The 72,089-nt window shown below is 46.2% G+C and overlaps 1 protein-coding gene across 1 annotated transcript; it reads right to left on the bottom strand.

Moving 5' to 3' along the window:
- Positions 1-31,316: 31,316 nt before the first annotated feature.
- On the bottom strand, positions 31,317-50,060 carry LOC310690769 (uncharacterized protein). The gene is made up of 6 exons (XM_083470316.1): positions 49,771-50,060; positions 47,141-47,320; positions 41,480-41,657; positions 38,810-38,959; positions 36,236-36,335; positions 31,317-33,662 (listed from the first exon to the last, which is right to left on the bottom strand). The coding sequence occupies exons 1-5, from the start codon at positions 49,814-49,816 to the stop codon at positions 36,248-36,250; spliced, it is 642 nt and encodes a 213-aa protein (XP_083326442.1). The 5' UTR covers positions 49,817-50,060; the 3' UTR covers positions 31,317-33,662; positions 36,236-36,247.
- Between the last annotated feature and the right edge of the window lie 22,029 nt (positions 50,061-72,089).

Here is a 72,089-nt window from a genome sequence, read left to right as displayed (position 1 = left end):
TCTAACAATATACACCAGACAGGGATGGATATTTATTTTGAGAATCTTTCAGGATTTCTACCTTTCCACATTTTCAGTACAGTGGTACCTCCAGTTGTGAACTGGATCCGTTCCGGAGGTCCGGCTGGATCCTGAAGTTTCCGCAACCCGAGGATCACTTTCTGCGCATGCATGCGGAGCAGTAGACCGCTTCTGCGCACGCGCGTGCGATGAAACCTGGTCCGATACTTCCGGGGTTGCCGCTTTCATTACATGAAGTTTACGTAACCAGAGGGTTACGTAAGCCGAGGTGCTACTGTAATTGCCTTTATGGTTTTAAAATTTAAATCTACTGCGCCTCATACATTTCTAGAAGTAAAGAACCTAACAATTTAAAGTGTGTCAAATACCTACTCAGAAGTGAGTCCCATGGATTTCAATGGACCTGATCCATAGCTAATTGTGCATCCTAGGATTGCTGGATCCACTATTGGTCTCGCCCCTAAATCTGCAGGAGCCTATCTTCAAATGCAGGAAAAGTCCTTAACTCATGGAAGGGCTTGAACCCCATCGGCTACCCTCACATAGTTTAGCCGGCCAGTTGAAACCGTTCCCAGGGTGTGGCCACTGTCGCATGCTGACAGCTTCTAGGAGTCACAGGTGAGAGATGAGTGCAGGGTAGGGGCCAAAGATGGAAAAACTACTCCATAACACAATGTGTTCCCGACCAGAGGCACTGCCCCTCTCCTAATACCCCGTGCACCCTAGTCGTTATCACTATGTATTTTATACAACAACAACAGCAACAACAACAATTTATTATTTATACCCCACCCATCTGGCTGGGTTTCCCTAGCCACTCTGGGCTACTCTCAACAGAATAATAATAATAATAATAATAATAATAATAATAATAATAATGACGTGATAAAACATCAAACATTAAAAACTTCCCTAAACAGGGCTGCCTTCAGATGTCTTCTAAAGTCTGGTAGTAGTTTTTCTTTTTGACATCTGGTGGGAGGGCATTCCACAGGGTGGGCACCACCACTGAGAAGGCCCTCTGCCTAGTTCGCTGCAACCTCACTTCTCGCAGTGAGGGAACTGCCAGAAGGCCCTCGGAGATGGACCTCCGGGCAGAACGATGGGGGTGGAGTCGCTCCTTCAGGTATACTGGGCTGAGGCCGTTTAGGGCTTTAAAGGTCAGCACCAACACTTTGAATTGTGCTCGGAAACGTACTGGGAGCCAACGTAGGTCTTTCAGGACTGGAGTTATATGGTCTCTGCGGCCACTCCCAGTCACCAGTCAAGCTGCCGCATTCTGGATTAGTTGTAGTTTCCAGGTCAGCTTCAAAGGCAGCCCCACGTAGAGCGCATTTCAGTAGTCCAAGGGGAGATAACCAGAGCATGCACCACTCTGGAGAGACAGTCCATGGGCAGGTAGGGTCTCAGCCTGCGTACCAGATGGAGCTGATAGACAGCTGCCCTGGACATAGAATTAACCTGCGCCTGGTCCTTCAGGGGCACAGTTACCCCATTCAGGACCAGTGAACACTAGTCGCTATGGAAGAACAGTGGGAGAGGACTATTGCCCTGCTTGCGGGTTTCGGGTTGTTCTAGGTAAGCCTTTGCTCTGATCCTGCAGGTCTCTTCTTATGACCCTCCCAACACAAAGAAGAACTTCAAAGGGCAGCAGCAGAAAGGGTTAAATTCCCACCCCTGCCTGCTGTGATCCTAGTAATTATCAGCCCACCTTTCCCTGAGGCTGCTATTTGCATTTAAAAAAACCGAACACCAAGCAGGTTAAGTACAAAGAGGCATTTGACATCGCATCTAATTTAGCCCTAAAGCTGTGTGTCTATACACTCTACCCAGAAGGAAGTTGACAGTTCAGTATCAAGTGGAAAAGCGCTTTGAGGGGGTGTGAGCATCTTGGATGTATGAAGAGGTTGGCAAAGTGGGGGTGGAAAGTCATTTGAGTCCACGGGAGCCACTGAGGGTAGGAAGTTTGTTCTGGGTGGTTTGCGAAGGTGAACAAGGGGAGGCAGAGGTGGGCTTATTTATGGTGTGGACTGTTTGCCACACTTTCTTTTTGCAGCTGTCAATGAGGTGCAGCAGCAATGCACAGGCTTCAAAGCGGGGGAGGGGATGAGAAAGCTTTGGGGAATTGCTGTTACATGACCCCACACAGTGCCAGATTTAGGTTTGATGAGGCACTAAGCCAGTGTTTTTCAACCTTTTTTGGACAAAGACACACTTGTTTCATGAAAAAAATCACGAGGCACACCACCACTGTGTGCGGAGAGGGAGATGTCAGAGCCCCGCTGCTCTCTATGGGGAATCAGATGAGAGCGGACCGCCTGTCCGCTCTCATCCGATCCCATCCGATCTGATCCCCACCCAGGACGGATGGAAAATAGGGTGGACACAGTCCGGCGCCCGCCTAGTGGGCGAAAATTTGACATTTTTTTTTAAAAAAAATCTTTCGAATTTTTCAATTTTTCCCACGCCACACCAGGCAACATCTCGCGGCACACTAGTGTGCCGCGGAACAGTGGTTGAAAAACACTGCACTAAGCTACGCAGGTGGCGGTGGGATGTGGGTGGCACTGTGAGTTAAACAACAGAGCCTAGGACTTGCCGATCAGAAGGTCGGCGGTTCGAATCCCCGCAACGGGGTAAGCTCCTGTTGCTCAGTCCCTGCTCCTGCAAACCTAGCAGTTTGAAAGCACGTCAAAGTGCAAGTAGATAAATAGGTACCGCTCCGGTGGGAAGGTAAACGGCGTTTCCGTGCGCTGCTCTGGTTCGCCAGAAGCGACTTTATCATGCTGGCCACATGACCCGGAAGCTGTACGCTGGCTCCCTCGGCCAGTAAAGTGAGAGAAGTGCCGCAACCCCAGAGTCAGCCACGACTGGACCTAATGGTCTGGGTCCCCTTTATCCTTTAAGCTACTGAAGGTAACGGGGCCCTTTATATGTCCAGCTGTCCTGTGTCAACAACAAATTGTCACTTTTTTGTGTTGAATATGTGCTATATGGACGAGGGTGTGCTGTGGTCTAAACAAATGAGCCTCTTGGGCTTGCTGATTAGAAGGTTGGCGGTTTGAATCCCTGCAATGGGGTGAGCTCCCGTTGCTTGGTCCCAGCTCCTGCCAACTTAACAGTTCGAAAGTATGCAAAAAAGTGCAAGTAGATAAATAGGTACCGCTCCGGTGGGAAGCTAAACGGCGTTTCCGTGCGCTGCTCTGGTTTCGCCAGAAGCGGCTTAGTCATGCTGGCCACATGACCCCAAAAAACTGTCTGTGGACAAACGCTGGCTCCCTCGGCCTATAGATTGAGATGAACGCCACAACCCCAGAGTTGTTTGCGACTGGACTTAACTGTCAGGGGTCCTTTACCTTTAATTTATGGACCTAATAGGCATCTAAAGCCATTTGCACATAACAAAATACTTATTTTATCAAAGTAATTGTTGAACTGAAATACAATTAAGAATAAGTATGTTAATAATGAAATACAATTAAGAAGTCTATTAATAGTGAAATAATCATTAAGCTCCAACTTAAAATGATTTTTTTATTCATAACAAACTTAATAATGCAAACACATTGGCATTTGGCCATAACAAAAGTTCCTTTAGAAACACAATTTACAAAGACTCATAATTTTTTGGGGGCCCCCAAGAGAGCGGGGCCCTAAGCTATAGCTTGTTTAGCTTATACGTAAATCCGGCACTGAATCCCCACACCACATGGGCGCCCTGGATGTGTTCTGCAGCCACCGGATGTGTGCAAAAATGCACACACCGAGCTAGAGTACGCACATAACGCATATATCGGTGAAGAAATAAATGGAAAATGCACTTTGCAAAAGGGAAATATGCTTTGCAAAAATGTGTACATTGGGCAACATTGCATACAAAAAATGTGTGCTTTCTGAAAAATTTGCAGCAAAAGCCTGATGCATTTTCACGAGGACTTTAATAATAATCATAATCATAATCATAATAATAATCATAATAGCAAACTGATGTGGAAATGTGGAGAATGGAATTGGTTTGGAAAATCCATCAAAACTGACAGTTTCACCCATCGCTAGGCCCAAGTGCCCAGCTCAGAATTGTTCAAAGTGAATTGTTGAGGAAGAATGGTGGGGTTGTACATGCATGCACACTTTTCAGCAACTAATTTCTGGGTGGTTTTTTCCCATTTGGGGGGCCTTATTTTGAAGGACATCCACTTCTTCCGACCTCTTTATTTGTAGGTGTTCTCCAAGATGATAGGCACGGTACCACCATAGCCCAATATTAGAGGAATGATGGTGAGAATTAAATGTTGATTCTGATTAGCTAGCAATGATGTATCCAAAATAACCTTGGATGCGTGCATTCAGAACGAACAGAAGTTAGATATTTGCTTTCCTTAAATAATCCTTTTGTTGGCTCAAAGCACTAAACGCAACTGTTACAACAGAACACCTCGGCAAGCTTTTTTAGGCTGCTTATTAGAGGAATGTGAGAACAAAGGGAGTGCTTGCAAGAACAGCCTGTTCAAAATGCTGTAATGGAAGCAGCACCCAATGTTATATCGAAAGAAGGGAAAGGGCGATTATATGATTTACCTGGAGAAAGAACAAATATAAGACATGAATCAAGCTGGAATGAGGAATGTGAGTGGTGTTGGCAACCAAACATGTAACTATGTACTCGCACAGGAAAATAAAGCCATCATTTCTCCAGAAGAAAAGGTCTGTGCTGAGCTTGAGCGATGGAAATGAGATCAAAAGGATTAAGGCTGAAACCTATACACGCCTACTTGGGAGTAAGTAGTGTTGTTGAACTTAATGAGGCTGTATGAGGAATGAAAATCCAGGCAGCAGAGGAAGCTCCATATAAATATGCAAACAAAGCAGCTGGTGGAAAAATCACTTGGTGCTTAAGGTGCTTCCAGACTAGGGCTGGGCGATATCTGGTTTTCAACATCGCGATACAGCACCAGCTAAACATTGCGACAGAACGATATCTCACAATGTCTGAAATAAGGGTGGAGCTATGTAGAGGCACTGGCTGGCTTCACAGTTTCCCCCTCACTGTGATTTTTGCATAGTACACACACACACATACACAAACACACACACACATTATGATTTGCGATATATTGCCGAGTCAAAACTTATGAAACCATACGCCTTGGTACTCATACAACTTGGAACCCAAACACTGCAAACCCAGAAGTAAGTGTTCCGGTTTGTGAACTTTTTTCAGAAGCCAAACATGCTCTGTTTGGAGTGTTACGCTTTCGATTTGAGTGCCACACTTCTGTTTTGAGTGTTACGCTGAGGTCCGTCTGTTTTTGCTATTTATTTTGCGTTTTTGTTTTTGCAGCTTTTTTGTTTTGTTTTTGTGACTGTATGGAACCCAGTTTAGCTACTGATTGATTGAGTGTGTGACTGCAGTACATTGTTTATTGCTTTCATTTTATGGATCAATGGTCCCGTTAGATAGCAAAATTCATGTTAAATTGCTGTTTTCAGGGTTGTTTTTAAAAGTCTGGAATGGATTGATCCATTTTGCATTATTTTCTATGGGAAAGCTCACCTTGGTTTTGGAACGCTTTGGTTTTGGAACAGACTTCTGGAACGGATTAAGTTTGAGAACAAAGGTACCACTGTATCAATATATCACCTAGCCCTATTCCAGATGGAGGGTTTTCGCACTGCCCACCCATTGCTCTCCTACTGTGAGCTATATGGGCTGCGTTCACACGGTGGTTTATTCCGTTTCCCTAACTGCTAGCTTCTGCATTATATTTGAGGCTGCCAAGCAATGTAAAAGCTGCTTCTTGAAATCTAACAGAGTATAATGCAAGTTTAGTGCTCATTTCCCCGTTACTTGCTTCCAGGAAAAATTCTTCTGCAACCCAGGAAACCAAGAAAATCTCTGGAGTTTTGTGTAGGGCTGTGCAACAGATTTGGCTAAGGCCCTGAAGGTTGCGGGGCACCCCCCGCTGCATCCCAGGCTCTCTTGCTCCCCTGCTGTTGAGGGGAGATGACAATCGTGCAGGGTCCGAGTGAGGTTCTGTCAATGGCATCACCCCCAACAACAGGTAGCCACTATTTCAAGCTTTGTTGCTCTTTAGTCGTTTAGTCGTGTCCGACTCTTCATGACCCCATGGACGAGAGCATGCCAGGCACTCCTGTCTTCCACTGCCTCCCGCAGTTTGGTCAAACACATGTTAGTAGCTTTGAGAACACTGTCCAACTATCTCGTCCCTGTTGTCCCCTTCTCCTTGTGCCCTCCATCTTTCCCAACATCAGGGTCTTTTCCAGGGAGTCTTCTCTTCTCATGAGGTGGCCAGAGTATTGGAGCCTCAGCTTCATGATCTGTCCTTCCAGTGAGCACTCAGGGCTGATTTGCTTCAGAATGTAGAGTCTTCTTGCAGTCCATGGGACTCTCAAGAGTCTCCTCCAGCACCATAACTCAAAAGCATCAATTCTTCGGCGATCAGCCTTCTTTATGGTCCAGCTCTCACTTCCATACATCACTACTGGGAAAACCATAGCTTTAACTATATGGACCTTATTTCAGGCTTAAGTAGTTTCAAATCCACATTAAACTCCAGAGTGGGTGAGCCCAGACTGAACAAAAGGTGGCCAACTCTTTTTCACTCGAGGGATTAGCTTAAATGACAGACCTGGGCTGGGTAGGATAGTGGAAATTATTGAAGTCCGAGTAGAAGTTCTCAAAAGCCTCCAGCCTGTGGAGCCTAAATGATAAATACCGTATTTTTCGCGCCATAAGATGCACCTGACCATAAGACGCACCTAGTTTTTAGAGGGGGGGATGCAAGAAAAAAAAAATTCTTTAAAGGGAGCGCTGAGCAGAGCCTGTGTGCATTCCAGGCTCTGCTCTGCGCTCCCTTTCACGAGCCGCGCAGAGCGTGTGCGCGGCGCTTGCAGGCTTTTCCCCGAGGAGGGAGAAGGGCAGCGTGTCACTGATCTTCAGTCTCTTAGGTGAGCTGATCTCTGGTTGGCAGGGGGCAGAGGGCACAGGAGCCAACTCCTAGGGGCTGATGTCCATTGGTCCGCTCCAATAACATATTTGAGGGGCCCATCCCCCGCCAAAGTTGATGTGCATTGCTATTCAAATGGGGTGTGTTCCCTGTGTCTTGTGATCAGTTATGTGGGGCACCCCCAATATTTTATGCAAGTTGGCACTCCTGGCAGAGTGGGAGGCTTATCTATTATTAGCTAATTCCTTTGGGAAGATGGCTGCTTTATGTAACCTTCCCGTGTAAATACATTTGTGTATATAGGTGTGTGTCTTTGTCTTATCTGCCTGCACCCAGCAACCTCCTGCATTGTTAATCACATTTAATTACACGCCCTGTTTCCATAATTAAATTGCATTCAAAGGCATCACTAGGCTGAAAAAAGCAACAGTCATAGAATCACAGAATTGTAGAGCTGGAAGGGACCATGAGGGGACCATAGGGTTTTTTTCATTAACAATTTATTGATTTTCCAAAGATAACAAAATATAAAAACAATACAAACAGCAATACAAAAACAAAACAAAACAAAACAAAACAAAACAAAACAAAACAAAACAAAACAAAACAAAACAAAACAAAACAAAACAAACTGACTTCCCTCTAGTCCCTTCCTTGGTTCCATTATTTATCAAGGTACTGCATGTCCATTGCTCAGTTTAAAATCTTATTTAAATTACTTATTATCCATTCATAACAAAATTACAAGTAATCCTAAAACCCTGCTGATGTATTAACCTGTGCACAATGCTTCTGTATATATGCAATAAATATCTTCCATTCTTCCTTAAATTTGTTGTCATCTCTTCCTCTTAAATTCATTGTCAGTTTTGCCATTTCAGCATATTCCATTAGTTTAACTTGCCAGTCTTCTTTAGCTGGGACATCTTTCCAATATTGTGCTAATAATGTCCGTGCAGCCGTGGTTGCATACATAAATAAATTCTTTTGTGAGTTTGGTAGATCCACTCCTATAATATCTAATAGGAAAGCTTCTGGGTTTGTTTTTTTTAAACAAAGGTTATTTTAAACATCTTCTTCATTTCATTATAAATCATTTCCCAATATTTCTTTCTGATTTTACAATCCCACCACATATGGAAAAATGTCCCTTCCGTAATTTTACATTTCCAACAGTAAAATAACACAACAATAGTTTAATACAACACTCACTCATTCAGTAAAAACTTGATCAGTGCCAATGCTAAAGCAATACACAATATAACTACATTTCAAAAGGCTGGTGATTGTGTTGATTGGAATTGTCTGATGTATATGTTAGATAATTTTGGATTCGGGTCTCATCTTGTTTGATGGGTTAATCTGATATATACAAAGCCACAAACTCTACACATGCTAAATGATAGTTCCTTTGGGAACGCTGGAAGTTGTAGTCTGGGAACCTAAGGCTGAATAACACATTTAGAGATACTAGGCAAGGATGTCCGCTCTCCTTTTGTTTGCTTAACTTACACCTAGAACCGTTGCAATAGCAATTAGGGAAAACCGGATTACAGTTTTAATCCTATAACCTATTTACTGGGAATAAACTCCTTGAAACTCAGTGGGACTTAATTCTGAATAGACATCCATAAGATTGTGCACTTCAAGAGTTATGTATAATAATAATAATAATAATAATAATAATAATAATAATAATAATAATAATTTATTTATATCCCGCCCTCCCCAGCCGAAGATGGGCTCAGAGCGGCTAACAACACTAAAATAATACAGCATTCTAAAACAATTCATTATAAAATCAGTTCATATCAAATTGATGGCAGCCATTGGGCTAGAGTTCTGTGAGGATTACCAAAGGAGGGGGTCAGACTCTGCCTTGGCCAAAGGCCTGGTGGAACAGCTCTGTCTTGCAGGCCCTGCAGAAAAATGTCAAGTCCCGCAGGGCTCTAGTCTCTTGTGACAGAGCGTTCCAATAGATCGGGGCCACAGCCGAAAAAGTCCTGGCTCTGGTTGAGGCCAGCCTAACCTCTCTGTGGCCAGGGACCTCCAAGATGTTTTTGTTTGAAGACCGTAAGGTCCTCCGTGGGACATACAAGTGTGTGATGCTAAGACAAGATGGTTTGCAGATGATACAACGGTGGTTGGTTTAATCACGGCTGGAGAGGGGGAGGCGGCCTATAGGAAGGACGTTGAGCAGTTGGGGGAGTGGTGCAGGAAAAACAACTTACTCCTTAACTTAAAGAAAACAAAAGAGATTATTGTGGACTTTAGGAAATGTAAATTGAATATTCAGCCACTCATTATTGAGGGGAAGTGTGTGGAATAGGTGTTTCGATTTCTGGGAATGGAATTGAGAGATGACCTAACCTGGGGAGAAAACAGCAAAGACCTGATGAAGAGAGCACAGCAGAGGTTATATTTTCTGAGAACCCTCCGAAAAAATAATATCTCAAAGGACCTGTTGATGGCATTTTACCCTTGTACTGTTGAGGGTGTATTAACTTATGGTCTGTGTGTGTGATTTGGGAGCTGCACAGTCAGGGGAAAAACAATGCTGTCCAGGATTGTAAAGACTGCCGAGAGAATAATTGGGTGCACTCTTCCCACCTTGGATCAAATCTATGCTTTCAGGTGTCATAAGAAAGATGCAGAGATAGTGCAGGATAGTGTGCACCCCGGAAATGATCTCTTTCAACTTCTGCCTTCTGGAAGAAGGTACAGGGTTATAAAGACTAGGACTAGCCGCCTGATAAACAATTTCTATCCAAATGCGATTTTGGTTTTAAACGCAGTGTAAGGTAGTCTCTATGGGAGTATATTGTATTTAATTATGGGGTATCAGAGTTTTTAGGGGGTTAACCAGGCTGGAATAGCTGGGATAGCAGGCTTGTTGGTTTTGAATGTCTGATGTAGATTTTTTCAATTTCGTTGTTCTGTATGGGACAATGACAATAAAGATTATTGTATTGTACAGTGGTGCCTCGCAAGACGAAAATAATTCGTTCCGCGAGTCTTTTCGTCTTGCGAAGCACGGTCCGTCGCAACTGCACCTCTTCAAGCGGCTTTAAGAAAAAAGCGCAAGACGTTTTCGTCTTGCGAAGCAAGCCCATAGGGAAATTTGTCTAGCGAAGCAACGCAAAACCGAAAAACCCTTTCGTCTAGCGAGTTTTTCGTCTTGCGAGGCATTCGTCTTGCGGGGCACCACTGTATTGTATTGTATTGTATTGTATTGTATTGTATTGTATTGCATATTGCGCTAACAGTTTCAGAACTTCAGAGCCATTAACAGAAGTCCCTAAAATCACTGATGGTTTTAGCAAAGTGTCTTGGTTACAAGATTTATCCTGTGATAACAGAAGTTTTAGCTATCTCCTACAGCAAAATGTGTTCAAAATGCATATGTTAGGGGGGAAATTGACCGAGAAGCGTACCAAAATGAAAATGTGAGGGGAATAATGCAGACAAAACACACACATTAAAATGTGCATTTTTTTTAATCCACCAAAAATGGGACAGGACAGACCTGTGATTGAACTCAGGCGAAATTGATATGAAACAAAAATAAGTTGATCCATCCATCCCAAGCGAGGTGCTAAATACCCTCTCAACTTTAAGGAGAGAATCCGTTTTTCCCTTTGTAAGGCCTATTTTTGCTTAGAGAGAAGCGTTGCATTGCTGCTTGTCTCTTCAGCTCCTATATCAAGTGCTAAGCATCTTGTTGGTTGAGTGAAGAAAGCACCTTAACCTTGTTCCAGTTACAGGTGGCCAAGTGAGATTCTTCCCAAGTTAAACCTCTGTAGTGCTGACTATACCCCATTTTCTTTGATAAAGGGTTAATGGCTGGGCGTGTATTCATATCCTAGGGAACAACAGTGCCTAAAAGGAGTTACCTTATTTTGTTCTCTTTAATGATTCACTCCTTTGGAGTGTGTTGATGCCTCTGTGCATTTTGGCTAGTAAGGAGAAGCAACTGTATCCTGTAACTGCGGGTTGATAGAGACCTGGGAAATATTATCTGCGATTGTCTTGCTGTGGAGAGAGAGAGGGGGGGGGGGAACCAAAATAGGAAGCACAATTCCAAAAACCGACCGAAGACCATCTCAGTCATGTCACCATGCTGCACACCAGCCTTTTTGGGCCTTCCAGATGTTTGGGACTACATCTGTATTTCTTTAACATCCACCCTAGCAACCTGAATCTTGCTTTGAGGACGCACAACAACTTTTCCAGGGATTTGGCCCAAAATGGGGAGCAGAACTCTGTTGGAACACTTGGCAAACCCAAAGTCTTCTGCAGGCATTGCTGCACATTCACAAGTTCCAGCCGCCCCCCTCAGTGTCACCTGCCCCATCCTGAAGGACTTCAGGGAGCTGAGTGGCAGTGATGGAGGTGTTATGAGATCTTTCTTTCCTTGTGGTTCCCCCCCCCCCCAAAATATTCTTGTACCTTGGGTTGCTTGTGCCCTTAGCAAGCAGCTGTATCGGCATCCCTCTCCTAGGAAAAAAAATCACTTTGCCTCAATAGCCACATTAGAAATTACTATATTTTAAGCGGCCCAATTTCTCCAAGCATCCAGAGTGAGGGCAAAGCGAGGAGGAAGGGTGAAGAAATCATAGAATCATAGAATCATAGAGTTGGAAGAGACCACAAGGGCCATCGAGTCCAACCCCCTGCCAAGCAGGAAATCCACATGCCTTTGTGTCGCAGTGTGAGAAGGAGGAGAAGCTTCCCTCACATTTTATCTCTCTATGACATATAAGTCATACACTCCATAGTCTGATAGGTGGGGTGGCTCCATTTTTTCCTTTGACAGTTCCAGGGAATCTTCATCTAGTATCAACCCTCAGTCAGGGCCAGGCTGCCGATACGATACGATAATCTTTATTGTCATTGTCCCATACAGAACAAAGAAACCGAAAAAAATCTACATCAGACGTTCAAAAACCAACAAGCCTGCCATCCCAGCCTGGTTAACTCCCTAAAAACTCTGATACCCCATAATTAAATACTATATATTTCCACAGAGACTACCTTACACTGCGTTTAAAACCAAAAGTGCATTTGGATAGAAACTGTTTCTCAGGCTGCTAGTCCTAGTCTTTATAACCTTGTACCTTCTTCCAGAAGGCAGAAGCTGAAAGAGATCATTTCCGGGGTGCGCACTATCCTGCACTATCTCTGCATCTTTCTTATGACACCTGGAACATAGATTTGGTCCAGGGTGGGAAGAGTGCACCCAATTATTCTCTCTGCAGTCTTTACAACCCTGGACATCATTGCTTTTTCCCTGACTGTGCAGGTGAGGCAGTCGCCTCAGGGGGCAGATCCAGCCTCTGAGGAGTGGGCGGTTTGCTGTCATAGCTGCTGCAGTCTCCTGCTTGCCCACCACCTCTCTGGTCTCCATTTAGAGGGGGCCGGGGGGTGGAGAGCTTCAGAGAGGTGGAAGAGGCAGAGATGACATTGTCTATTTTTCCTTGAGCAGCAAAATGTCCCAGGGGGCCTTCCCTTCTCTTCCTTGACCTGTGTGTGGTCCAGTTTGTCCTCCGAGGACCCTGGTGCGAGGTCAAGGCAGAACAGAACGTGTATCTCAGTTTGCTCATTTCCTTCTCCCTCCCAAATCATTTCCCTTTTGTGTACTCTCAGTCTGTTAGCCTAAGTCAGGGACTGTGCTGTTTGGACTGACCTTTCAGCTGCTGTGGGAGGTTTTAAATAGGTAAATAAACAAATTCCTCCAGAGAAATTGTAACTCTCAACATCTGGGTACCTTAGATATTGGGTTTCATGCAGCTCTTGTTTTTCTTTTAAGTGATCGTGAGTTATGTGGTCAAATGCAAGACCTAATTGCTGAGCTGTATTTGGATTTTAAAAATAGTTTTATGGCGGGCTATGTTTATGCTTCAAAGCTATCTGGTGATACTAATCTTTATTGGATGTTTCCAAAAGGATCAAGCTAAAGTAGACAGAATGGTACCTGGCTGGCAGGTAGATAGACTTTTCACATACTTTTCACTTTACTAGTCATCTGAACTCTGTCTTAGAAGAAAACAATGGCAAATATTCTGGAGGCACAAAATGCAATGTGTTTTGTAGGGATGTGAAAAACATGCAGCAGAAATTGTGCGGAAATATAGGCTATCAAACCTAAGAAAGGTTCCATTCCCTTGAGTTCTGAAAGCTCTCCCCGAGCTCTCCCACTTCTCTAGAATAGAGATAGGTCACATGTTTGGCTAGTCATAAGATGATTTACTTACAAAAGTCTTCAAAGGTCAGATTCATGTGCTTTTCCATGCAGCAGTCAGAAACAATGCACAGGCAGTCAACATGTTGCTTAGTTCCAAAAGCAAAAGTTCCTAAACTATTGGTGTGTGTGTGTGTGTGTGAAACTATTGGTGTGTGTGTGTGTGTGTGTGTGTGTGTGTGTGTGTGTGAGAACGCTCATTTCAGACCCCATTCTGGCCTGAAACCAAAGAGGCTTGTAAAAGCCATGCAGGAGGCAGTGGAAGACAGAAGTACCTGGTGTGCTCTGGTCCATGGGGTCACGAAGAGTCGGACATGACTAAACGACTAAACAACAACAAAAGCCACGCTCAGAGCTCCTTATATACCGAAGTCTACATGGAGAGAGGTAACAAAGGCTTGGGGATCCATTTCCTCTCATGGTGGGAAGTGATGACATAGGTTAAGCCTGACAGGATAGCTTCACTGCTTCATGCATGAATTAGATTTCAAACATGTAGAGCTATACGAAGTTGGTACCCTAGAGAAGTTAGGCCTGAATTGCGTTCCAGGTTTATGGGCTGTCAGTTATGTTCTTGGCACAATTCAAAGTGGACGTTGACCCAAAAGTACTCCTGGTGGTATGGCAAAAAGGTAAAGGACCCCTAGACGGTTAAGTCCAGTCAAAGGCAACTATGGGGTGTGGCACTCATCTCACTTTTTAGGCCAAGGGAGCCGGCGTTTGTCCGCAGACAGCTTTCTGGGTCATGTGGCCAGCAGGACTAAACCCCTACTGATGCATGGAAGACCGTGACGAGTGCCAGAGCGCACGGAAACGCCATTTACCTTCCTGCTGCAGTGGTACCTATTTACCTTCTTGCACTGGCATGCTTTTGGACTGCTAGGTTGGCAGGAGCCGAGACAGAGCAACGAGAGCTCACCCCCCTCACACGAATTCAAATCGCTGACCTTCAGATTGGCAAGCCCAAGAGGCTCAGTGGTTTACTTGTACAGTGGTACCTCGGGTTAAGTACTTAATTTGTTCCGGAGGTCTGTACTTAACCTGAAACTGTTCTTAACCTGAAGCACCACTTTAGCTAATGGGGCCTCCTGCTGCGGCTGTGCCACCGGAGCCCGATTTCTGTTCTCATCCTGAAGCAAAGTTCTTAACCTGAAGCACTATTTCTGGGTTAGTGGAGTGTGTAACCTGAAGCGTATGTAACCTGAAGCGTGTGTAACCTGAGGTACCACTGTACTTCAGACACATGGAAGTGGAGCAGAAAGATGTTCCTTTTTAGCCACCAGACGGCAGTGCAGAGCACTCTGCAAAGACAGCAGTTGGCTTGGATGTGCCATAAGCTCATCATTGTTTTTCTACCTCCGTAGAAGTCACTTGTCTGAAGGAGCGTCTCCACCCCCATCATTTTGCCTGGACACTGAGGTCCAGTGCCGAGGGCCTTCTGGCGGTTCCTTCGCTGCAAGAAGCCAAGTTACAGGGAACCAGGCAGAGGGCCTTCTCAGTAGTGGCACCTGCCCTGTGGTACGCCCTCCCATCAGATGTCAAAGAAATAAACAACTATCTGACTTTTAGAAGACATCCGAAGGCAGCCCTGTTTAGGGAAGCTTTTAATGTTTGATGCATTACTGTATTTTAATATTTTGTTGGAAGCCACCCAGAGTGGATGGGTGGGGTATAATTTATTATTATTATTATTATTATTATTATTATTATTATTATTATTGTCATGACATACATTCTGATGCGCATCTCTGTAGCTAAAGCAGCATTCAATATGTTCAAGACTGATGTGGCATGTCTGGCTCAAATCTGCTCATCAGGGGGGCGTGGGGGGGGGGAATGAAGGTACAGGACTGTGCCACCAAATTGTCCTTGCTGCTGAAATGGAATTGAGAATTGCATGATTATGATTATAATTATGATTACCCCACCTTTTGCCCTGACGGGGCTCAAGGCAGTTTACAGATTAAAATTGCTAAAAACAAAAGAAAAAACAATCATGGAAAAGCAATGACACTGATATAGGATTAGAACTATATACAGTGGTACCTTGGGTTACAGATGCTTCAGGTTACAGACGCTTCAGGTTACAGCCTCCGCTAACCCAGAAATAGTACCTCGGGTTAAGAACTTTGATTCAGGATGAGAACAGAAATCACGTGACTGTGGTGCGGTGGCAGCAGGAGGCCCCGTTAGCTAAAGTGGTACCTTAGGTTAAGAACAGTTTCAGGTTAAGAACGGACCTCCAGAATGAATTAAGTTCTTAACCCGAGGTACTACTGTACATATATAAAATCTGTTTAAAACATACAAATAATGACAATTAAAAAAATATATGCATGGCATTAGCCCTTTCGCTAAAAGCAGTCAGTTACCAGAAGCCTGTTGGTACAAGGTCTTCAGCTGCTGGCTGAAAGACAATAAGGAGGGAGCCAGTCTGGCTTCTCTAGGGAGGGAGTTCCAGAGTCTGGGAGCAGCCACCACCAAGAAGGCCCTGTCCCGTGTTTCCACCATGGCTGAGGTTGTTGCCCACACACTGAACAATAGGCACAGAGCATGGAGTAGCATGTCATTGCTCAATGGCTGCTCCTGATGCCATTGATAGAGCATGGTGAGCTATTCACTGAGAAGGCTTCTTGGGGTGACAGCCACCATGGTGTTTTCCTTTCAAACCACTCTTTATATCTCGTCCAAACTTCATATAATGGTCTTTTTATAATATGGTTTAAAAAGTCTCAATGTACTCCTGTCTTGTCATACTCATAGCTGTTTCCGAACCCCTCCAGATCTAGTATATCTGTGTTCTCCAAGCTAAACCATTCTTTCAGCCATGCAGCTTCATAATATATTTTAAGATCGGGTAATGAGAAGCCTCCTCTTTCCTTTTTATCAGTTAAGAGTTTAAATTTTATTCTAGGCTTCTTCCCCTGCCATACAAACCTAGAAATCATTATTTGCCACTCCTTGAATTGGCCTTGTCATGTAACAATCAGAATGGTTTGAAATAAAAAGAGCATCTTAGGTAAGACACTCATTTTAATAGCTGCTATCCTGAGGGGACCACAGTCTTTTGGCAAGTCTTTGAACAACTGTACCCGCTGACAAGGAGGGTTGTGCACCAGATTGGTTCAAATCCCAAACTGAATTGGGTTCGTTTGAGGGTGTCTGGGCACTCCAGGTGGCCACCTGGAGCGATCTGGGGCTGTTATGGGATGCAGGGTGGGGTGGGAAGAAGGAGAGGCCAGGCAACCCCGATGTTCTCACCAGAAAGTGAAGTTGAACCCAGCAGGACTGAATCCTCTGATCACTAGATCATGATCAGAGCAGGAGCTAAACTTGGAGGAGCCAATCATTTTTTTAAAAAATATATTTTTTATTAATTTTTACAAAACAAAATTATAAAGAAGACATCCACTTTATCACCAATACAAACTTTCTGGACTTCCATCAGCTCCTCTGAGTGGAGGAGCCAATCTTGCAGGCTGGCAAACACTGCTTAATTTTTTTCTATTTGGAGTTCAGTATTTTGGAGAAGATGACAGGGTTTTTGTTTTGTTTTTTAAAGTGAAGGATTAATATTCTACAGGGAGAGGGAGAGAGAGAGAGAGAGAGAGAGAGAGAGAGAGAGAGAGAGAGAGAGAGAGAGAGAAGTTACTGGGCAGGTTCCTCAGGAATTCCTTATGGGACCCGACTTATAAATATTTTAATTAATAGCCTTGGCATCAAAGCCATGAGTGTGTTAATGAAATTTCCTGATGCCACAAAGTTGGCAGCTATCATCAAAACAGATGAAGATCCCAATACAGGAGGAACTGGATAACCTTGTTGCCTTGCCCGCTCGGAAAGGAAGTGAAACTGAAGAAACATGAGATGACGCTGCATTTCAGGAGTAAAACTTCAAAAATTGCCACGAGTTGAAGGATCGTGGGAATGATGGAGGAGAGGTGAGAGGGGAGAAGACTGGAAGCAGGTTCTATTGGAGAGACTTAGCGTATGTACGCATTGCCAATTACTCTGTGACCAGGGCAGTCCCACTGTTTGTTTTTGAAGCCGCACACACATTTTGGAGAAATTGGTTGGGAAGAAAAGCCTGTTGTGTTCACCATTGCTTCTATTGATCTTCTGTAAGATACTCTGGAAGTCCTTTTGGCCGGAGGGTGAGGTAAAAAAATGAGGCACACAAAGAGCTCGCTTCCTACAATGGAGCAACAGGATTGTAAAATTCCAGCCTGTGTAAGCACCAAACATTTAAAGCAACCCCCTCCCCAAGAATATTGGGAACTGTTGTTTACCCCTCACAGAGCTGCAATTCCCAGCACCCTTAGCAAACTACGGTTCCTTTTGATGGGAAAATGTGCTGTACGCAACTTTTTTCTCAATACAGTGGTACCTCAGGTTAAGTACTTAGTTTGTTCTGGAGGTCCATTCTTAACCTGAAACTGTTCTTAACCTGAAGCACCACTTTAGCTAATGGGGCCTCCCGCTGCCGCCGCGCCGCCGGAGCACGATTTCTGTTCTCATCCTGAAGCAAAGTTCTTAACCCGAGGTCATATTTCTGGGTTAGCGGAGTCTGTAACCTGAAGCTTCTGTAACCTGAAGCGTCTGTAACCTGAAGCGTCTGTAACCCGAGGTACCACTGCACGTTTAGCACCAGTAAGAGATCCCTTTAACTGTCCTGTGCCTGACATCATATGATGCCATGGGATATCAAGGTGATTGGCCTGTGGGCATGGTTTGCACCAAATGGCTTCCTGGGTCCAGCTGTGGAGCAAGCTGATCGGGTGCCGTCCGCATGCCCTGCGCCTAGGGGCAGGGCCAGCTGCCTGTGGGGCGGAGTGAGCCAGGGCAGGACGCTCCGTGGGGCTTCCGAGAAACCTGCCTGCCTCCTTCCACTCAGCTGCCCTACAGCTGTGGGGAAGGCAGTGGGCGGACGGTTTGGGGCGCCCAAGCCACCCCGTCACTCCCAGGAGAGGCTCGTGGCTTGGGCGCAGTGCAGGCCCTGATGTGAGGGCCACCTGGCATTTTGTCACCCCCCCCAGTGGTGAAATCCAGGGCGGACCACCCCCCCTCTTCCTCGGCCCCTGCCTGGGTCAAATGGAGAGGCCTTTGGGCCCCAATTAGGGCCACAGGTTCGCCACTACTGCTGTAGGTTTTGTTGGGATCCAGTTCCCATCAGCTTCAGCCAGAGGTCTGGAATGATGGGATTTCGAGTCCATCAACATATAGCAGCTACAGGATCTAGCCGAGGTTTAAATGCTCCATGGGAACACTTCCATACACAAAAAAGGTGGTTTGGGGTATTACAGTGGTACCTCGGGTTACATACGCTTCAGGTTACAGACTCCCCTAACCCAGAAATATTACCTCGTGTTAAGAACTTTGCTTCAGGATGTGAACAGAAATCGTGCTCCAGTGGCGCGGCAGCAACAGGAGGCCCCATTAGTTAAAGTGATGCTTCAGGTTAAGAACAGTTTCAGGTCAAGAACAGACCTCTGGAACGAATTTAGTATTTAACCCGAGGTACCACTGTACTAGGAAGCAGCGTAAAAGTTTATGTAAGAAATGGGCATGGTTTATTTGGGTTAGATGTTCACTCATACTAAGTCCGTAAATGAACTCACTCAGGCAATAAATATCGCACATGTAATCCAATACAATTTTTGTTCTTCTAGTTCTTCGCATCAAGAGTTTATGAGCTATGATCTCAGATATGTACAGTCTGTATCCTCCAACTCAGGGCTCAAAGACAGCTGTGCTCATAAAGGTTCTTGCTGCTTGCAGACTGACCTGAGTTGAACTCAAATTATGAGTGGAGAAATCTTCTCTCACCTGCCTCAGGGAATGTGACCTCAGGACAGAGCAGCGAGTCCCACAGTAAAGCACGTATGTACACACAGAGAGACTCACACACAACACACACAAAAAGCATAGGACAAAATAGCCTCTGAAGAAAAAACACACACTCTGGTATGACTTTTGTGAAAACAAAGGTTATTCAGAATACTGTCTGATGAACTACCACCAGCTAGGTTTAACATTCTCTAGAATAGCTGCATGTATTTTTTTCAGCAATTCAATGCAAATTTCTTCTAATAAACACAGTTTCCATGCAGTTTTTACGTGTGTGGGGGGGGGGGTGTGATGGACTTGCTGGGACCCACGTGTGTGTGATGTGAATAACAAAAGAATCGGTTTGTTGTCTGGAAAAAAAATGGGGCTAAAAACTCACTCTCCCGCAAAAGTGAGTCTCTGGTAGCAGAGTTTAAACTCAAGAAGTCAAGCAGCACAGTGAAGCGTTAGGAATCCAGGCTGTTAAACCTTCTGCATATCCCGTTTAGTCTGCTTGCCAAATTCTCCCCTCTTTCTATCCCTCTTGCAATGAACAGGCCACACACAGTTAAGGCAGTTTAAAATCATTTACTTACAAAATTTAGGTTCATGCATTTATCCAAGCAGCAGCAAGGCAAACATAGGCAGAATATTCTTGGGTAGAAAGTACAGAAAGATAGCTTCAACTGTGTGCTGTAAGCTTACTTAGGCATCCCTTCCTTGGACAGTTACATGGCACAGTGAGAGGGAGAGGAAGAGGGAAAGCAGAAAGCTTCCCTTCCATTCTTTCTGGAGCAGAGTGGGGTGACCAAGCTGAGTCTACGAACACAGCTCTATTGTTTTAACCCCTTCATGCACTAACTATTCCTGCTGGTTGTGTTTGATTGCAGTCTCCCACAGTTTTGACTACGGTACCCTTTTTTGCAATTTATTCTAATATTTGTTGTTGTTTAGTCGTTTAGTTGTGTCCGACTCTTCGTGACCCCATAGACCAGAGCCCGCCAGGCACTCCTGTTTTCCACTGCCTCCCGCAGTTTGGTCAAACTCATCTTGGTAGCTTCAAGAACACTGTCCAACCATCTCGTCCTCTGTCATCCCCTTCTCCTTGTCTTTTCCAGGGAGTCTTCTCTTCTCATGAGGTGGCCAAAGTACTGGAGCCTCAGCTTCAGGATCTGTCCTTCCAGTGAGCACTCAGGGCTGATTTCCTTCAGAATGGATAGGTTTGATCTTCTTGCAGTCCATGGGACTCTCAAGAGTCTCCTCCAGCACCATAATTCAAAAGCATCAATTCTTTGGTGATCAGCCTTCTTTATGGTCCAGCTCTCACTTCCATACATCACTACTGGGAAAACCATAGTTTTAACTATACGGACCTTATTCTAATATACTTCATATTTATTTATCTTTACATACATACATACTAATTATTATGCAGAATTTGCCTGAATTTTTGATTTTTTTTGTGGGAGAACTACATCACAAAATTTGGCTAAGTGTGAATCAAAAGATGGCTGTGTTTTGGTTCTTGTGTTTCAGAATGTGTGGATTTGATCGATTCACTATCAAATGAGAACTGAATTGAATTCCCTCTCCCCTCCCCTATGCGCAAATATCCCATTGCTCACCTGGTAAGCTGAGCCTTTGCAACGTTCCACGCGAACACCTGTAAAGGCTCCAGCATTTATTCATTGCAAATGTTTGAGGGTGCTTGCGAACAACTCTCACCACTTGCTCCTCCTTTTCCTGTACCAAGGCTCTAAAATATTAAATTTTGGGTAGAACAAGAAGGTGAGGGAGACCTGGCAGAGTGTCTTTTCCTGCTACGGAGTCTGGGTTTTGCAATACAGTGATGGGGAACTTGTGGTACTCCAGATAAGACTGGACACCCAACTCCCATCAGTCCCAGCCAGCATGGCCAAAGGCCAGTGATGACAGGAATAATCGTCTGGCAACATCTGGGCAACCTCCAAGTTCCCACCCAGAAATAGATCAAGGGTTTGGTTATCCAGCCCTGCATAGGGGTTGATAAGAAAAGAGGAATGACAGGAGAAATTGTTTGAACATCTTGAATTAGCAAAGATGACAATTAGGAGACAGCCAACTCAAAGGTATATAAAAAGGGAGGGAATTTATAAAGAGTGTATAATTAAACATTGTCCACAAATAAGAACCTGGACATGCTTTGACTAAACTCTGCAATCTGTAAGTTAGATAAAGAATACATGAGATAGAATAAAGAAAGAAATGTTGAAGCAGTGATGATGATAATAATAATAATAATAATAATAATAATAATAATAATAATAATAGGATGACCTCTCAATGAGGAAGTTGGGTTATATGGAGAAATTAAGTAATTGCGAATTAAGAAAAATACTTAAATACATTGGTACCTCTGGTTACGTACTTAATTCGTTCTGGAGGTCCGTACTTAACCTGAAACTGTTCTTAACCTGAAGCACCATTTTAGCTAATGGGGCCTCCTGCTACTGCCGCGCTGCCGGAGCACGATTTCTGTTCTCATCCTGAAGCAAAGTTCTTAACCCGAGGTACTATTTCTGGGTTAGTGGAGTCTGTAACCTGAAGCGTGTGTGTCAGGGGTTCAGGAGCAGAGACGCAGAGAAGGGAGGAGACAGAGAGCGAGGGGGAGGAATACGAAAGAAGGATGAGTGGGGATGACGACCCGAGATCACCGAGCCTGTCTAGCGAGTCCGAGGATTCCCAGAAGGGAGCGCCAGCAGCCAGAGCAAGGGGGGAGAGCAGGGGGACACCCCAGGAAGAAGGGTCCAGAGAGGGATCAGAGAGCAGCAGTTGGAGATCGGGACCCACTTGCCCAGCCGGGAGCAGCGGGGAGAAAGGGCACCAGTTATCGGGTTCCGGAGACTTTCAGAAGGAGGGAGGGCATGAGTCAGGAGTAGTCACGCCCACCTCGGGGAGCGATGAAACTATCAAGAGGAAAGTGGAGAGTTGGGCGCGCGCGCCAAGTTCAAATGTAGCGGAAGCTGGCGCAGTTAGCAGCCCAGAGAGTGAGCCGGGTCCCAAAGCCTGCCGCAAGGAGGCGGAAGGGTCAGGGGGGTCCGCGTCAGAAGAGAGTAGGAAGGGAGAGACCCAGGGGGGCAGAAGGACCCAGAGACGGAAGGAAAGGCGCAGGAGGTGGAGCAAGGCTAGGGTATTAAGCTGGTGCGCTAGAGGCGGAGACTCAGACGGGTCTTCGTCGTTCTGACCTAGAAGAAGTAGGGCTGCACATTGCAGTTTGGAAATGGAACCTGTAATCCAATAAAGACTCTTTGAAACTGAACGCTGGCTGACTTGGTCCTATGTGAGCTGGGACTGGGTGGCAGCCCTGACAGTGTGTAACCCGAGGTACCACTGTAATTGTGAATTAAGAAAAATACTTGAATAATACAAGTCTTCTTTAGGAATTTAAGGATTTATATATATTTGTTTAATTGCTAGCCTTTTGTTTCTTCTGTATCCTATTCGGAATGTATAATTTTTACCATATTAAAAAAATCTATAAAAAGCATTTTTAAAAAAGATTGCTCACCTTTCACTATGAGTGGCGTTGCGGCCAAGCATCCTGGTCCCTGTAGTGACCCGGCTCAGGGGATTGCGAACCCCAGCTGCATTACCCCCGCCCGGCCAGCGGGGGGCGTGGCCGCAAGTAATTTAAACCGCATTGGGTAGCCTTTGTTTAAGGGAGGGGAGGTTGTAGCCTCTGCCTGCCCCTCCTCAATAAGGGGATCCCGTTAAAGGGATCCGGGGGTGTGGATCCTGTCCGATGCCTGGACGTGGGCTAGGGCCATGCACAACCCCAAAGGAGACCCCTCGGGCTGCCCCTATTTGATGTAAGGCGCTGTGGTTTAAACCACAGAGCCTAGGACTTGCCGATCTGAAGGTCGGCGGTTCGAATCCCCGCGACGGGGTGAGCTCCCTTTGCTCGGTCCCTGCTCCTGCCAACCTAGCAGTTCGAAAGCACGTCAAAGTGCAAGTAGATAAATAGGTACCACTCCGGCGGGAAGGTAAAACGGCATTTCCATGTGCTGCTCTGGTGCACCAGAACCAGTCATGCTGGCCACATGACCTGGAAGCTGTATACCAGCTCCCTCGGCCAGTAAAGCGAGATGAGTGCCAGAACCCCAGAGTCTGCCATGACTGGACCTAATGGTCAGGGGTCCCTTTACCTTTTTATAGGGCTCCCCCTTCTGGTGGTTTACCCTAAGTTTGACTCCCTGCAGAGGGGCAGGAGTCAAGATTTCACGCAATGCCTAAGCCAAACTGCTCCCATCTGTAACCAATACAGTTGTGGCCTGTTTCAGCCCATAATCCTAAATACTTGTGTCAGTGTGTTTATTAATCAATGGGGAACTGCGGGGCAGGGAGCCTTGACACGCATTAAACAGAACTATATACAGTGGTACCTTGGGTTAAGTACTTAATTCGTTCTGGAGGTCTGTTCTTAACCTGAAGCACCACTTTAGCTAGTGGGGCCTCCCACTGCCACTGCACCGCTGGAGCACGATTTCTGTTCTCATCCTGAAGCAAAGTTACCTGAGGTACTATTTCTGGGTTAGTGGAGTCTGTAACCTGAAGTGTATGTAACCTGAAGTGTATGTAACCTGAAGCGTATGTAACCTGAAGCGTGTGTAACCTGAAGCGTATGTAACCTGAGGTACCACTGTATATACAGTGGTACCTCGGGTTAAGAACTTAGCTCGTTCTGGAGGTCTGTTCTTAACCTGAAACTGTTCTTAACCTGAAGCACCACTTTAGCTAATGGGGCCTCCCGCTGCCGCCGCGCTGCTGCTACACGATTTCTGTTCTCATCCTGAAGCAAAGTTCTTAACCCGAGGTACTATTTCTGGGTTAGCGGAGTCCGTAACCTGAAGCGTCTGTAATCTGAAGCGTCAGTAATCCGAGGTACTGCTGTACTCCTGATCTCTCTGGTGGAATCTTCTGTTGGTTTGGCCTGCAGACCTCTGGAAGCCTTGGTTAACCTCTGAGATGTAGAAAATGGTCTATGGAGTAGGGAATCATGTCCATCTAGATGTTGCTGGACTCCAACATCCATCATCTCTAGTGGCTATGCTGCCTGGGTGCTAGTGAGAGTTGCCGTCTGATAACACCTAGAGGACCACAGACACTCTACCCAAAGCCTGGAGTCTGTTGACACAACAGAATGATTTCTCCTAGACATTCTCACCTGCTAGTAAGAGTCTAACTAGAGTCCTTGGTTTATTAAAGGATTGGCGCTGATGAAACAGCTCAGAAAGAAGGGCAGAGGCAGCTTTAGGGTATGGCAACCAGTTCAGCCGCGCTGGGCTCTGTGCTGCAGTGGGCGCCACAACAATGCTGTAGATTGGAGCGTGAGAAGCCAGGGGTGCCAAATGTTAGCATCGCACAGGGTGCTGCTGAAATTTGAGAGCCCAAAGTCCGCCATTGTTAAGGGTGTTGCTGATGAAAGCTTCATGTTGAAATTGAATAAACGTGGGCTACAAGCTCGTTTTGCTGCATGTGTAAACCATGCCTCTCTTCCTGTAGTCGTCCCCCTTTTCAACCAGGTCTTAAACTTGAACATTACAGTGGTACCTCGGGTTAAGTATTTAATTCGTTCTGGAGGTCCGTTCTTAACCTGAAGCACCACTTTAGCTAATGGGGCCTCCTGTTGTTGCCACACATCCAGAGCACGATTTCTTTTCTCATCTGGAAGCAAAGTTCTTAACCCAAGGTACTATTTCTGGGTTAGCGGAGTCTGTAACCTGAAGCGTATGTAACCCGAGGTACCACTGTACTGGGCCTCCACAGTCATTTGCGGACTCACGGTTAAGACTGTGTTCATGAAAGACAATCTTACTCAGCTGTGAGTGATCGCCAAAGAAGTAGAGAACTTTTGCCCATTTCCAACCAGGGATCTCCTCTTTTCTGCCCCCAATCCAATTTTATGCTCAAAAAACCAGAAGGATAGAGTGATAATATTGAGTTTACCCTGAGGGGCATTTCAGCAAAGTTGTCCCAGAATTGCTAGAAAGTATGTGAGCTTGTGGTACGTTGCACCTGTGTGGTCAAAATTATGGGCTTTAGCCAGAAAGACATTTCCGAGACCTTAATTTTTTTGTTATTTTTTTTTCCAAAAAAAAGTATTGGTTTTCCAAATTTATAGCAAACAAAACAAGAACATCAAAAACAAACTAACATACAAAGAAACAAACATTTATCTTAACTATAATAATTCCACTTTTGTCATAATTAGGTGACATCCTCAAACCCCCCCGAGTGTGTTTCCATATAAATCATTGTAGCAGTTTTCCAAAACTATTTTCACATAAAATTTACTTAGTCAATTAACATATTTCCTTCTTTTCATTTTAACTTTAAACTTAATATCCTACAACATCCTAGGCCTATCTGTTATTCGCAAGTAATTCTATTTAGATTATCTCAACATATTTAACTACTGTATTTTTCGCTCTATAGGACGCACCAGACCATAAAACGCACTTAGTTTTTGGAGGAGGAAAACAAGAAAAAAAATATTCTGAATCTCAGAAGCCAGAACAACAAGAGGGATCGCTGCGCAGCAAAAGCAGCAATCCCTCTTGCTGTTCTGGCTTCTGGGATAGATGCGCAGCCTGCATTCGCTCCGTAAGACGCACACACATTTCCCCTTACTTTTTAGGAGGGAAAAAGTGAGTCTTACAGAGCAAAAAATATGGTAGATAGTCTTTGAATTTCTTCCAATCCTCTTGATACACCTCTTCCTTCTGGTCGCGGACTCTTCCGGTCAGGTCGGCTACCTCCGAAAAATCCATCATCTTCATCTGCCATTCCTCCACTGTTGAGACCCCCCTTTTTTTTAAACTGACAAATTGAAACAGGCTTCATGAACCATGAAACGAGAAACCTTCGCGTAAGGGTGTGTGTATTAAGATTCACCTCCCCCCACCCCAAGGCACATTAATTACAAATGCAATTTGGGGTGCGACTGTTCAAAAACACAAAATAAGGCTGTGTGCACATTAGCGTTTACCTCAACTGCCGTGCGCTCCCACGGATGGTGTTTGAAGCAACATGGCATTAGCCACAATCCATCTGTTTCCTTGGTTTCTTGAGAAATATCTCGGCTTGATGGACTTTCCCTCAAACTGGTTTCTATCCAATTAGAAAACCAGAAGCCGCGGTTCAGCTGGGTGTATATTTGAAGAAAGGTGCTGCAGAGTTTTGGCGCATTGGAGTTGGGCACAGGGAAACAAATCAGGCCGTGGGCATCGGGTGGAGACATCCCTGCCCTCTCTCTGGTGTGTGTAAGAAAGGGACTTGAAACACCACGTTTGTGTAGGGGTATGTAACCTTGCTGCATTTCAAGCTGCTAATTTTTAGATGGCTGAAAAATCCCACCACAGTAGTCCCGTATTTTTCGCTCTATAGGACGCACCGGATCATAGGAGGGGGAGAACAGGGGGAAAAATCTCCCCCTCTCTGCTCAGCACCCCTTCAGTGAAGCGGCAGGAGAAACGGAGCCCCTTCCATTTCTCCTCCTGCTTCACTGAAGGGGCGCTGCGCAGAGAGGGAAAACTGCAGCACCTCTCCAGTAAAGCGAAGCCTGGAGAGCAAGAGGGATTGGTGTGCACCGACCCCTCTCGCTCTCCAGGCTTCAGGCGGCTATTCACAAGCCTTCGGAGCATGGCGGGAACTCCTGCTGCGCTCCGAAGGCTTGCGGATAGCTGCCTGAAGCCCCCAGAGCTCAGCGGGCGTTTGTGCTGCGCTCCGGGGGCTTCAGGCGGCTTTCAGCGAAAGCAACTCGAAGCCTCCGGAGCGCGGGGGGAGCTCTCCCTCTGCGCTTCGGAGGCTTCGCATTGCTATCGCTGAAGCCGAGGAGCCTGCATTCGCTCCATAGGACGCACACACATTTCCCCTTCATTTTTGGAGGGGAAAAGTGCGTCCTATAGAGCGAAAAATACGGTATTTACTGAATTTATATCCCACCTTTTTTTTTCCTTCAAGGAACTCAAGTTGGCATTCCTGTCCCCATTTTACCTCACAACCTGTGAGATAGTACTGCTTTTTTTATGCTGCGCACACACTGTTCATTTAAAGCACCCCCCACATGAAGAATCCTGGGAATTGTAGTTCTGCGAGGGTTAAATCACAATGCTCAGGATATTTGGGGGGCAGGGGTGAGGGAAGGGAGAGAAATAAGGTGCTTTAAATGTAGGTCTGTATGTTGTGTTACAAGAGCCCTGTCGATCTGACTTTATGCTTTCTCTGTGGCTCTTGCCTGTAGAATGTCATTAATGTGTGTCAGGGAACTGACATCGGAGCTAGAGGCGGAGGGAAGGCTCTCAAATGATGCTGGAGAAGGGCCCAGCAGGGAGAGAGGCAGCTCCACAGATGGGGAAGCTAATCAGCGCAACACCAGGGATATAGAGGGGCTGATGGGGGAATCGGCGAGAGGGCTCCAGGACTCTTCACTGGACACCAGCGGGGAGAGCACGGGTCCTCCGCTACCCACGCCCTCCCTGCGCAGAAGACTTCCGCGCAGGGAGAGTAGGAGGAGACTTGGCGTCAAACAACTTTTATGTTGGAAGAGGTTTAAGAAACGCCCACTGACGGATTCTGCTAGCGACTGAGGCAGCCACAAATTGAAGGGCTGTCCAGACAGAAAGGTTTAACAAGGCAACACAGCCAGGAGTGGCGGTAACTTACGCACGAGCAACCCCACACTCATTACAATGTGGAATGCTACCATTTCCCCCCTTACAGAAAACTGTCATTTAGGGGCAGCTGAATAGTAAAATGCACACCACACAGAAGTGTAGTTCAGTAGTGGGGTTGGTTTAGGAGGCAAACACACCGCCCCCCTCACCCTGCAATAAAGGTCAATGCAAACAACCCATTTTCTTCCCTAGGATGAGCTCTGGGAAACAGCAACAACAAAACACACACCTGGTTCTGCAAGTTTGCAATGTGGTTTAGTTTCGACCAGCAGAAAGGCAGCCTTGGAGGCTGAAGGATGACTGGATAGTGCCTAAAAGCACCACCAACAACCTTCTTCCCGCCCCCTTCCTAGGGGAGTTTTGTTTTTTTTCTTTAACCTTTTAAAGAAAATAAGGTGAAGGGGAATATATGTGTCATAAAAACCAAACCACCAGGCAAACAGGCCGGAGAGGTGGAAGAATGATGGCTGATCTTGTGTTGGCTATACAGCAAAATGTACCGTATTTTTTGCTCTATAAGACGCACCAGACCACAAGACGCACCTAGTTTTCGGAGGAGGAAAACAAGAAAAAAAATATTCTTAATCTCAGAAGCCAGAACAGCACAGTGAAAGCAGCAATCCCTCTTGCTGTTCTGGCTTCTGCGATAGCTGCACAGCCTGCATTCGCTCCATAAGACGCACACACATTTCCCCTTACTTTTTAGGAGGGAAAAAGTGAGTCTTATAGAACAAAAAATACGGTATATTGCAGAGTGCATCTGTCAAGCGAGAGGTGAGAGCAGGTGGGCTTACACCATGGGGGAAGCAGTTGCTGTAACTGATCTTGAAAGGTTATGTCTACCTGGTTATCAGAACTGCATTGCTGGCTCTGACCAAGGTTCATCAGGTGCTGTGTGCTTTACTGGACATCGACCAGTGACTCGCTGCCTCTACCCCTGTGGCTTTTGAAATGTTTCCGGAATACAACTCCCATCAGCCTCAGCAGAAATAGCTAACAGTTGGGGATGTTGGGAGTTGTAGTCCAGCAACATCTTGAAGACCACACATCCCCTTTGATGCTTAAAAAAGGAAGAAAATGGCAGTGGGAACTTTGGTGCAATCCACTGTGGGTCAGTTGACCGGTTTGGAAGACGTAACCAATGATGAATTTAAGAAAAAGCAAACACACATCTTCAGAGGGTCGCCATGAAGAATTCAGGCTACAATCCACAAGTATGAATCCATTCTATTAGAATAACTGAGAGTCATGGAGAGCAGCAACCTTAAAAGGTCGACTTCCCCACGAAGGCTACCACCCTCTATAAACAGGAGACGACCTCAAGCCAGTATGACCAAAACAGGCAGAAGGATGACAACCATTAATTCTAGATGCTATTTGTGGCTTCCTTGAGACAACCCTGTTGACACACTATAATAGGCAGCCCACATTCTGCTTTTCCTGTTCTACTTGCTCTTTCAAGAGAGGGAGGGCTGGTGTACCATTGTACAGTGTCATTCTCATGAGACGCAGGGCGGGACTAGAAGCAGTGTCAGAATAATGGCTCTGGGGAAGTTTCGCTCCGCAACGATAAAACTCAAAATCGAGAGATGGGTTAGGTGCGATTCCTCCTCCCTAAATTGCTTCGCAACGGCGGACTGGCTGCCAGTCATGTTCTTGAGTTTATAGTGGACGTTCTCTCTCTTGCACAAAATGAACCTGAGCTTTGCAAGGGCACCAACACCCCCACTCATTTCCTCTGGGGCTTGCAAATCAGAACCTCTCGGGTGAATTCTGCTTTGAGGCATCTTTACATGATTTGTGAACCTACAGCTCCTCCTCCTCTGGAGTGGATTCAGCCAGGTGATCAGGAGAGGCAATCTAATTGCACAGAAATTGGCAAACCGGTGGGATCTTTAAGGAAGTGGAAAGGTTATGGTGATTTGCTTGCGTCTGTTCAATAGCTTTAGTAGAAGGTAAAGGGACCCCTGGGGACACGGGTGGCGCTGTGGGTTAAACCACAGAGCCTAGGACTTGCCAATCAGAAGGTCGGCAGTTCGAATCCCCGTGACGGGTGAGCTCCCGTTGCTCGGTCCCTGCTCCTGCCAACCTAGCAGTTCGAAAGCACATCAAAGTGCAAGTAGATAAATAGGTACTGCTCCAGCGGGAAGGTAAACGGCGTTTCCGTGTGCTGCCCTGGTTCGCCAGAAGCAGCTTAGTCATGCTGGCCATATAACCTGGAAGCTGTCTGTGGACAAACACTGGCTCCCTCGGCCAACAAAGTGAGATGAGTGCCGCAACCCCAGAGTCGGTCATGACTGGACCTGATGGTCAGGGGTCCCTTTACCTTTACCTTTAAAGGGACCCCTGACAGTTAAGTCCAGTTGCGAATGACTCTGGGAGCCCCTTCTGGTGCAACGGAACACAGACACCAGAGCAGCGCACAAAAACGCCATTTACCTTCCTGCCAGAGTGGTACCTATTAATCTACTTGCACTTTTTGGTGTGCTTTTGAATTGCTAGGTTCGCAGGAGCAGGGACCGAGCAACGGGAGCTCATCCCGTCATGGGGATTCGAACTGCCAACCTTTTGATCAGCAAGCCCAAGGCTCAGTGGTTTAGACCACAGCGCCACCCACGTCCCGATAGCTTTAGGGTTTGCTAAAGCCTGAGCAAGTTGGGAAGTCTCTCTGTGGCTCCCAGGCCAGGGCTTCCACGCTTCCTCAGACACACTGAATTAAGGGCATATCTGTACACTACAATCTGGTTTATTGACTCTGAGATCTACACCACACATTTATACCACTTTTAGAGGCATGCCTGCCCCCTCCCCAAGAACCTTGGGAACTGTGGGTACCACACATAGTTATAATTCTCAGCACCCTTAAACTACAATTCTCAGGATTTTTGGAGGAAGCCATGTGCTTTAAATGGAAGGTGTGGGTAGTTGCCTCTCTTGCCCCAGGAAACCGGGGAAGGCAAGGAAAAAGAGGAGCAGTAGGCATCTAACATGGGGCATGGGTGGCGCTGTGGTCTAATCCACAGAGCCTAGGGCTTGCCAATTGGAAGGTTGGTGGTTCGAATCCCTGCGATGGGGTGAGCTCCCGTTGCTCGGTCCCTGCTCCTGCCCACCTAGCAGTTCAAAAGCACCTCAAAGTGCAGGTAGATCAATAGGTACCACTCCGGCGGGAAGGTAAATTGCATTTCCGTGCGCTGCTCTGGTTTGCCAGAAGCAGCTTAGCCATGCTGGCCACATGACCCGGAAGCTGTACGCCGGCTCCCTCGGCCAATAAAGTGAGATGAGCGCCGCAACCCCAAGAGTCGTCTGCGACTGGACCCAACGGTCAGGGGTCCCTTTACCTTTTAGGCATCTAGCACTCTCACCAAATCAGAGTCTCTAAAATTCTCTGGGAAAAGCCATGAAGAAATGAAACCAATGAAGAATTGTAGAGCATTATAATAGCCTGATTGTTATTGTGCCAGCCAGTAATTTAGGCAATCGTAATCATTCAGAATCTAGTGCCAAGTAGTATGCAAATTTGTTATGACTCAACTCGCTTATTTTCCATTTATGTAAAAAAGTTTAATAAAATAAATAGGTCATGTCAAGTTGTGCGAACATATTAAATACAGGAACACATTATTTACAATATTAAAAAAAACCTTCTGCACGTATACATATTTACACTAATGTAAAATCAAACTGTGTCACTCAAGTTCTCCTTTTCGGTCACAACAATCTTATACACACAACCCAGTGTAACTTAAGGGTACAGTCCCTTGTAGAAGCAAATCCCAGAATGTTCAGTGGGGCTTACAGGAAATAATATATAGGACTGTAGCTTGAGTTAATTAAGATGCAGCTTTGCAGGAAGTCCTACATAACTTTACAGGAAGCATAAAGTAATGGCATGTGGTTGCAAGTTTACACACAATTAGACTGCTTAAGATATGCCATGCCACTGTTCAGTGCAGGAAGATTTACATTTCGAAAAGCAAAACAAAGAACTTCACTGAAGGTGGTGAGCGTCGATAAGTCTGTGTGCCAAAGCAATCCATTTCCCCCACAATTGTTGCATCAAAATATTGTAAGTTGTTTTATATGATTGCTCATCATTCACCTTTGCCATAAATGGCATATTCTAGCATGCGTTTGCCCCCGTATTCCAAAGGGTACTGAGAAGGGGCTGCTGTTACTACATTGGCACAAGTATTTATTCTTTACTCGAGGTGGGAGAAGGATCTAGGTGGGGAACCTGTTTTCCTCCCGATGTTGATGGAATATAACTTGCATCATTCCTGACCTTGGGCCAAGTTGGGTAGAGCTAATGAAGAGCTCCAGAAACATCAGGAGAGCCACAGGATCCGCAGACCTGATCCAGGCTTCAAGGGAGAAGCAGCCAGACAACAGGACTGACAAAACAGACTCATTTTATGACCTCTCTCATGGCAAGCTCTCCAAGGTTTACGGGAACCACCAGACTGCTGATTTAGAATTCACTTCCCAACCTACTTAAATCCAGAACAATCTGTGCTTTGAGGAGAACTTCAGTAGGTGGCCTTCAGTGTTATTTCCACATCTCAGCCGTCTCGATTGTTACACAGCACAGGTTGCGAAAACAGCAGCCCTGGGCTTCTGAACGCTAAAGGGACAGCTCAACGATACTCTAGTTTAGGCACACTGCAGCTGACTGGGATTTAGTGGCATAGCATGCGTTGCCAGAGCCCGGGGCAAAACAAGTATCCTCAGCACCACCCGCCAATAGGCTGGAATGAAGGGGCAATAGTTTGGCAACTTACCCAAGTGGCAACAGTGGTGCCCTGCGAGTGTCAAGCATGGCAGAGGGTGGGACAGGGGATTGGTTAGGAATGCGTCTCTTTCTAAAGCCCGTGCAGAGGGCACCCTAGCGATTGGCCATCGCCCAAATCCACTCTCTAGTCTGCCCACACAAACATTGGGAGATCTTCTGTGTGAGGGGGAGGGCACCCTATTTTTTATTTACGATGACTACTTCATTTTTTCCCCCTTCTGAAATTTTGTGCCCCTAAGAATTTTGTGCCCCTGTTGCCCTGCCCATGCTATGCCACTGCTGGGATTAACAAACCCCAAGACAGCAGCAACAAGCAACTCTTAGGTGAGAGTTTTGCCGTGAGATGTCGGTCTTTAAAAAGGTGCATTTATGAAAGAAAGAAAGAAAGAAAGAAAGAAAGAAAGAAGCAGCAAACTTGGAAACAGCTTGTGCACCTCCACGGCAAGACATCCAGAACAGAAAGCAGACAGCAGTGACATTTCTGGTCTGCCACCTTTTCAGGCAGCAAGCAGGAGCCCTCAAGATGACAACAGGTGGAGGTGTATGAGAAGAGAGGCACACCCTGTGCAGTTTATCCCAGGCTGGGAGTCACAGAGCTCTTTAAGCAACGTGAGACTTATTTCAAAGCCTGCTCTGTTTCCCCTCCTTTCACCTCGAGGGGTGTGTGTGTGTGGAAGTCAGTAACAACACAAAGAAGAAGAAGAAGAAACCCATCTCTTTATGCAGGCATGAACACCTCCCTAAATTCTCCCCCTTGCACACAGACGTCTCTGTAAACTACCTGCCGAGAGTTCTCTGGTGACAGATTAACGCACACACGGTCTTTGGGTCGTCTTCCGGTACGGAACAGGGTGGGGCAGCTCTCCAGCAGCTGTGGAAACGGCAGATGTTGACTCCTGCAAGTGTGGCGGCCTGTTTGACATCCTCTGGCAGCTGCAGAGAGGCCAAGGGCGTGCAAAACCCCTCCTTGCGGCATCTTCCATGTTGGGCAGACAAGGTCTCAGGCTCTCAACGTGCTCCTCTGAGGTTCTGAGTTTGACCTTCTCCGACGTGCCTCCACGGAAGGGCGTGTGCTTCAGCGACAGCCTTTCCAGCTGCATCTCCTAGAAGAGGCAAGAACTGAGTAATAGCTTCGACAGGGAACATCATCGTGCCAAGCTGGGAGCTACCAGAAGTGTTTCCAAAGAGTTTAAAAGCAGGATTTAGAGGGCCATGTGAACATAAGAAGAACCTGTTGAATCATGCCAACGGCACATTTAGTTCAGCACCCTGTTCTCACAGTGTTGGACATCATAATAATAATAATAATAATAATAATAATAATAATAATAATAATAATGTTTATTTAGACCCCGCCCTCCCCAGCCAAGACCGGGCTCAGGGCGGCTAACCCCAAATATAAAAACAATCGATTGAAATACAGCTTAAAAAACAAGATTAAAACACATCATTAAAACATTAAAAGGCAGCCTCTTTTCGGTGGAAACTCAATCAAAAACTTATTTGGGGGATAAAAACGTCAAGTCTTCACCAAGGCTAACTATCCAGACTGGTCCTACACGGGCCAGAAAAAAAGCCAGGGAAGTCCCCAAATAGGAGTTCCAACACAGAAGGAGAAAGAGAAAGAGGAGGAGGGAATCAAATTGGCTCCAAGCCAAAGGCCAGGTGGAACAACTCTGTCTTACAGGCCCTGCAGAAAGAAATCAGATCCCGCAGGGCCCTGGTCTCATGAGACAGAGTGTTCCACCAGGCCGGAGCCAGTGTTGAGAAGGCCCTGGCTCTGGTTGAGGCTAATCTGACTTCCTTAGGGTCTGGGACCTCTAGGGTGTTGCTATTTATGGACCTTAAGGTCCTCCGTGGGGCGTACCGGGGGAGGTGGTCCCGTAGGTACGAGGGTCCTAGGCCATGAAGGAAGCCTGCAAACGACATGAGCACAACCGCACCCTGCCCCAGAAACTGGTATTCAGAGGGGTGCTGCAGTTCAGTGATGGGGCTCGTGCTTTGGGTGCAAAAAGGTCCCAGAATCAATCTCCAGTCAAGAGAGGACTATGTCCAATGCCAGCCAGTGTAAGACAAGAAAAAAAGCACACCAAGAATTCAGGCCAATGTAAGTTTCAGTAGCGTGAGTGGTCCCTACTCACAAGTCAATAGTCAATAATAACAAAAACTAATCCATTCAAAAGTATGTATTCTGACAAGAATTACAAACTCAAATAGAGATTACAAATTCTAACAGAGATTACAAACTCTAACTCATAAAGATCTGTATAACACAATAATTCGTTACAAAGATTTTCAGTAGTGGACCACTCCCACTACTGAAACTCACATTGGCTTGAGCTATATTTAATAACAAGAACTCCAACTTATTTAAAGCCAGTGGAAGACACCTCCTGGATGGATTGCGTAATTAGACAGAGCCTTCATATTGACCTGACAATAACGGCTTTGCATCTGACAGCTTCCTAAAGAATGCCTGCAACCGTAGAGCCCGATTCTGATCTCTTGCAGGGTCCATACTTTCAAGGAAACGCTACCTACTGCATTTAACTCTGGAATGACAGACAGTGGAACTGGAAAATAGTCTGCCTCTATACTCACTTCCCCAAACCAAACAGGGCAACCTCAAACATTTTGCTTGGAAGCGAGTCCCACTGTGTTTACTGTGGGCTATTCCCCAGTAGATGTGAACAGGATGGCAGCCAAAGAGAGGGAACAGGATGGCTCGATATGGAAGCATCATCGGTTCACACCTACAGAGCCAATTAATGCACCACGCACAATTTAGCACTTGCCCAAAGTTTGAAAACAGACAAAATGCTGCCCCTGTGAACATTTTGGAAACACAGAATTTCAGAATTTTCTTGGCATACTATAAGGTGAAGGTAAAAGTACCCCTGACCATTAGGTCCAGTCGTGACCGACTCTGGGGTTGCGGTGCTCATCTCGCTTTATTGGCTGAGGGAGCCGGCGTACAGCTTCCAGGTCATGTGGCCAGCATGACTAAGCCACTTCTGGCAAACCACAGCAGCGCACGGAAAAGCCGTTTACCTTCCTGCCGGAGTGGTACCTATTTATCTACTTGCACTTTGATGTGCTTTTGAACTGCTAGGTTGGCAGGAGCAGGGACTGAGCAACGGGAGCTCACTCCGTTGCGGGGATTTGAACTGCCGACCTTCTGATCGGCAAGTCCTAGGCTCTGTGGTTTAACCCACAGCGCCACCCGTGTCCCTTATACTATACTTCGTTGTAATTCTTATAACAGCCGCCCCGTGAGGTTGGTGGCCAGTATTAATAGGGTATGGGTGGAAATGGGCTAAGATACAGTGCTTTCCTTTAACCCACCTAGTGAACATATAGATGTGGCAAGATGGTGCTTAGTCACTACGCCATAGAAGTTCTGATACAGATGATAGGGATATATAGAAAGCCATTGGCCCATCTGGTTCAGGGGACATACTGGGCAAATGCTCTACTACCAAGCTAAGGACCTTTTCCAAATATGATGTATAGCCAGATTTGCAATATATTTGGGGTGTGGTTCCTCTTCTCTTGAAAGGCACTATTATCCCAAAGCGATGCTATCCCCAGTCAGTTCTACGAAGAGGGATTTGTGACTGTTTCTTGGAGAATTAAAACCTTTGGAGAAGAAAGCATATTGAGAGGCAATGCTTACCTTCAGTTCCCTTTAAACATCATTGCTGGAACTTCCGTTTTCTTGCCGGAGCCTCCTCCTTTCTTCCTTTTCATCGCACACAGAACACTTTTTCCTTACCCTGTGAAGCAACAACATTGGAATCCATCATGAAAACCGAGATCGCCCCCTCCAAAAGTATACAAAACACCCCTTTCGTAAACTCTGGTGATCTGAAATCCAAGCGTAGCATTGCCTATTATATCTGGAGACAAAGCAACTTGCCTCGTGCATGGTCTAATTTTGAGAAGGCCATTAGGAAACAGAGTGTGTACTTTCAGTTTACTGTGCATTAAAATACAGTGGTACCTTGGTTTGCGAACAGTCTGGTTTGCATACGTTTTGGATTACAAACACGTCAAACCCAGAAGTGCGTGTCCCGGTTTGCGAACTTTTTTTGGATTACAAACAATTTTTTTTTTGAGGCCCCATTGGCGAAAGCGTGCCTTGGGTTACAACCTGTTTTGGTTTACGAACGGACCTCCAGAATGGATTATGGCTGTAAACTAAGGTACCACTGTATACAAACCCTTTTAAGGAACTCAGGATAGGGGTGGAGAAGGGACTAACAGAGTCCAAGCATTAATTCCTGCAAAATGTCCTACTGCTTGGGTCAAATCTGCTGCAAGGGGTGGGAAAAGAATGAGAGGGCCCTTCAGAGTAGGTGTACTGAGGTTTGCGCAACTCTCCCCATTGGGATAGGGTAAGGAAGGATTCTTCTAGAAGCCTCCGTCTATATAACATCATGTTCTATATGAGCACCAAGGATCCTCAATCATGGAATCAGCAGAAGGTGGACTGGGCCTCTGAGGTTTCACTTCGTGTCAATGATGAGTTCCTGATCCATTTATCTCAGCTATCCACCATCCAGGCTGACACTTCAAGGCCCCTTCACAAACAGGTGTAGCTCCCGGCAGCCCGGCCAGCTGTTCTCAGTTTACCCTCACGAGGCCCTCGTGAAGGTAAAAAGGGGAGGCAGAGAATCATGTCGGCCATCTTGAGTCCCTTGGAGGAATATGATATATACAGAAGCGAGACTTCAGAAGGCAGTGAATTGGCTTTGCATTTCTGTTCTTAGCTCAAGAACATTCGGCTAGTTTGCAACATCGCTGCCAGCAACAGATACCATGGACAGATCCATTTGTGCATGCTTTGTTTGCCTAGTAAAAAAGCATTGATGGATACCTGCAAATGGTATCATTTGCTGGCCTCTATGGAAACTGGCTATAAACTGTTGATTTATCCTAAATTATTAGCACTGAGCTGTGCATTTTTAGGGATTCGAATGAGCCGGAATGCCCTGCCTTACTATTTGTAGATTAAACTGGGTGAGGCAGCATCTAAGGTGAATTCTTACTATGAACAATATAAAGTGCAGCAGTGTGATTGCCACTAAACCCCCTTTTCCCCATGAGTGGGACATTGCTTTATGCTATCGCATGCAGTAAACCTTTGCAGATGGCACACTTAGCCAGGCATTGGCTGGCATGGTGTGATTGAGGGATATTGCCTGAATCCCATCCGTCCTCCTACCGGGGGCCCCTCAGATTGTGTGGCACAGGAGTGTGGGCCGCTCCTCATGATATCACAAGGGTCCATGGTTTACAAATGCAACACTAGCTCATGACACCATCCCACATTGAACCCATTATCCGCCCCCAACTATTTGGTGACCACCATGTACCCATCCAAAAGTAGAGACATCACCTTGCCAACAAAGGTCCGTATAGTAAAAGCTATGATTTTCCCAGTAGTGATGTATGGAAGTGAGAGCTGGACCATAAAGAAGGCTGATCGCCAAAGAATTGATGCTTTTGAATTATGGTGCTGGAGGAGACTCTTGAGAGTCCCATGGACTGCAAGAAGACCAAACCTATCCATTCTGAAGGAAATCAGCCCTGAGTGCTCACTGGAAGGACAGATCCTGAAGCTGAGGCTCCAGTACTTTGGCCACCTCATGAGAAGAGAAGACTCCCTGGAAAAGACCCTGATGTTGGGAAAGATGGAGGGCACAAGGAGAAGGGGACGACAGAGGAAGAGATGGTTGGACAGTGTTCTCGAAGCTACCAGCATGAGTTTGACCAAATTGCGGGAGGCAGTGGAAGACAGAAGTGCCTGGCGTGCTCTGGTCCATGGGGTCACGAAGAGTCGGACATGACTAAACGACTAAACAGCAACAACAATGTACCCATCATTTGTTTAAATTAAGCTTGTTCCAGAGCTTTACATCTTAAAGGTTAGGAGGGCGTAACCTTTGACCAGTTCCTGGAGACCTGAAGGACACCATCTACAGACTGCTTTTCAATTGAAAAGTTTCTGAAATGTTGAACTTACAAGAGCGTTCACCAGATTGTTTGCTTAGATCATTGATTCAGATTATATTCATATGGGATACTTTAGGACAAACTTGTAGTGAAAACCAACACTCTATTCCTATAACACACTCAAAAAAGGACTACAGGAGAATGTGGACGTAGGTGAAATATTGTGTGTGCTTCTGCCACCAATTTACTAGGTTTCTTCAACAAACCGGAGGACCGAAATTGTACTACTTACAGCAATGTTACAACGATCACAATGGCAGCAAAGGTGAGCAAACCAGCCGTCGACGCAAGTATTGTGGATGTGAAACTTTCGTTGCCATCGGTACTGTGTGTCTTCAAAAACTGCTCGACGCAACGTTCGCCAAAGTAATCCGAGTGGCACCTGAAAATTGACCACACACAAAATTTAGCCACACAGTTTTTTGAGCGCTCGCTTCAGAGTTTATACCAAGGTAAGCCATTCGGATAAGACCTCCTGCAGCTCCTCAGCACCACACTGTAAGATGCTGGAGCCCGAGAACCAGGATCTCACCATGTAATGTTGTCAGATCCAACAGCGCCAGTGAGGAGTTTGCCAGCTGTAGGCTAAGCTGCAATTAGTTTGGCTGGGACGTTCCAGGAAAAGCGTACTTCATTCTTTCTTTTAACACATGAGCAAATTACGAGTTCAGCGGCCCATTGTGCAGCTTACGAATGCCACAATCGTTTAAAACATACATGGCAAAGAGGACTTGCTGGTGACACAGTGAATTACCATATTTTTTGCTTTATAAGACACACTTTTTTCTTTTCAAAAATTAAGGGGAAATGTGTATGCATCTCATGGAGTGAATGCAGGTTCCTTGGCTTCAGTGATAGCAATGCGAAGCCTCCGAAGCGCAGAGGAAGAGGTCCCCCCGTGCTCCGGAGGCTTCGCGTTGCTTTCGCTGAAGCCACCTGAAGCCCCCGGAGCACAGCAGGAGTTCCCGCTGCGCTCCGAAGGCTTGCGGATAGCCGCCTGAAGCCTGGAGAGCGAGAGGGTTCAGTGCACACCGATCCCTCTTGCTCTCCAGGCTTCGCTTCGCTGGAGAGGCGCTGCACAGTTTTCCCTCTCTGCGCAGCGCCCCTTCAGCGAAGCGGGAGAAGAAATGGAAGGGGCTCCGTTTCTCCTGCCGCTTCGCTGAAGGGGCGCTGAGCAGAGAGGGGGAGATTTTTTTCCCCTGTTCTCCCCTTCCTATGGTCCAGTGCATCCTACAGAGCGAAAAATATGGTAATCAGAAGTGCTAACAAGACAGTGAGCAAAGCCCACCAAAGTTTGGGTACCTTTGTCCCTGGGAACCCCCTCCTGCCATTGGGCAGCTTGCATAACTCATTATTGTTCTAGATGTTCTGGAATTTTCCCAAGGACACACCCCTCACCAGCCTGACTTTGCACCCCGGATGTATTTGCTTCGGCTAGTTATGTGCTCTCAAATTCCAGCAATACCTTTCACCTGCCTGAATGGAAGATACGAGAGGCGGCTGTTACCGTATGCAGAAACTAGACTTCTGTACAATTTTTGCCCCATCCATTTTGGCCATTGGTCCTGCCTCCCCCCCCCAACCTTTGGCCCTCAAAAGGTTGCTCAGAAAGGAACCCATCCGTTCCTATTCTTCTTTAGAATGCATGTATAAAAACCACAGTTATTCTAACAATGGCATTGGGCTCGTTCCAATCAATGCAGACCAGGCAGCAGCACCCATTACCAGGTTTCTGTGACACCTTTGTCCAGGAAGTTAAGGTCGGATTAAGACCTTTAGAAGCCCCAAGCACTTTAAAGGTTTCGGTGCCCAGATATATATCCAATTCAAAATATAAACAATGATAAACCGTGAAATACCATTTCATTTTTGGAAATGAAACAAAACCTGCAGTAAGATGGGAAATAATGTTTTTGTTTTTTTTTTGTATAAAGGTAAAGGGACCCCTGACCATTAGGTCCAGTCATGGCCGACTCTGGGGTTGTGGCACTTATCTCGCTTTATTGGCCAAGGGAGCCGGCGTACAGCTTCCGGGTCATGTGGCCAGCATGACTAAGCCGCTTCTGGCAAACCAGAGCAGCGCACGGAAATGCTGTTTACCTTCCTGCTGGAGCGGTACCTATTTATCTACTTGCACCTTGACGTGCTTTCGAACTGCTAGGTTGGATGGAGCAGGGACCGAGCAACGGGAGCTCACCCCGTCGTGGGGATTCGAACCGCTGACCTTCTGATCAGCAAGTTCTAGGCTCTGTGGTTTAACCCACAGCGCCACCCACATCACTATTTTCTCCTGCTTTTTTCTAATTGCAAAGCCTTTGATCGGATCCTCAAAACTCATCTTAACGCAACACATCTCCTTCTATGCTTAGCAGAGATAAGGCGTCCAGCCAGCCTTGTGGCATGGTTTTCTGTTGGGAATTTTAATATACTTCAGCTGAGAAAACAAATGCTCAGCTGAGAAATTTGTGACCATTAATGTTAAAAAAAAAACAGCAATGGGAAATTTCTGTAGTGACCCCTCTTCCCTTGATGGGCTTATTTTGCTTCATGGTTAATCCAGCCTAGCAGGTTGACTGTGGGTTGATAAGAGCTTTGTTCTCAAACTTTCTCAATAATTCTCCCACCCACTTTTTTTTTTAAAAAAAAAACGGTAAACTATTTATCAACAGATCTGTGTTTTCTATGTTTTGCTGCCCATTTAATAGCCCTGCGCTCAGGGCTGTGGCTTTAAACGCCTTCTGTTTTTGTTTTTATCCTGTATTTTATTCTGCGAACTGCCCTGAGGTCTTATGATGGTGGGCAGTATATAAATCAATCAATCAATCAATCAATCAATCAATCAATTCTGTGCAAAAGTCCAGGATTCAGAAGGATAGCCCTCCAAGGCAGTAGGTCAACTTACTTGCATGTGGCTTTTCGAAGGTGTTCATAATATTTGCAGTCCCCATGTACACAGAAGTTTTTAAACTCTGCTTCACACGGAGTTTTCTTCTTGTTTTTCTTCCCCTTGTTGTTTCCCTTTCTTTTTGGCTTCTTTTTCCCGCTCTCTGATTTTGCTGTCTTTTTAAGTTCAAATGGAACTGGAAAGGGGAAAGGGGGAAAAAAAGTGTTTATTTGCATTGAGGAGTTATCTGCCCTTGCTTCCATGAGCTCAGGGTGGTATTTTAACTGCAGATTAGATCATACTGAGAGGGAAATGGGGGAAGAGGGAGGGAGATGTAGCCAAGGACAGTAGCATTTCAATCTCAGTTTCCCATTCAAACTAGTACACCACTTTGGCTGCAAGTCCAAAGATCAACAAAGGGCTTTCATGCTAGAGACCTGCCTAGAATACACACGATTCTAACAAGATAGCAATTGGGCATCCTGCTATAAATTGAAGATGGCCCTGAAAATATTCTTGTGTGGAAGAGGTTTTAGGTGCATTTTTTTAAAAACAGCAGCACCAACAATAACAACAACAACAACAGAGGATGAACAAAAGATGCTTATGTCTTTAGAGAAGACAACTTTGTGCCAGCAGAAACTCAAGGAACAGAGTCTAGGAAACCGTGATATATTTATTTTTATACACTAAGGCCAAGGTGCCTGATCCAGATATTTAACTCTTGGTTTTCAGGAAGTGCTTCCCTTTCTATTTTTAGACCTAGTACATACCTCACACTCCAGAAGTAACATATGACCAGGAAAGAAGCTGACACAGATGGGAAACAATTTTTGCCTCTGCTTTTTATGTTGATGTGACACACATTTTAGAAAGTCAATGTGCAAAAGCCCTTTTAATATAGCTTCGAGTTTGATTCCCAAATGCAATAAAGTCCCAGCTAGTAATAACTGTTGTTGACTAATTTTATCATAAACATTACTGCTCAGCATGAAGGGCAAATTAAGTAGTGCCGACTAATTATGCTTAGCAAGTCTAATGAAGTGTGGTAATATGGTTAACCCCAAAGATATTTGCATTTCAGAGGGGTTCAAAGGACTGAGCAGACAGCCAAGGAGGAATTGTTAAAGAGGATTTCACAGCCATCTCCCAGTTTAAAAATGCATGCTTGTGGGATTCTGCTGCGGTGTGCTAATGAACATGTGCCATTAATGGACGGAAAGACATTCTTAAATCGTTCCCACCCAACCCTCCGATACATGCCTGTGCAAAAGCATCAGTTAACACACAACTGAATTTCAGGATCACCTCCTGAATTTTCCATTTTGCTGGTACAGTGGTACCTCAGGTTAAGAACTTAATTCGTTCTGGAGGTCCGTTCTTAACCTGAAACTGTTCTTAACCTGAGGTACCACTTTAGCTAATGGGGCCTCCCGCTGCCGTCGCACAATTTCTGTTCTCATCCCGAAGCAAAGTTCTTAACCCGAGGTACTATTTCTGGGTTAGCAGAGTCTGTAACCTGAAGTGTCTGTAACCCGAGGTGCCACTGTACTAAGAACACAAAACATAACTAGACGGACTTTTTTGTTTTTTTTAGGTCATGATCGGCAAGACTTGCTAGACTTCATATTGTAGGTGTGTTTATTGCATTTTAATCATGCTGTTCCTCCAAGAAACTTAAGCAATGCGCATAGCTCTCCCCTCCCCCCCTCAACAGCAACTCTGAAGTACGTTGGGTCAGTCATTTTCTCTCAGCCTAAGGTAAAAAAAACCACACCACCTAGGTGTACCTCTAAAAACCTACAATACGAATGACAAACTTGTTTAGAAGACATCATACAGAGACACTCATCAGAGAAACAGGACTGAGTACAACTCCCTGTCAGGCACACAAACTGACACCGTAGCATCCTTTCGGCACACATTGCTCAGCACATGACGGCTACATTGCAATTAGCATTACGAATGACACTTTGAGCCATGGCAGGTGGCTGTCAAAAGACTTCTGCCAGCTAGGCTCCATGATCACCAAACCTTGTATGTTCTACCTTGGTGGTTCTTCACCCCCAACCTGGATTACCGTATTTTTTGCTCTATAAGACTCACTTTCCCCCTCCTAAAAAGTAAGGGGAAATGTGTGTGCGTCTTATGGAGCGAATGCAGGCTGCGCAGCTATCCCAGAAGCCGGAACAGCAAGAGGGATTGCTGCTTTCACTGCACAGCGATCCCTCTTGCTGTTCTGGCTTCTGAGATTCAGAATATTTTTTTTCTTGTTTTCCTCCTCCAAAAACTAGATGCGTCTTGTGGTCTGGTGCGTCTTATAGAGCGAAAAATACGGATACTTGAAAATTGCTGAGAGTGTTGATGGCCCACTTTATGGTTTCCTTTGGAGACTATGGAAATTTGTAGTCTGTATCCTCCTCAAGCTGCTATTCATGGACGCATTCCAGAGTAAGAACTTAGTTTGTTGACTGTACCTTTCAGGGGTGCCAACTTCAATAAGATATTTTTTGTGGGGGGAGGTAAGCCCCACCCCACATATTCGATCATGTGATGCTGTGCATGCACACCATTCGGGCTTGGCCCCCTCAAATATTTTTGAGGGATGTCCGAAGTGACCTCAGCCCTGAGGACTGGCTCCTATGGTACCTTTATTCTGAAGAAGAAGAAGAAGAAGAAGAAGAAGAAGAAGAAGAAGAAGAAGGGGAGTTTGGATTTGATATCCCGCCTTTCACTCCCTTTAAGGAGTCTCAAAGCAGCTAACATTCTCCTTTCCCTTCCTCCCCCACAACAAACACTCTGTGAGGTGAGTGGGGCTGAGAGACTTCAAAGAAGTGTGACTGGCCCAAGGTCACCCAGCAGCTGCATGTGGAGGAGCAGAGATGCGAACCTGGTTCACCAGATTACGAGTCCACCGCTCTTAACTACTACACCACACTGGCTCCAGTGGGCTTTCAGGTTGGTCAACAAACTAAGCTAGATGGGCCAATGGACTGATTCAGTACTAGGCAGCTTCAGATGTTCCTACGATGGCTTGCAAAATTCTCAACAGCCCTCCAAGTGTCTCTTGCTTAAATAGTTTTATCCTGCTCCTTGACTCCACAATGGAGCCAGCAATTCCCAGGATTCTTTGGAGGCAGCCAAGGCTTGTGCAACCATTATAAGTTTGCAGCGTAGCTATGCTCCTTTATTTTCTGGAACCAACAACAGTCCATTTCTAAAAAGTGCCAACAGAGTTACCTCAAGAGTCTTAGAAATGGCATGAGCGTTAGGAAGGCAAAATATTGCTCCTAAACCAACATTTCCTTAAAACTCAAATGCAACAACGCTGTCAGCTCTCAGGGTTCAAGGCTCAATTGTGAGCCAAAGAATGAGACTGCTTCTGAACCAAAGGCTGAAGGGCTTAATTCAGGCAGTTTTGGGACTACAACTCCCATCATCCCTAGCTAACAGGACCAGTGGTCAGGGATGATGGGAATTGTAGTCCTAAAACATCTGGAGGGCCCGAGTTTGGGGATGGCTGGTTTAAATGCATTGGCTCAGCAGTAGAATGTGAACACATTGGGGGCAGTGTACTGCAGAAAAATTCACTCTTGGTGAATTCCAGTTCAAACATCTGCACTTCCCAGAATAATGTACAGATGGGAATTTTGTTATCTACTATCTGCTGAAGTTCTTGAGTGTTACAGCCCAGATCTTGGCTCAAAAAAGAATAAAAATACAATTGAAGAGTATGTACTTGGCTAGGAAATGTGTTTTGAAATGTATATTTAAATACAAATTTCAGAGATTATTATTTAAATGGACTTATGGCCAAGCAGATGCAAAAGGAGTATGAACCAGAAGCAGCCCAGATCACCTACCATATAGCAGCAGAAATAGCTTATGCTTTGAGTTTGCCAGAAATTTAAAGCTCTATTTACAAACAACACATTCTGCTGCCATCCCAAAACTTAATTGCAACTATGCACTGGGAAAGCTTATCAGATTTATGCCCAGGTTTCACTAATTAAATAATATTCCAAATAACTCTCACCCACAGCGGTTGCAGGAGAACTGCAACCCAAGATACCATCACATTGTTCAGATTTTGAAAACCTCAAATTTAAAAGGTTTAGTAATATTAAAGGAAGGAAATCCTACTGGGCTGTGGTAGTGCAGGGCAAGTTTCTACTTAGCCTCATATTCACTTGGTGTGACTTATGGGAAAATATGTCTAAGGCCCATTGTTGCTACGTTATAGGGTAATTAACTTACAGCAGTTTAAATTAATGCTAACTGGTGAGTGAAAAGCGAATTATTGAGTTTGACAGTGCTTTTTCTGGGGGGATGCAGGGGTACGGATACCCCTAAACGTTTTGTGAATCTTTGTACTTTTGTCCATTTACTGTCTTTATTTCCCCCAATTTGAACTATAAAATGGGGATTTTCTTGAGTCAAAATAAGAGTACCCCTAAACACTTTTTTTTTTTAAGCATTGGAATTTGAGTATTATATTATTCTGTGGAGACGATGAAAACTTGAATTTGAAGGAGGGAGAAACTAAAATCCATTCATTTCTTCCTGTCCTGAAAATTTGGGTTAATAATAATAATATTTCTCTCTTTTCTTTTACACAATAGGATACCTGACAAAATGTAGGAACCCCTTGCAATTAAGGTAAAGGACCCCTGGATGGTTAGGTCCAGTCAAAGGCAACTATGGGATTGCAGCGCTCATCTCGCTTTCAGGCCAAAGGAGCCGGTGTTTGTCCACAGACAGTTTTCCAGGTCATGTGGCCTGCAGGACTAAACCTATTTTGGCTCAACAGGACACCGTGACGGAAACCAGAGCACATGGAAATGCCGTTTATCTTCCCGCTGGAGCAGTACCTATTTATCTACTTGCACTTTGATGTGCTTTTGAACTGCTAGGTTGGTGGGAGCTGGGACCGAGCAATGTGGGGATTCGAACCGCCGACTTTCCGATCGGCAAGCCCAAGAGACTCAGTGGTTTAGACCACAGCGCCACCTGCGTCCCTAGGACCTCTCCTAACATCTCGCTAATATATAGTTGAGCCCAGCTGCAAGTGCTTGGATCATAGGAAGTAGAAGCAACAAAAATGCAGAGCATTTGTGGGATCCTAAAGCTTGCATGCAGGGACGTGGGTGGTGCTGTGGGTTAAACCACAGAGCCTGGGACTTGCTGATCAGAAGGACGGCGGTTCGAATCCCCGCGACAGGGTGAGCTCCCGTTGCTCGGTCCCTGCTCCTGCCAACCTAGCAGTTCGAAAGCACATCAAAGTGCAAGTAGATAAATAGGTACCACTCCGGTGGGAAGGTAAACGGTGTTTCCGTGCGCTGCTCTGGTTCGCCAGAAGCGGCTTAGTCATGCTGGCCACATGACCTGGAAGCTGTACGCCAGCTCCCTCGGCCAATAAAGTGAGATGAGCGCCGCAACCCCAGAGTCAGCCACGACTGGACCTAATGGTCAGGGGTCCCTTTACCCTTTAAAGCTTGCATGCTGTTGTAATCAAAGTTGGCCAACTAAAAACTCTCTCCTATATTTCCTTGCAGAAGACACACGCCAGCAGCTTTTTTCCACAAAACCCACCACATCCCAGCAGCAGGCTCATCTCCACATGGCCCACAGCCAAGGACGAAAGAGCTCTCCACAGGCAAAAGCTCAACTTTGACATACCTGTAGCTGAATCACCTACAAGGAATTGAGGTGCCATCGCCACCTCTTCCTCTTCAGTCTCTTCGTAGTCAACTCCCGAGGAAAACACCCCAGTTGCAGGTGTATTAAGCGTCCTCAGGACGGGCATGTTTTGCTCTTGTTCCGTCACATTTAGCCCTGATCCAGCGGCATGCTGGCACACTGCAAGAGAGAAATGAGACAAATCAGGATGCCATTCTTACTAGTCAGCCAAAACCAGCAGAGAGGTGTTTACCTGAAAGTTACATTAGGCAGCTATTACTTATGTAGTCTTATGCAGCAGTGAGTCACCCGAGAAGCAGCTCTCGGCTTTTCTAATGAGCGAATGCATTTATACTTCCCCGGTATTTTAAAAATGCCTCCCAAGTTTTGGGTTGCTTTGCTGTTTGACAAAATCAGTGCGCCGCTTAAGAGAAACAGATTCTCCACTATAGGCACAAGTCCATAGCTACAACAGTCAGCACTCTAAACTTGGAGGGAAACCCCACTCCTATTAAAAGGACTTACTCGATTCAAAACGACTTACTTCTGAGAATATCTGGTTCGGGGGATGGAGCACAAACAGGATTGCGGATGCATCTAACCCATAGATTTCTCCCATCATTCTAAGGATGGCACATTGGGTGTTAATGTCCAAGAATCATGGAGTTGGAAGGGATCCCGAGTAGTCCCATCCGCTGCAATGCAGGAATTTGCAGGTGTCCCATATAGGGAATCAAACCTGCAACCTCAGCCCTATCAGTACCATGCTCTAAGCAGCTGAGCTATCCAGTGCGTCCTGAGATGAAGGTTTTCGGGGATCCGGCGACCAAGACAAACAAGCCGCCATTGCGCAGAGCAGTGACAGTTGCTGACATTAGCCACATCTTAGACTAACACAGTGGGTTTGGACCAAAACGCCTGCGCAGGCAATTACTATAGGAGGAACTCCCAATCAGCCTAATCCCATATTACCTACTCATTATCCTTTTCAGTGATAACCAACACGGGACCCTCCAGATTTTGCTGGACTGCAACCCCATCGTTCCTGACCCCGTCATTGGGGTTGATGGAAGCTGCAGTCCACAACATCTGGAGTATACAAAGTTGGCTGCCCCTTGCTTCCAGGTCAGACAGAAATTACAGTTGAGAGGGAATGCGCCTTTCTAGAAGGGGGGTAACTGTGCATTGTGGCTGCAAGCCTATAAGCACTTTCCTCATAGGAAGCCCAGCCGAACATAGTGGGACTTACTCAGTTGTAAGTAAAGACCATAAGCCACATAATTCTTTAACCCCTTTGTTATTCGAACCACCCCCCATCTACAATACAGAAACAGGAATACTGGTCTATCTTGCAGAGTTGTTGATATAAGAGGTGCTATATGAATTCTAAGCTCAAGGTGCAATGGTTAGCCCCTGACTTGGATTGGAAAGAGCTGGGTTCAAATTCCCCACTCCGAGCTTCTTCAGACAACCGGTTCAATTCAGCATTCATCCTGATCTGCTTGCACAAAGTTCACACAGGGGTTACGACTATGCCCAGTCTTTTCGGAGCATTCATTCCAAATTGTTTATGGGGTGCTTATATGACAATAAGCGTTCACCCAGATTCACTTGCGGGGAGATACACGTCTTTCCATTAATTGTTCGTTCATTCCACACTTTCCTAAAAGATTCCCCATCACTTTCCTAAAAGTGTTTTTACAAAGTGAATTGTAGCACTAGGGCAACAGAGCACCTTAATCCACCTGAATTACAGAAACCTAAATTTCTGGCATGTGTTCCAGTTTCTGCCGACAAAACAGTGGCAGTCTGGAGGCAGCTTCTGCCAAGAAGGTCAGTAGACTGGGTGACCTTTGGACAAACTGTCCCACCTGTGGGTGAGATGGGCAACCTGCGGTCTTCCAGACATTGTCAGGCCCCAACCCCTGCCATCCCTGACCACCAAACCACCCTGGTTGGGCCTGATGGGAGCTGGCGTCCAACAGCATTTGGAGACCAACAGGTGAGCTCATCCTAGTCATCCTCCGAATGGTGCAGCAATAAAACTGCCATCACATTTGCAAAGCTAAGCAGGGTCTGGTCTGGTTTCAAATTGGATGGGGACCTTGTGTGTTGAGAGGTTGGACTTAGATGACCCTGGGTGGTACCTTCTTCCAGCATTACCTTTCTATGATCTATGAAGGACACAGAAATGCAGGAGAGATGCATGGAGGGAACAGCAGTTTAAAAATAAAATTAAAAATAAAGGAAGCTTTAATTAAGATGTCACAAAAACAGGGAAGAACAAGTATCTAGTAGGGTTAGCGAGGCCAGATCAAAAGTGTAGGGCGTGGGAAAAGGAGAGGAACCCCCCCCCCCAGCCTTTCAGGTGCCTCCTGTTTCAAAACAATGGTGCTGTTCCCGTCCAACCCCCTGGAATCAGGAAGCCGTCGGGTATTGGAGCCAAGCCGTGAGAAGCGAGAGAAAATGTAGCAAGTTCCCATCGCTGTACCAGAAACGCCTCTCTCTGTGCGTCTCTCTCCAAAGCGCACTGTCTTGGGTCTGTCACCCGATGTTAACCCCGACACCCCCCAGCCCAGGGTCTCATTGCCCGCCCACCGACCTGCCCCTCTTCCCGCCCCACCGCTCACCTAAGCTCCAGAGCAGCAGCCGGAGGAGGGCGAGCGTGGCGCGCATGGAGGGCACGGGCGCGTCGTCGGGGGGCGGACGGCTAGGCAGGCGCGCAAATGCGGCTCCGGCTCAGAGGGACTCGACGGGCGCCTGGCGAGCTGCGAGCGCCGTACGGCAACCCTGCTCCATCCCTGCCGAGAGATATATATGCGGTGGAGGCAGGCAGGCAGGCCGGTCGGACGCAGCTCGACGTCAGGCGGGTGGGGAAAAGGTACAAGAGCGCCTCCGGAGACGCCACCCAGGTGCGCGCGGCGCAAAGAGCGAGCAGGGCGCGGAGGCGGAGCGGGCGCGGAGAGGCGGCGAGGCGGGCCAAGAGGTGATTCAGCCGCGGCTCACGAGCTGCTACCGGCTTCCCCACGAGCCCGGAGAGAGGGAGCTCCGGCCGGATCCCCGGGGGGCAGAATGAAGGGCGCGGGGTTCCCCCGGGGACACTCTCCTGCGCGCCTGCTCCGGCATTCAGAAACTCCGTGTTGCGCTCAGGCCCAAGTGCCAGCGAAAGTGCTATACACCTGCTCAGCTTCTCCTCAGTCCTTCCCAAGACTTTGGAGCATGTCAAGGGAGGGTCTGTAAGCCACAATTAAATAATGCGCCAGGTGGGCTGCTACATTGCCAAAGAAAAGAAGTGAGAATCTCCCAGCACTTCCCCAAAATGACATCCATTCCCAAACTGTTCAATATTTCGACGTCTCAAAGTGGCATACGGAAATATTAGGTACTACTGTATCGCTAATTTTGAAAAAAAATAATCATAACAGAAAATATATTCTGTTGTTGGCAGAGGCGGTTGCCACAGGGTGTTGCAACTATGACGTAGTGCACAGGCAGGACAGAAGGTAGCAAATTTTGGCAAGGGTGCTAAATTTTGGCCTTGCATGGGGTGCCACTGAAATTTGAAAGACCCAGGTCCGCCCCTGGTGGTTGGCAGCTGTCTGTCTTGAGAGGCAACAGAAGAGTGCTCCATTCGAGATGACATCAGACCGCTAAAGAGTTACAGCGCCTGCTGTGGCTGTAGAGACCGATTTGGGAGAGATATGTTTTATTGCAGGTGGGGCATCCGGTTGTGCTGCTGCAGTTGCGCTGTGGTGTTCCTTCTCTCTGCTTTTCTCCCAGCGGCCATTCCTCCTCTGGTCTCTACTGTGGACACACGACCTGACAGTCTCCAGGCACTGTGGTCATCTGCTAGGGAGTTCCACAGGGCGTGGTTAATGTTGCCAGCCTTCATGTCACATCTGCAGGCATCTTTGCAACGCGGAGTTGGTCTGCCAACTGGCCTGGTGCCTGATGCCAGCTCCGTTGGGGATCCGGCCACCTTCCATTCTGTGGAGACGACCAAGGAAGCGTAGACCGTCACTGAGACAGGAGTGCAAGCATGCTGAGAATGTAGGCTTGGGAGAGCACGTCTTTGGAATTGTGTTCTGCCATGTGATGCCCAAAATCTTTCTGACACAGCACATATGGCATTGCTCCTGGTGGGTGTAAGTTGCCCATGACTCGCTACCATAAGGCAGCATCCTTAACATGCAAGCCTGGTAGACCTTCGTCTTGGTAATGGTTGTTTGTTGTTGTTGTTTAGTCGTTTAGTCATGTCCGACTCTGACCCCATGGACCAGAGCACGCCAGGCCCTCCTGTCTTCCACTGCCTCCCGCAGTTTGGTCAAACTCATGCTGGCAGCTTTGAGAACACTGTCCAACCTTCTCGTCCTCTGTCGTCCCCTTCTCCTTGTGCCCTCCATCTTTCCCAACATCAGGGTGTTTTCCAGGGAGTCTTCTCTTCTCATGAGATGGCCAAAGTCTTGGCGCCTCAGCTTCAGGATCTGTCCTTCCAGTGAGCACTCAGGGCTGATTTCATTCAGAATGGATCGGTTTGATCTTCTTGCAGTCCATGGGACCCTCAAGAGTCTCCTCCAGCACCATAATTCAAAACAATCCATTCTTCGGCGATCAGCCTTCTTTATGGTCCAGCTCTCACTTCCATACATCACTACTGGGAAAACCATAGCCAGTGGAAAACCAACGGTTGTTAGCATCTCCCATTTCCTTTTGGAGAGGCGAGTCATTGCCGTAGCTGCCTTGCCGATATCACATCTTACTATAGTGAGCAGGTGACCTGTGTGTCTGCTCAGTGTGCAATGTCGATGGCGAAGTTCAAGGCTGTTAGGTTTTATTTTTGTTTAATATTATTATTTGTCTTTGGACAAGGTAAAGGTAGAGGACCCCTGACAGTTAAGTCCAGTCGCAAACGACTCTGGGGTTGCGGCGCTCATCTCGCTTTACAGGCTGAGGGAGCCGGCGTTTCTCCGCAGACAGTTTTTCCGGGTCATGTGGCCAGCATGACTAAGCCGCTTCTGGCGAAACCAGAGCAGCACACGGAAAAGCCGTTTACCTTCCCGCAGGAGCAGTACCTATTTATCTACTTACACTTTGACGTGCTTTCAAACTGCTAGGTTGGCAGGAACAGGGACCGAGCAACGGAAGCTCACGCTGTTGCGGGGATTCGAACCGCCAACCTTCTAATCGGCAAGTCCTAGGCTCGGTGGTTTAACCCACAGCACCACCCGTGTCCCAACACCACCGCTCTAGGTAAGATTAAACAAGGCAAGTTGGGTTCATACCAAGCTCAGGTAGCAGTAACACCAAGGCCTAAGCAACCAGTTACAGATACTGGGTACTGGGTACTGGGCACTGGGTGATGGTAAGCCCCTTTGGACCCTCATGCAATTTGAGCACTGAAGACGCAGGAAACCCTTATTTTTAAAAAACTTCCTTGGCCCAACTTACTCATGCCATTCCCATTTGGATTTCAGAGTTCAGGGGAACGAGCTTAGAATGGTTTTCTCAGGAAGATACTGGGTTTATTATCCTGTATGAAGACAGAGGTGTACCCAGGGTCCCTTGCGTCCTTGGCAAGGAGCTATATTGGCACCCCTCCTCCCAGCTAAAAAAATCACTTTACTGCAATAACCACATTAGAAATTACTACATTTTACACGACCCAAGCACTTGAAGTGTCCGGGCTGAGGATAAAGGCGTGGAGGAAGGGCGAAAAAAGTTGCAAGACTTTACGCGAGAAGGACAGGAAGCTTCAAAATGAAACATCCTCTTTGAAAGAGAATGCTCCTTTTACTGAAAGGAAGAAAACATAAAATAAAACAGTTATATGGTCACTAGAACAGTGTAGCATAATTACAATCATAAATATTATGTAAAGCAAAACTTGCATTTGTTTATGAATGTGCTAGAAACCTGAAAAATCTAACAATACATATTAAGCTCACAAAAAAGAATGATGATACCAAAGGCTTGATTATCCATAGGAAGGTTCAAGGAAATCTCCCATGTAACCAATTAACCAGTGTCTGTGAAAATTGTGTACAACTTAAGGAGTTGGTCGGTTGGCCAGATAGGAGAAAATATGTCCTGAAATGTTTTTTTTCACAGCTAAAGGGGTTGCATTAGTAATGTGCGTGATTTTGGATTTGTGGCCTCAAGGTGGATCCAAAACATTTCAGTGCACGCATTAGCTCTCAAAGGGTCATGCTTGGGTAAGTGACATAAAGCACCACATTATGTAAAGTAAACATGTAGTTTACTTCATTTTAGTATCTCCTTTGATGTCAGCGTGATTTCCAGGCGCTATCGTCAAAGGCAGTTGCCAGGGCAAACAACAAGGATGGAGTGGCAGCACGCTGGAACATGACTCGGGATAGGGGGCAGTGGTTTGTGGGGACCTATGCCAGCCGGGAGGCAAGAATCGGAGGCAGGGTAAGCTTCAGAGCTGGAGGGTGGAGTACAGGATGGGTCGGAAGAAGAGGAGGAAGAGGCAGGTCAGGCAGGGGAAGGGCCAGGGGTTTCCACTCTATCCTGCATCACTATCTTGTAGTACCAGGAGGGGAGTGAAAAGGGAGGAGCAGAGGACGTTGCCACGCAGGCAGGACACAGGTGGCACTGTGGTCTAAACCACTGAGCCCCTTGGACTTGCCGATCGGAAGGTCGGCAGTTCGAATCCCCGCGACAGGGTGAAATCCTGTTTCTCTGTCCCAGTTCCTGCCAACCTAGCAGTTCGAAAACACACTAGTGCAAGTAGATAAATAGGTACCGCTCTGGCGGGAAGGTAAACAGCATTTCTGTGCAGTCTGGTTTTCGTCACAGTGTTCTGTTGCCCCAGAAGTGGTTTAGTCCTGCTGGCCACATGACCCGGAAAGCTGTCTGTGGACAAACGCCGGCTCCCTCGGCCTGAAAGCAAGATGAGCGCTGCACCCCATAGTCGCCTTTGACTGGACTTAACCGTCCAGGGGTCCTTTACCTTTACCTTTTACCTAGTCTTTGGCTGCATGCACGCAGCCCGGCAGAAGAAGGTACATAAACTGGTGGAAGGGGAGTGTCTCCTGTTGCTTCAACTACTCCATAGAGTACGGAGCTGGGAACAGCTGCCTAGCTGTTAGATTGGTGTGGAGAAGCAATTGTAAGCATTATCTTCGACAATAAAGCATTAACTCTCTGCCATGTGCATTCCTTTGGCTGGGAAGTGACTCCCTGCCTTATTCCCCTTCAGAAATTGAACAGTAGAAACTGCTGATTATTAACCATCACCATAAAGCATAGAGCAGGGGTCAGGAAATGTTTTCAGCTGGGGGCCGGTCCACTGTCCCTCAGACCTTGTGGGAGGCGGGATTATATTTTTTGGGGAAAAATGAACGAATTCCTATGTTCCACAAATAACCCAGAGATGCATTTTAAATAAAAGCACGCATTCTACTCATGTAAAAACAGGCTGATTCCTGGACCGTCCACGGGCCAGATTTAGAAGGTGATTGGGCCAGATCCAGCCCCCAGGCCTTAGTTTGCCTACCCATGGCATAGAGTAACTTGCTCTCAAGTGAGGGGAAATGCCCCAAAGCTCATCTTTAGCAATAGCACCATTCCACATTGTTAACCTACATCCTTGTTCACACAAGCTCCCATACATGGAAGTGAGCCATCAACAGAGGAGAGAACTCCAAGATTATGGCCCTAGTGTGTGTGCAACAGGGATGTCACCTTGCTCATCTACTCCAGGAGGGAAATGGAGATGGAATGCAGGCTCTGGTTTAGATGTAAAATAAAGATTTGTATTTTTACATAACCTAGGCATTTATTATGGGACGTGGGTGGCGCTGTGGGTTAAACCACAGAGCCTAGGGCTTGCCGATCAGAAGGTCGGCGGTTCGAATCCCCGCGATGGGGTGAGCTCCCGTTGCTCGGTCCCTGCTCCTGCCAACCTAGCAGTTCGAAAGCATGTCAAAGTGCAAGTAGATAAATAGGTGCCGCTCCGGCGGGAAGGTAAACGGCGTTTCCGTGCGCTGCTCTGGTTCGCCAGAAGCGGCTTAGTCATGCTGGCCACATGACCCGGAAGCTGTACGCCAGCTCCCTCGGCCAATAAAGCAAAATCATAGAATCATAGAGTTGGAAGAGACCACAAGGGCCATCGAGTCCAACCCCCTGCCAAGCAGGAAACACCATCAGAGCACTCCTGACATATGGTTGTCAAGCCTCTGCTTAAAGACCTCCAAAAAAGGAGACTCCACCACACTCCTTGGCAGCAAATTCCACTGTCAAACAGCTCTTACTGTCAGGAAGTTCTTCCTAATGTTTAGGTGGAATCTTCTTTCTTGTAGTTTGGATCCATTGCTCCGTGTCTGCTTCTCTGGAGCAGCAGAAAACAACCTTTCTCCCTCCTCTATATGACATCCTTTTATATATTTGAACATGGCTATCATATCACCCCTTAACCTCCTCTTCTCCAGGCTAAACATGCCGTTCCTCATAAGGCATCATTTCCAGGCCTTTGACCATTTTGGTTGCCCTCCTCTGGACACGTTCCAGTTTGTCAGTGTCCTTCTTGAACTGTGGTGCCCAGAACTGGACAAAGTACTCCAGGTGAGGTCTGACCAGAGCAGAATACAGTGGCACTATTACTTCCCTTGATCTAGATGCTATACTCCTATTGATGCAGCCCAGAATTGCATTGGCTTTTTTAGCTGCCGCGTCACACTGTTGGCTCATGTCAAGTTTGTGGTCAATCAAGACTCCTAGATCCTTTTCACATGTACTGCTCTCAAGCCAGGTGTCACCCATCTTGTATTTGTGCCTCTCATTTTTTTGCCCAGGTGCAATACTTTACATTTCTCCCTGTTAAAGTTCATCTTGTTTGTTTTGGCCCAGTTCTCTAATCTGTCAAGGTAGTTTTGAAGTGTGATCCTGTCCTCTGGGGTGTTAGCCACCCCTCCCAGTTTGGTGTCATCTGCAAATTTGATCAGGATGCCCTTGAGTCCATCATCCAAGTTGTTGATAAAGATGTTGAATAAGACCGGGCCCAAGACATAACCCTGTGGCACCCCACTAGTCACTCTTCTCCAGGATGAAGAGGAACCATTGATGAGCACCCTTTGGGTTCGGTCAGTCAGCCAGTTACAAATCCTCTGAGTGGTAGCATAGTCAAGACTGCATTTTACCAGCTTCTTTACAAGAATATCATGGGGCACCCGCAACCCCAGAGTCGGCCACGACTGGACCTAATGGTCAGGGGTTCCTTTACCTTTACTAGGCATTTATTATTGTTGTTTCAATTCTTTGCCCACCCTTCACTTTAAGGACCCCAAGGCAGGCTGCAACAATTTAAAACACAATTTTAAAAGCAGCTTAGAACAAATTATCCACAAGAATAAGGTTTGTCATAAAAACAAGGCTGCTTGGTACAATGTGCAGGCAAGGCCTTGGTTTCACAAACCTGATTGTATTAGGTTGCAGCTGAACCAACCACAGCACCTACAGACTGTCGCTATTTTGCAGGAGGGATCCAGAGGGACACCATAACTTTAGGCTTGTGCAGTTAAGGTGCATTTAAAGCACTCTTGGCAACCTTAGTGCCACAAATCCGGACAAAAGGCGGAAGCACGAAGCAAGCACAAAGATGTATGAGAAGACTTTTGCAACAGAGAGTAGCAAGTAAGGTGAATTGATTGTCGCAGCTTACAGAGACGTCCTAAGAGGCAACAGGAAGAATGGATGAAGGATGCTCAGGTGAAATCAGACCAGTGGACAGCAAGGGATGACAGACATGATGGCTGGAGACATAAAAACAATTGTCCAAAATACAGTTAATTTTTAAGGATGGGGGAATGGAATCGGTGAGGTTTGTGTTAGCTACGTGTGCTCAGGATTTGTTGTTGTTGTTTAGTCGTTTAGTCGTGTCTGACTCTTCATGATCCCATGGACCAGAGCACGCCAGGCACTACTGTCTTCCACTGCCTCCCGCAGTTTGGTCAAACTCATGCTGATAGCTTCGAGAACACTCTCCAACCATCTTGCCCTCTGACGTCCCCTTCTCCTTGTGGCCTCCATCTTTCCCAACATCAAGGTCTTTTCCAGGGAGTCTTCTCTTCTCATGAGGTGGGCAAAGTATTGGAGCCTCAGCTTCAGGATCTGTCTTTCTAGTGAGCACTCAGGGCTGATTTCCTTCAGAATGGATTGGTTTGATCTTCTTGCAGTCCATGGGACTCTCAAGAGTCTCCAACACCATAATTCAAAAGCATCAATTCTTTGGCGATCAGCCTTCTTTATGGTCCAGCTCTCACTTCCATACATCACTACAGGAAAAACCATAGCTTTAACTATACAGACCTTTGTTGGCAAGGTGATGTCTCTGCTTTTTAAGGTGATGTCTCTGCTGTCTAGGTTTGTCATTGCTTTTCTCCCAAGAAGCAGGCGTCTTTTAATTTTGCGGCTGCTGTCACCACCTGCAGTGATCATGGAGCCCAAGAAAGTAAAATCCTTCACTGCCTCCATTTCTTCCCCTTCTATCTGCCAGGAGGTGATGGGCCCAGTGGCCATGATTTTAGTTTTTTTGATGTTGAGCTTCAGACCATTTTTTGCACTCTCCTCTTTCATTTTTCAGGAGCAGAAATGATTATATATGTATGCGGCGACAGCAGTGTGGATACTACTGGACCAGAGATGGGAACAAGATAAAGTCCCAACCAGAGACAAATGCTTGATGAAGATGACGGACTACGCCAAAATGGCGAAAATGACTGGGGAAATCAGAAACCAGGAAGATAGAAACTTTAATAAGGTATGGATAAAATTACAATTTACTTAAGAGAACACTGTAAACAACTAAAAACTTTGGCAGGATTTGAATAATGCTTGTAATAAAAAACTGAGGTGAAAATGGATTATTTTAAGAAAATAGAAAAAATATATGACGTGGTAGAAAAAGTTTGATAATGGAAACCATGGGGGGGGGGGAGTCTAAGGATTCAGGAAATCCTAAATGTTGATGATTATGATTAATGTTTGAATTCAAATACAGTGGTACCTCGGGTTAAGTACTTAATTCGTTCTGGAGGTCCGTTCTTAACCTGAAACTGTTCTTAACATGAAGCACCACTTTAGCTAACGGGGCCTCCTGCTGCCGCCATGCTGCCGGAGCCCGATTTCTGTTCTCATCCTGAAGCAAAGTTCTTAACCTGAAGCACTATTTCTGGGTTAGCGGAGTCTGTAACCTGAAGCGTATGTAACCTGAAGCGTATGTAACCCGAGGTACCACTGTATATGGTGTAAAACTGATTTTAAAAGATTGTAAAAAAATACATTTCATTTTTCTGTTTTTATAGATAATCTATGCTACGATACTAGCGTTTTAAGGCTGGTACGGCTTTGCTGTCAAAGCTTTCTGATGTTCTGCATCGAAAATTAAAATCTTGTTAATCACTCGGTTTCCTCTTGGAATGCAAAAAATGTACGAGCTGAAAGGAGGTGAAACAAGGGCATACGGATAAATTACTCTAGCCGTACACATGAAAGCTGGAGTTCCTGAGGGTGTGCCTGCCACACACCACACCACTGACCTGGGTATTCAAACATGAGTTATCCTTCCTCTCAATTCCAGTTACGCGCACATGACACAGAAGAAACCAGCTAGAATGGGTGACTCAGAGTTACAGCTTGTCTGGGTGTCTCTGAAACTTTCACTTCGTTTTCCATTGCTTTCATCACAACTTAGGGAAAAGCAGCTTGGGCTCCTGGTTTTCACCTACACAGAATTTCAGACTGGGGAGGTCATGACTTCCTGAACCTGAAACGCATCCTTCATCGTGAACACTCGATTGTGGAAGCCCCACCTCCTACACTTCTTGCGGTTACAATTCTTAGCAGCGTGCAAATTGTGCTAAGTTTTAGGCACTATGCTATACACGCTCATAATATTGATGGTAAATACTATGTTGTGCTTCTCCTAACTTCTAAAGCTAGTTTATTTAGCAGTACAGTGGTACCTCAGGTTAAGAACTTAATTTGTTCTGGAGGTCCGTTCTTAACCTGAAACTGTTCTTAACCTGAAGTACCACTTTAGCTAATGGGGTCTCCCGCTGCCTCCGCGCTGCTGCTACACGATTTCTGTTCTCATCCTGAAGCAAAGTTCTTAACCCGAGGTACTATTTCTGGGTTAGCGGAGTCTGTAACCTGAAGCGTCTGTAACCTGAGGTACCACTGTACTCATACAGGTGAAACTCAGAAAATTAGAATATCGTGGAAAAGTTCATTTATTTCAGTAATTCAACTTAAAAGGTGAAACTAATATATGAGATAGACTCATAACATGCAAAGCGAGATATGTCAAGCCTTTATTTATCAGAAAATTAGAATATTAAATGAAATCAGCAAAACAAGGACTGCAAATAGAGCAATATTGGACCTCTGAGAAGTAGAAGCAGGCATATGTACTCAGTACTTGGTTTGGGCCCCTTTTGCATCAATTACTGCCTCAATGTGGTGTGGCATGGATGCTATCAGCCTGTGGCACCGCTGAGGTGTTATGGAAGACCAGGATGCTTCAATAGCAGCCTTCAGCTCTTCTGCATTGCTTGGTCTCATGTCTCTCATCTTTGTCTTGGCAATGCCCCATAGATTCTCTATGGGGTTCAGGTCAGGCGAGTTTGCTGGCCAATCAAGCACAGTAATCCCATGGGCACTGAACCAGGTTTTGGTACTTTTGGCAGTGTGGGCAGGTGCCAAAGTCCTGCTGGAAAATGAAATCAGCATCCCCATAAAGCTCGTCTGCGGAAGGAAGCATGAAGTGCTCCAAAATCTCCTGGTAGACGGCTACGTTGACCCTGAACTTAATGAAGCACAGTGGACCAACACCAGCTGATGACATGGCTCCCCAAATCTCTTTTCTGATGAGAGCAGCTTTTGCATCTCATTTGGAAACCAAGGACCCAGAGTCTGGAGGAAGAATGGGGAGGCACACAATGCCAGATGCTTGAAGTCTAGTGTGAAGTTTCCACAGTCTGTGTTGATTTGGGGAGCCATGTCATCAGCTGGTGTTGTTCCACTGTGCTTCATTGGGGCTGGGGTGTTGAGACTGAGAGGGAAGGAGAGAGAGAGAGAGAGAGAGAGAGAGAGAGAGAGAGAGAGGTCAACACCAACACTTTGAATTGTGCTCGGAAACATACTGGGAGCCAATGAGTAACCAGAGTAACTAGAAATCTAGTAGCCCAATGAGTCCACTGGGTCTAAACACAAACCTATCTGAAGCAAGCCACTGTCAACACCATTTACTGAGCTGTGGAACAGTAGGACTCTCCTTAAACATGCTTGACTGTGCAGATAAAGGCAAGAACACGGGGCGAGACTCATTACTCTGGAAGCCCAGCAGACCTGAGTGCAGCAAGTATTTGAACCAACTGTCATACTTCCTCAAGGAACATAGCTGTCAACCGTCCCTTATTTGGCAGGAAAGTCCCTTATCCCAGTGCTGTGTCCCGCTGCTGTCCCTTATTGATGATGTCCCTTAAATTTCCCAGGTTTCAAAGGAAGCAGCTCCTCTCCCTCCCTCTCTGCCGGCCAGGGAGGAGGGAGGCTCCAACTGTGTTGCTTGGCTGTGTTGCTCACCCAATAGGGAGTCTAAGAACGACTGGGAGGTGGAGCTTGCATCCCTTGTGCCGATCAAATCAGCCGCGTTGCCTGGGGACTCGCCTTTGCTCAGCGCTTCCCAGCGGAGAGGTGACGGTGGTTTTCCTTGCTGCATCCCCTTTGCCGGGTTGCTGCGCTGTGGGAACCACCGCTTGAGGCTTCGTTTGGCTGCTGGCTGGGCTTTCTGCCTTTGGCTCGGAGGGGCTCAGAAGTTGAACATACCCGTGCTTGGAAAATCCCTTATTTTGGCTGCTGATCCCTTATTTTCGAGGCTGCTGGTCCCTTATTTTCAAATCTGTAAGTTGACAGCTATGTCAAGGAACGTAACAACCAGGCAACAACAGAAATTCAATAAAGAGTAATCAATGTCTCCAGCTAATGAACAGACTCTCCTTTCCAGGAAATATATTGGTCCACAGTCCTTTCGCTAGTCATTGGAACATAGGAAGCTTATTACTGAAGATTGGGCGTCTAGATTGGCATTGACTACAATGACTCACATCAGCTCTCCAGAGTTCCAGGAATGGGACATTCTCGGTCCAGCAACTGAACCAACTTGTCAGGAGTGCTTGCAGGAGCCAGGCCCTGTGACCGGTAGGGCTTCGCAGGACTGGGATTTTCCTAAGTTTATTCTGAAGAGGCAAGGCACAGTTGCACAGGTGAGGCTGATTGGTAACTCAAAGCACCTGGAAGCACCCTGGGGGTGGACATGTTAGCTCCCGGGGCTCAATCCTGCTCTCCGCTGAAGGGTGCAACTGCAGGGACTGGTTGTGAACAGGACAAATATTGAGGATTAAGATAGAAATTTAGTACCCATGCCATTGTAGTGGACGAGAAAATCAGACTGCTGCGTATTAATCAATGGCTTACAAATACAGATGAAATTACAGTGGTACCTCGGGTTAAGTACTTAATTTGTTCCGGAGGTCCGTACTTAACCTGAAACTGTTCTTAACCTGAAGCACCACTTTAGCTAATGGGGCCTCCTCCTGCTGCTGCTGCGTGATTTCTGTTCTCATCCTGAAGCAAAGTTCTTAACCTGAAGCACTATTTCTGGGTTAGCGGAGTCTGTAACCTGAAGCGTATGTAACCTGAAGCATATGTAACCCGAAGTACCACTGTATATTGATGCCCCCCTTTTAATAAAACATTTTTGGAAAATGATTTCCTAATTGCTGGAAAATCAATCCAGTAATTTTTCACACACCCAGCATGTTCCCTTCATTTCATTCTTTTTCTCCAGATAAATTGTTAAAGCGTGTGCATCTTAAAAAAAAAGTCTCAGTCTCAATTTCTGTTTGTTTGTTTAAAGCCTGTGTGTCGGCTCGTATTTTTTAATGAAAACTCAAACAAGCTGACTGGAATGAAACTGGTTTTGACATTTTAGGGTAAAACGAAAGCATTTGATTAGATTTTTTAAAAAAATGGCTAAATTGAATCGTCGAACTGAAAGCTGGTCGAGTTTAAGTTCTGCTGTTTGTAAAATAGAAACCTTTTACAACTTTGTTCAGCATCAAGGCTGCTTTCGGTGTGTGTGTGTGTGTGTGCAATTTCCTGTATTGACTCAGCTGCATAACTGACTTCAAGATCTGACCTGCATTAGCCTTCCACCCATATACCATAGATGGTCTCTCTTGGAATGCATGAGAACAATTCCAAACCGTGCCCTTTCCTCTATTTCTTAGCAGGTGCAGGATAGATAAGGTATTGCACAGAATTCGCACTAGAAGCCTGCTATGACAGCCCTACCCAGAGAGCAAAGTCTATGAGTTGCCTTCCATGTGACCCAGTCCTGGATTTACATACCGTATTTTTGGCTCTATAAGACTCACTTTTTCCCTCCTAAAAAGTAGGGGGAAATGTGTGTGCGTCTTATGGAGCGAATGCAGGCTGCGCAGCTATCCCAGAAGCCAGAACAGCAAGAGGGATTGCTGCTTTCGCTGCGCAGCGATCCCTCTTGCTGTTCTGGCTTCTGAGATTCAGAATATTTTTTTTCTTGTTTTCCTCCTCCAAAAACTAGGTGCATCTTATAGAGCGAAAAATACGGTATACAGTGGTACCTCGGGTTAAGTACTTAATTCGTTCTGGAGGTCTGTTCTTAACCTGAAACTGTTCTTAACCTGAAGCACCACTTTAGCTAATGGGGCCTCCTGCTGCCGCCGCGCCGCCGGAGAACGATTTCTGTTCTTATCCTGAAGCAAAGTTCTTAACCTGAAGCACTATTTCTGGGTTAACGGAGTCTGTAACCTGAAGCGTATGTAACCTGAAGCGTATGTAACCCGAGGTACCACTGTACAGTCATACCTCATGTTACGGATGCTTCCGGTTACATGTTTTCGGGTTGCGGACTGCGAGAAACCTTGAAGTACTGGAACGGTTTACTTCCGGGTTTCGCTGCTCGCGCATGCGCAGGAGCGCTAAATTGCACTTTGCGCATGCGCAGAAGCACCAAATTTTGCCGGCGCAGGATGCGAACACTGCGGGATTACGTCTGCAACCCGAGGTCCCACTGTAAGCTAAGCAAGCTATTCAAAGGGAAAACAACCTGGATGTACATTTCCAAAATATAAGATAAAAAGCAAATAAAATAAAACCTACATACAGCAACAGCGTTTTGTGTTGCGTATGGACCTATTAGGTCCGTAAATTACCACACAGCATATATTCAACACAAAGAGCAGAGACAATTTATTGTTGGCAAAGGGCAGCTGGACATATAAAGGGCCCCATTACCTTCATCAAACCTAAATCCAGCCCTGCGTGCGACCCCTGGGTGCATGCATGGCAACCACTGTGTGGAAAGGATAACCCCCCAAGGAAACACAGAAATATAATCTTTATGAAAAATTCACAATTCCCTGCTTCAATTTATGGGGGCGGGGAGACTTAAAATGTCAACGCCATTGCAACTATTTTGTCTTTCCCCAACAGGACAAAACAGTAACTTTGAGTTTGTGCGACTGTTTAGGCACCTTGCCTGCTATTTGTGAGAACTAGGTCTAAGTGTCTATCTTTTCTTTGCTGCCACTGATCGGGTTATAATTTTATTCTGTTGCCACAATAGCTTCTGTGCAGGACAGCATGAATTCATAGCCCTGAATTCATAGCACAGAAGCTGCACCCAAATAATGTTCAGTCCTGAAAATAAGACATTTCTCTCCTTTAGTTCAGAAAAGGGCTTCCCACCTTCCAAGAAATGAGTTTTCCACATTTTGTAAAGCATTACCAGATAAGCTTCCGAAGGGTTAACTTTGCAGCTACCTCTGTGCTAACCTGCCATTCCTAAGATATTAATCATGAAATGGTGTGCCAGTCATCTCCCACTCCTTCCTGATGATAATTTAATCTGTCATTTTCATCCAAGGCTTTCTGCTGGCATTTGGAGAACGGCTGTTGATGTCTTTTTCTGGGCACCAAAACCATAATTCAGAACCACACCGTTGCATGTGCCTCAGATCTGCTGAGCTCAGTGAAACCCGAGCATTTATATAACAGTGAGATAGACTGTAGCAGAGGAGTAAAATGTTCAGAAATGTCTGTGGCTTGGGGAGGGTGAGGCCCTTCCAGACGTAGTACTACAACTCCCATCATTCCTGGTGAGTGGCCATGCTTGCTGGGGCTGATGGGAGATGTAGTACTACAGCAATATCTGGCGAGATAACGGTTCCCCACACCTCCCTTGAAAGGCTAGATTTGCACCAAATGGAGGCAAGTTTATTGAATGGTGGATTGATTGACAGCTGTTATTTATATCCTTCCAATTCTTCCAAGCAGTGGCGTAGCGTGGGTTGTCAGCACCCGGGGCAAGGCAAGTAATTTGCGCCCCCTAACCCATGGATTTGCACCCCCTAATCCGTGGATTTGCGCCCCCTAACCCTAACCCCCAGATGTTGCGACCGGTGCGGCCGGGCCCCCCTGCACCCCCCACACTACGCCACTGCTTCCAAGGGAGCTTACAAGTAACTTTTTTTAAAAAGCATTTTGGCGGTTCGAATCCCCGCGATGGGGTGAGCTTTCGTTGCTCAGTCCCTGCTCCTGCTAACCTAGCAGTTCCAAAGCACGTCAAAGTGCAAGTAGATAAACAGGTACTGCTCCAGTGGGAAGGTAAACGGCGTTTCCGTGCGCTGCTCTGGTTTGCCAGAAGGGGCTTAGTCATGCTGGCCACATGACCTGGAAGCTGTACGCCGGCTCCCTCAGCCAATAAAGCGAGATGATCCCACAACCCCAGAGTTGGCCATGACTGGACCTAATGGTCAGGGGTCCCTTTACCTTTACCTAAACATTATAAACAAAGCAAACAGGAAGGGAAACAGTCCATCTGGAACAGGCTCCAAGGTGACCTTTGCCTGTCTCACTCCCTTTGGTTCCCCCCTAGAAAGTTGGAAGAAGGTTTCAGACTTTCTGAAATTAGGGACGGCATGTAAGCAGAACCAGTTTGGGAACTCGGCATCCATTTGTGGAGAGATCATGCAGCTTACAGCACAACCCTAAATACAGTGGTACCTAGGGTTACAAACTTAATTCGTTTTGAGGGCCATTCTTAACCTGAAACCGTTCTTAAACTGAGGTACCACTTTAGCTAATTGGGCCTCCCGCTGCCTCTGTGCGATTTTTGTTCTCATCCTGAAGTAAAGTTTTTCTTTTTTTTATTAATTTTTTTATCAAATTTTCCAACATACATTTATAGTATCCACTCTAAATTTATCACATATTTTCTCTTTTAGACTTCCTTCAACCTCTCTGACAATCATCCATTATTCAAATTTTTAAATACGCATTTCCTAATTTTATATTGCATTTTATAAATCTTCACACACTTAGTTTTCATCAATACAATAGTCCTCTATCATTTACAGAACTTCTTGAAATCCCACTAGCATTATTTGCTCATCACATACACATTTCAGATAGTCTGAAAATTTCCCCCAGTCTTCAATGAACTTTTGATCTCGTATATATCTGATCTTTTCTGTTAGTTTGTCCAGTTCAGCATACTCCATCAGTTTCATTCTCCATTCTTCGAGCGTCGGCAGTTGTTCCTGTTTCCATTTTTGGGCCAATAATATTCTCGCTGCTGTTACTGCATATTGGAAAAGTTTACAGTCCATTCTATTTATTTCATTTCCTACTATTCCTAGTAGAAAAGCCTCTGGTTTCTTAACAAACGTATATTTCAACATCTTTTTCATCTCATTATATATCCTTTCCCAGAAGCCCTTCACCTTCTTACAGTCCCACCACATATGATAAAATGTTCCTTCTTTTTCTTTACATTCATCCTGAAGTAAAGTTCTTAACCCGAGGTACTATTTCTGGGTTAGTGGAGTCTTTAACCTGAAGCATCTGTAACCTGAAGTGTCTGTAACCCGAGGTACCACTGTATGTCTGATTGAATTCAATGGGGCTTGCTCTCACATAAATGGTGGGTGGTGGTGGTTTTGACTGCAGCCTTAGATGTGAATCAGTCAATCTGATATAATGTTAGTGCAGGGCAGATTTCAAGAGACTTATGCTAGGATGGTGATAGCAGCTTGAGGCTCTCAGGTGAGCTAAATTATGCTCAATGATGTCCATGTTGGCGAGATTTGCCCCCTTTGCTGTTGCCCCCTGTCAGTCTCCATTTTTGCTACCATGGAGGGGCAGAGGTGCTTGTGGGATGTTCTACCTTTCTGCCAAAATATCTTGACCGGCCTTGGGTGCAATGCAGGCAGCAAATGTCTTGGGACAGCCCTCCAAAACTCAGATTACACCTGGCTGTGCCCAGTGTGAGGGCTACCTGCAGTGGCGCGCCTCTTAGATATTTTTGCTGCTTTGTAAGCCTTTCTCAAGGGACGCAGGTGGCGCTGTGGGTTAAACCACAGAGCCTAGGATTTGCCGATCAGAAGGTCGGCGGTTCGAATCCCCGCGACGGGGTGAGCTCCCGTTGCTCGGTCCCTGCTCCTGCCAACCTAGCAGTTCGAAAGCACGTCAAAAGTGCAAGTAGATAAATAGGTACCGCTCCGGCGGAAAGGTAAACGGCGTTTTCGTGCGCTGCTCTGGTTCGCCAGAAGCGGCGTCCCCATATATATACAGTGGTACCTCTGGATGCGAGCGGGATCTGTTCTGGAGCCCTGTCCGCATCCTAAGTAGAACACAACCCGCGTCTGTGCATCTCAGCGTGCACGGGTTGCGATTCGCCGCTTCTGTGCATGTGCGTGATGTCATTTTGAGTGTCTGCGCATGCACGAGTGGTGAAACCTGGAAGTAACCCATTCCGTTACTTCCAGGTCCCTGCGGAGCACAACCTGAAAACGCTCAACCTGAAGCAACTTTAACCCGAGGTAAACTGTGCCAAAAGAAAGATTGTGAAGATAAGAAATATTTAGGGTGGGTGCCAAATTTGTTCTTTGCTCTGGGCTCAACATTACCAAAGACCACTCTTGCACATACAGTGGTACCTCGGGTTAAGTACTTAATTCATTCTGGAGGTCCATTCTTAACCTGAAACTGTTCTTAACCTTTAGCTAACTTTAGCTAATGGGGCCTCCTGCTGCCACCGCGCTGCCGGAGAACGATTTCTGTACTCATCCTGAAGCAAAGTTCTTAACCTGAAGCACTATTTCTGGGTTAGTGGAGTGTGTAACTTGAAGCATATGTAACCTGAAGCGTATGTAACCTGAGGTACCACTGTATAGGGCAAAACTGCATACAAACAGTTGTGTACAAACAGGCAAAATTAGCACCCAAAAACCCTAGTGCATTTTCACGAGGGATTTAAAAATACAGTGGTACCTCGGGTTACATACGCTTCAGGTTACAGACTCCACTAACAAAGAAATATTACCTCAGGTTAAGAACTTTGCTTCAGGATGAGAACAGAAATTGTGCGGTGGCGGCACAGCAGCAGCAGCGGGAGGCCCTATTAGCTAAAGTGGTGCTTCAGGTTAAGAACAGACCTCCAGAACGAATTAAGTTCTTAACCCGAGGTACCACTGTAAAGATATAAACACGATGTGCAAATGTGGCGAACTCAACTGACAACTGGACAAATGAGAAAGGGAGAGAAAGCCAAAAACGACATATTTGCCCCACTTGAGTGATGAGGAGGCAGTTGTGCCTTACATCATTGGCTAGTGGGGGCGGGGGAAGCGTACGGCATGATGTCACGTTGATCAGCACAGGGAAGACGGAGCCAAGAGACATGGAATGTGCCTTGTGTACTGTCTAGCATGCAAATCTACGGTATGCAGAGACAAGCCAGCTTATGCAACGGATAACTCAGTTGGTAGAGCATGAGACTCTTAATTTCAGGGTCGTGGGTTTGACTCCCACGTCAGGCAAAAGATTCCTGCATTCTATGGGGCTGGACTAGATGGCCCTTGAGGTCCCTTCAAACTCCAAAATTCTGTGATTCTATGTGATTGGAAAGGTGTTTCTGCATGGCAGCTTTTCCTCAAGGAGCTGCAAATACTAATACTACTACTTTATTATTTATACCCCACCCATCTGGCTGGGTTTCCCCACCACTCTGAGCAGCTCCCAACAGAATATTTAAAACACCAAACATTAAAAACTTCCCTAAACAGGGCTGCCTTCAGATGTCTTCTAAAAGTCAGATAGTTGTTTATTTCCTTGACATCTGATGGGACGGCGTTCCACAGGGCGGGTGCCGCTACCGAGAAGGCCCTCTGCCTGGTCCCCTGTCACCTCACTTCTCGTAGTGAGGGAACCGCCAGAAGGCCCTCGGTGGTGGACCTCAGTGTCCGGGCTGAACGATGGGGGTGGAGACGCTCCTTCAGGCCATTTAGGGCTTCAAAGGTCACCGCCAACACTTTGAATTGTGCTTGGAAATGTACTGGGAGCCAATGAAGGTCTTTCAGGACCAGTGTTATATGGTCTTGGTGGCCACTCCCTGTCACCAGTCTAGCTGCTGCATTCTGGATTAGTTGTAGTTTCTGGGTCACCTTCAAAGGTAGCCCCACGTAGAGCGCATTGCAGTAGCCCAAGCGGGAGATAACTTGAGCATGCACCACTCTGGCGAGACAGTCTGCCTTCGTGCTGATGCGTTGCCAACTGAAATATACTCGGAGTTGAGAGTCGATTTCATGCTCTTTATTCAGCTCATAGTGGTGAGGAGGAATGGAAGTTTCCCCACAATATCTGCTTTATATACATTATTTACACAATGGGCTGCACGTGATTTGCTAATTCCAGGATTCTCCTGTAGGCCAATCAGGTTGCGGATTCACTTCCACCTGGAGCTGGATTGGGTGGCTCCTGCGGACCAATCATACTGCTGCATTGTTCTAGGACCAATCAAACGGCTGCATTTTGGATCCTATTCTAGGACCAATCAGACTGCTGCATTTTGGATCCTATTCAACTCAGTACAGTAGTGCCTCGCAAGATGAAAAGAATCCGTTCTGTGATTCTCTTCGTCTAGCGGTTTTTTCGTCTTGCGAAGCAAGCCCATTGACGGATTAGCGGATTAGCGCTATTAGCGGCTTTTAGCGGCTTATCTGCTGATCGGATCAGCTGATAAGCGGCTTAGCGGCTTAGAAAAAGGGGGGGAAGGAAAAAAGACCCGCAGGAACTCGCAAGACATTTTCGTCTTGTGAAGCAAGCCCATAGGAGATTCGTTTTGCGAAGCACCTCCAAAACGGAAAACCCTTTCGTCTAGCGAGTTTTCCGTCTTGTAAGGCATTCGTCTTGCGGGGCACCACTGTACATAACACCAACCTAGAGTCTCCTGGCATAACGCAGTGCCACTAGGCAGCAGTCTGGACAGCTGGTTGGTTAGAGCATGGTGCTGATAGTGGCAAGGTTGCAGGTTCGATCCCCCTATGGGAGAGCTGCATCTTCCTGCACTGGCAGGGGGTTGGACTAGATGATCGCCAGGGTCCCTTCCAACTCTATGATTCTAACTGCAATGCTTCTGCTAAAGGTAGGCGTGCCTGGAAGCAGACAGCCCCAGGTTCCCCCTTCACCACCCATTCTTCTTTCCGGAGACCTGTGCTATCTTGCTGCCCCGCCTTCCACATCCTGCTGAGTCAGAAATGCCATAATGGAAAATGAAGGCATGACCCTACATCTGGGGTGGAGAAGCTGCATCCCTTCAGGAGCTGATGGGCTACAACTCCCAACCCCTCTGGCTGCAGCTGGTGGGAGTTGGAGCCCCAAACAGGTTCCCTGCCACCCTTGTGAATGTAGCCTGCTGCAGGCTTGTAAATGGTCGTTCCGATGTTCATCTTCTCTCCTGATTAGTCTGGTTTATAAGAACTGGCTTCCAGATAAGTAGGAAGAACGCCTTTACAAAATTACCCAACTCCTTAATGATGGCCACAAATGATTACAATGGGCAAATGGGCTGCTAAAATAATATTTTTAAATGTTTTGGGGCCATTATTTCCAAGGCTGGCTGAATGCCACTAGAGGCCAAGGAACCAACCCATGTAAACCAGTCTGCTAAGCTCACTGAGGCACAAATAAGAACAGCTTTGCATTGAGAAACTGATTTGCGCCAGTTGTGCAAGTACTGTTTGTTCTCCCACTTCAGGGAAATTACTCTAACGAAATCACACCGCTATGTGCGAGAGAGTCAAAGGAGGTTTAGTCCTGCAGAACCATTTTATCGCCACCTGGATTATAGGCTTGCAAAATGTTAAGGCGTCTTTTTTAATTTTTTTAAAAAAGTAATATCTAAATAAACTTAATCTTCTGAATTTAACGTGCTTAGAAACCATCTGTCACTTAAGGAAGCCTTGAACAAACGCAAATTCCTTTCTGCCCTGTCGTTTGCCAGAACTAGATTTTTGTACCAGTTCTTGAAATCTGTAAACCGCACTGGAACAAAGCTTGAAGACACACATAATGACCACACGAATCCTAGAGGTGGTTCCTTTTCTTCCCTCCTGCAAGCACTGCATCAGCAAAGAAACCCGTTAATAATTTTTTGTTTGGTCTTGCCACTGTCGTTGGCATGTTTGCTATGCCTCCTTGGAAATCCTATTCTTTGCTGGGAACACCTGATATTGCTGTTGCTCTGATGATGTCAGCAAGCTCGAAAGAATTTTGCTGCGGCGCTAGGAATTGTTCCCCAGTGGGGGTTCCTTGTCCCTTTTGAGTTTCTGCCCAGAACAAAACCTATTGTATTCATTTTCTTTAAAATATTTAATCCCCCCTGCACACATCACATCTATTTTGTACCCGAGATACATTCCTTTGAGAGCTGAAATATGCATGCTGTTTCAATGCAAACAAAGCCAAGGTTATAGATTTCTTCTTACTAAATATGATGATTCACAGAATGGGAATGTCGAAGGGGGAAGCGTGATGAAATATTCGTTGTCTGGCTAGGTTGATCTGTACGCGCGAGCGCTTGAATTCTTTCATTCAATTCTTTCATTCAAACTGCGCTAGACTGCTCCAGCTCATGTTCGTTTTCTCTGTTCTTGCTCTGATGTCACAGCAGCCTCTAGTGGAAGGACTGAGGGCTGGTTTCTCTTTCCAGTCTCTTTTCTGGTATGATCTGATAACGGGAAATGTCTTGAGCTGCCAAGATATAGCACCATTTCCCAGAACTGCCCTTAATTCACACACGTTTGTACAGTCGTACCTTGGCTCCCGAATGCCTTGGTACTCAGACGCTTTGGCTCCCAAATGCCACAAACCCAGAAATGAGTGTTCCGGTTTGCAAACGTTCCTTGGAACGCGAACGTCCGACGGGGCTTCCGTGGCTTCTGATTGGCTGCAGGAGCCACTCTTTGGTTTCCGAACATTTTGGAAGTCGAACGGACTTCCGGAACGGATTCTGTTCAACTTCCAAGGTACGACTGTATTAAGAGCCATCAGTTGTCGAGAATAACTTGCATAGATGTAAGTTGGAGTTCTATATAACATTTCCTTAGGAATTCCCCTACAACACAAATTAAATGTCAGCGTAATCTGCCGGGGACGGGCAGGACGCTGACGGTGTGCACTGGGGGAAGTAGGTCTGGAGTTTGACTTGGGAGAGAGGGTCAGAGATTTGTGGGGGGCTGTTTTGGCCAGGAGACAAGAGTTCGGGGCAAGGGAAGCTGCAGAGCTGGAGGGTGGAGGAAAAGGTAGGTCAGGCAAGGGAAGGGCCAGGTGCTTCCCCACTCTCTCCTGCACCAGTGTCTCACAGTACCAGGAGGGGGGTGAAAAGGGAGGAGCAGAGGACGTCGCCACACAGGCATAGTCTCCGGCTGCATGCACCCAGTCCGGTAGCGGAAGCTACATAAACTACTGGAGGGGGAGTGGTCCCCTGTTGCTGCAACTGCTCTATAGAGCTCAGACCTGGGACTAGCTGCCTAGATGCTAAATTGGT

Source organism: Podarcis liolepis (genome assembly GCF_965112155.1).
Source record: "Podarcis liolepis genome assembly, chromosome: 13".
Lineage (NCBI taxonomy): Eukaryota > Metazoa > Chordata > Lepidosauria > Squamata > Lacertidae > Podarcis > Podarcis liolepis.
This window is presented reverse-complemented; position numbering and strand designations above follow the sequence as displayed.

Coding starts and splice junctions, on each gene's coding strand:
- LOC310690769 (XM_083470316.1), bottom strand. CDS start 49,816: ATGCGCGCCACGCTCGCCCTCCTCCGGCTGCTGCTCTGGAGCTTAG. Junction 41,658..47,140: donor TGTAGGTGATTCAGCTACAG/GTATGTCAAAGT, acceptor TCCCCTTTCCAG/TTCCATTTGAACTTAAAAAG. Junction 38,960..41,479: donor CTTCGAAAAGCCACATGCAA/GTAAGTTGACCT, acceptor GTCAATTTTCAG/GTGCCACTCGGATTACTTTG.